This window comes from Mirounga angustirostris, unplaced genomic scaffold, assembly GCF_029215605.1.
Source record: "Mirounga angustirostris isolate CCGP_5_RB_7025 unplaced genomic scaffold, mMirAng1.0.hap1 SCAF_13, whole genome shotgun sequence".
Lineage (NCBI taxonomy): Eukaryota > Metazoa > Chordata > Mammalia > Carnivora > Phocidae > Mirounga > Mirounga angustirostris.
The window spans coordinates 89796635-89859481 of record NW_026991721.1 but is presented as its reverse complement, the minus strand read 5'-3'; the positions used below and the strand labels follow the sequence as shown (position 1 = coordinate 89859481).

The window sequence follows — 62847 nt, the reverse complement described above, 5'->3', positions numbered from 1 at the left end:
TTTGGGGGACTCTCCGACGTCCAGGAGCCGCCCGCACGCTTGACACCTGAGCAGGCCGGGGCTCTGGCCCGACCACCGCTCCGAGTTGGGGGGTACCGCGTCCTCCGCCTAAGCGGGGCGGCCTTCCTGAAGGAGGAAGAGGGGAGCCGCGTTGTCCCGGAGCCACTGGGCTTCCGCAGGGTGTGGGGCGGAGCGGCGGGAGGGGGCCCGGTTCTCCGGAGCCGGGCGGGAGGTGCGGACGGGGAAGAGATGCGGCCGAGCCCGCCTCCGCCCAGCCCCGCAGGGACCCCCGCGGCCGCTCCGGGGAAGGCCCAGAGCCGCGCCCGCCGGGGCGCGCGGGGACCGTCTGCACCTGCGGGCGGCGGAGAGAGGGGAATCCCCGAAACCCAGGCCCCAGGTCACCGGGTCTTGTGCCTCACACCCCGAGCAGGGGAAGGACTGGCGCAAGGAAGCCCCAGGAGCTGAGCAGGAAACTGAGGAAACAGGAGCCCGGCTCCCAGCTCCTCGCCTCTGAAAAGAATGGTTTATGGGCCTTATGCTGACTGGGGAAGAGGCGGGCGGCTGTGGGAAGGTAGACCGGACAAAGCCCCCCGTTTCTTTATCCCCGTATCTTCGCTGCCCCATCCGCCATCAGCCCCGCTCTGATCCTTTAATTCCCGGGACCAGATCTCGTTCACTGTGAATTTAATTTAACCGTCCCCCCGACCCCGCCCCGCCCACCCCACCACCTCCCGTCGGTCCAAAGGCACCTCTGCGCCCTCTGGCGGCCTCAGCTCCCTCACAGAAGGGCATGCACCTGTTCTTGCTTCTCAGTCCAACAGCCCCACCCAATACAGATAACTTCAAACATTCAGGCACAGCTTAACCACCGAGCAAAGGTCACCGGGGAAAGAAAACATAAGAATGAATTCTTGGCGTTGCCTGCTCCGGGTGGCAGTTGACTGGGAAGAAAAGCAGCCAGGCCTCCGATCCCATTTATTCCACACAGTTCTGCTCTGTTTTAACACCGAGTGTGGTCCTGGTGCCTGCATGCCCCACAGACCCTCTGGGATGCCTCTGCCTGGTGTGACTTGCGTGGCTGCTCTTCAAATACCTGCCAGGCAGTGGCTTTGAGAAATGCCTGTGCAAACACTAGACCGCTCATGCAACCCCTGGAATCTAATACTTGGCAGCTGAGCCAGAGCAAAGGCGACAGAAACAGACAACTGCCAGTCTCATACCCTTATGCAAGGACCTACAAACTTGGATCGTCAAGGAGAGTGTGTGTGTGTGCTTAGGGTTGTTGGTTTGGTTTTCCTATTCTATCACACTCAAATTTTTCTTTAGTTTACACTGCAAACCACCTCCTGTAAACATCCCTCCTTCATTTCCAGACTAGGGTTAAGTTACCCCAAATAGGTAACTCCTTCCAATAAAGGTAGTGCAAAGTCTCTTGGTTGTATCCCAGGAATGCTAAAGCCTCTAATAACATGGGCTGTGCTCATCTCTATCAAGTGCTATATATTACTATATCTATATCTATATCTCTCTCTCTCTCTCTCTCTCTCTCTCTATATATATATATATATACACATACATACACACTCTCTGTAGCTAACTTTTTCAGAAAGTAGATCCCAAATAATTTGCAACATCGGAAGTAAAGCTGCAACCAAAGATGTGTAAGTGGTGAATCTCTCCATGTAACATAGGGGCTGTCCGGTTAGGACTCTTTCACTGCCCTCACCCCAACCAAAAGATCTCCCATTCTAACTCCTATTCCAACCACTTCTTTCTGCTGACCCCGAGTCAGTCAAAGTGACAGAAGTTAGCAGAGCAGCTCCATTCCTTTCTCAAAGTTCTTGCCAGGATGCCTTTTAGGATGAACACTGCTCTCTACCCTTGTGTAAAATGAGAGTGTTGGCAGATAACCCATGAGTGGCCTGGAGACTGCTTCTATAAACATGTTGCATGCGAGAGCTGAGTTCATAGTTTCGTATGTTAAGAGACATGCAGGTCACTAGCGTTTCTTCCAATCATACTTCATCTCATCTCTCGAAGCACCTTCTCATGCTAATTCTTACATTTGAACATAGTGTCTCCATCCCCCCTCACTCAGTTCTAAGGCTTCATTAAGGCACACGTTTTGTCTTTAGTATTGCTCATAGAGTTATATGATACCCTGCTATCCTCTCTTCTAGATTGTTCTCGCCAAAGAAACTGGATATTCAGTTATCAGCAAGCTCCTTTCTTTCCAAGCTTCCATTTCCCAGTGCTGTTTCGTCCTCTTGCCCTTACTGCTCACTCATCCCAGGTCAAATGGTGAAAACATACTGGTTGCTGGATCCAGTCTTGGCCCCCTTCTCCATGCTGCTCACGTTGCTCTAGAAATGCCCCATTCTCAGTAATGTTAGGTAGATCTGAAACACCCTCACTAAATGTTCCCGAAAGTAACTCAATAGCAACAGAAAGTGGGATGGGAAAAAAAATGCATGAAGCATGTTGGTTTTGGGGTTGGTCGGTGGCAAAGTTTGGGGGATGCCATGTGGTACTGGTAATGCTTTTTCCTGCAGCACTTAGCACGGAATATTAAGAAATTACTGCTAAAAGATGGTCAATGGAGCCTCAGCCTTGAGGTCTGTAATTCCAAGTTCCAAAGAAAAGCAAAGTCATGAGAATTTCCTAAGCCCCATACCTATCGACTGTGCCCAGAGAGAAGAGGTGCTACACTCAAATTCCAAGAATATTTATACTCTCCCTGAACTAGCATCCACTTATTTGTTTGTTTGTTTGTTTTATTAAGTAAGCTCTACACCCAATGTGGGGCGTGAACTCACAATCCCGAGATCGAGAGTCACGTGCTCTACCAACTGAGCCAGCCAGGGGCCCCAACTAGCATCCATTTTTAGCAGCTCGTATCAGAAAACAGCCAACTCCTTAAACCTACACTAAAATGACATTAATAAAAGTCATCCCATTGATTATAAGCTCTCTAACCATCGAAAAATAAGCATCAACCAACCTAGAGGTATCAGGATGAGAAAATCACTGCTTTGAGGCCATTCAGGTTGTAGGAAGGAGAATTTTTTTTTATCAATATGCAATTTTGTCTTCAATAGTATAAAAAAAAGTGAGGAAAATTATAGCTCTTACCTGGATTTGCGGTCCATCTAAAGGAGAGCACCTGAGAGATGTTGAGGGAATCACTGAAGATGAACCATCAACCTAACAAGTCCCAGACATGAGACCAAAGTGACCTTGACTGCCCTTCCAGTAAGCTAGTTGTTAGCCAAGAGCACTAACCTCTAAATGGAGTGCTAGTTGATGCAAAGAAATCCCTGAAAGGTCTAAATGTGATAGCTACTTTCCTAATGGGCTGATCCCTTACAACTTCCTTTACTGTGGATCACTTAAAAAGTTTTTGGACGTTTCTATTACATCTTCTCTTTTTTAATGAACAGCATGAGGACAGTAATTCCCCACTTACACTCTTTGAGAGAGTGGACTCTGCCGACCGAGTGTACAGATGAAGAATGAACATCTCTTACAAATTCACGTACGTAGGGTCAGAAGGAATATCCCAGCCATTTTTCAAAAAGAAATACAAAACGCAATGTCCAGTGACTTTGGTGCTCTGACAAGAAATAATGACATCTGTCAGCGGGGTACAGAGAGGGAGAGAGAGTGAGGAAATCCTGCTCCCTTTGTTCTGTACATTCTTTTTTTTTTTTTTTTTTTTTTTTAAGATTTATTTGTTTGACACAGAGAGAGAGACAGCTAGAGAGGGAACACAAGCAGCGGGAGCGGGAGAGGGAGAAGCAGGCTTCCCGCGGAGCAGGGAGCCCGACGCGGGGCTCGATCCCAGGACCCTGGGATCCTGACCTGAGCCGAAGGCAGACGCTTAACTGACTGAGCCACCCGGGCGCCCCTGTTCTGTACATTCTAATCAGTGAAGTCAGAGCATAGGCCACAGTACTGATGTGCCCACACCTGCTCTAAAAAAGCTCAACTGGTACTCCAAGAGGCCAAGATTACTTTAATAATTTTTTTTTAAAAAGTTTAAATGGCAACACAACCGTAAAGTTGGTACATCACAGAAACAAAGGTCTTTGCAGGCAACACTGATTGGGAATAGCAAAACACTTGGTTGGTGAAAAAAATGAAACTCTAAATTATATACAATAGTAGCTAAGGGTGATATTGAAAAACAGTCTTATTTTTACTGTGACTCAAGATTTAACTTGCCATTATCTATTGCTTATTTATTCAGGGTTGTAAATAATACTTATATAGAGACATAGAGATGTGTAAAAATGAAACATTGTGAAAAAAATACAATTTTTCAATTTCATATGAAACTCAAAGTATAAGTTTTGTCCAATATGGAATGTACCTACATTTGTTTATATTAGGGCTCTAAAATCCATTTAAAAATCGTCTTTTTGTTTTTAAAAAAGGAACAGCTGACCCACCATGCAAGTTCGTTGTATATCTTGCTTGCTCAAAATGAGCATTTTCAGGTGAGGCCTGTTTTTTCTGCCCAAAGTCTAGTGTGATTCCGTTGAAGTTGTACTGGCCCGATTGTGGAAAGAGTTTCCATGAAGAGTCTGATGGCAGCATCTGGATGAGGGGCAGTCTAATGCAAAGTGAGTAGAGAAGAGGGAGGTAAGAGCCCAAATCCTTATGAAGGATGACATTCAGTTGTTAAATTTTAAGGGGTATCCAATGGCTTTTTCCAGGCACTCAACTAAAGAGCCAGCGGAAAGAAAATCCCTCTCTACTTCTACGAATTTGATATAGATGGATTTGGGGGAAACTCCGGGATCCACAAGACAGTTCTGAGACAAAAACCCATTAATACCAACCCAATCTTTGCTGAAGGTTTTGGTATTTGCCTGGAAATGTAAAAATAAGCATTGCTGGAGAGTCCTGACCTCAGCAATCCCGAGGTAGCAATAGATTATTCGGGTGGGTTCAATTTCCACCTGTAATGAGGCTTGTGCCGAGAGGGTCTCCAAGTCAACCCGGCCCTCCTTTCCTGGGTCCAGAGAACGTCGCTCCAGGTGTGGCGAGGGGGGCCTCTCCATACATTCTTCGTAGCCAATGGCATAAAGGCCTGGACTTTTGGGAATGCCTCCTGGTAATAAATATTGAACCACGTTCCCACCAGTTGGTTTGGAATGGGCAATGGGTATCCAGTCAATTTCCATGTGCAGCTCCAGGCACCTAGCTTCACTGATCGTGATCTCTAAAAACTTGTAGTAAACATTTTTCCAGTTCATTTTCTGCACGCGGGTCATAATGATCCGTCCCTCAGGCTTCTCGGAGTTGAAGTACTCCCGCAGTCGCTTGCCAAGGGGCACCTGGGAGCTGATCTCTGCATAATGGTAACGGATATCCTCTTTCCAACGGGTGTTATAACCAATTCCAAAAATGGCCAGTTTGTTAGAAAGATGAAGCCTTGAAAAGTCCGTCCAGCTCTGAAACAGTTCCCACTTCAATTGTACTGATTCCAAAATCTGTACGATATTTTGCATGATGTCTCTCTTCCTAGAAAGACAAATACAAAGTCAAATTCCTCAGGTGTCTAGCTCAGCACGGTGCAACAGAACTTTCTGCGATAATGCAAATGTTCTATATCTGTGCTGTCCAATATGGTAGCCATTAGCACTTAAAATGTGATCAGTGTGAGATAGGAACTTTTTAATCATAATTTGAAATTATGTTTAAACAGCCACATGTTGGGCACCTGGGTGGCTCGGTTATTAAGCATCTGCCTTCGGCTCAGGTCATGATCCCAGGGTTGTGGGGTCGAGCCCCTCATTGGGCTCCCTGCTCAACAGGCTCCCACTCCTCCTGCTTGTGTTCCCTCTCTCGCTGTCTCTCTCTCTCTGTCAAATAAATAAATAAATAAAATCTTTAAATAAATAAATAAATACCCACATGTGACTAGTGACTACTGTATTGGGACAGTGCAGGTCGAGATAAACATAGTATTAAAATCTGAGAAACACTCTTTCCCAGGAAATTTCTAGGAGTTAAAGATAAACTACTTTCCATCACTTCTATAGTCTGGCTGTGTTAAACTTAGTAACTATTGATATGTAAGACCCTAGGATTTCAGAAACCCAAGGATCAAGAATTTAAAAAAATTTTTAATTTATTATTATTAATTCCACTATAGTTAACATGCAGTGTGATATTGGTTTCAGGTGTACAGTCTAGGGATTCAATACTTCCATACAGCACCCACTGCTCATCACAAGAGGTGCACTCCTTAATCCCCATCCCCCATTTACCCCTCTGGGAATCATCAGTTTGTTCTCTATAGTTAAAGAGTCTGTTTCTTGCTTTGTCTCTTTCTTTTCCCTTTGCTTGTTTTGTTTCTTAAATTCCACATACGAGTGAAATCATACGGTATCTTCTTTCTCTGACTGACTTATAAAGTGGCTATTATACTGCATAGGATGGCCTTCCGACCTAAGTACCAAAAGCAGATGAAGGATGTTGTATTCAAAAGGCATCCCATATCACTTAAAATAATGAATAGCTTAATTTCTGACCTGAAAGTTCTTAGAGTTCAGTCATTTTGGCCCATACATGCTTGCTGTAGGAAATGTACAATTGATTACGTCTAATGGCCTGATGCAGAAACAAAATGATATTTTCTTCTGTTTGTCCGAAACTCATTACTACTCCCAAATGTAGAACTGTCAGTTAAGCACAGAATTAAGATCCGAGAATTCAGATGGAAAAGGTCTACATCAAGCTTAGAGGGGAAAATGAATGAATGGAGACTATCCTAGAAAACATTTTCTAAAGGAGAGCAAAAGTATAGAAACTATTCCGATTTGGATTTGGAGAGTTAACAGAGTAAGGCCGAATGTGCTGGGAAGTTTTTGTTTCAAATGCTGCTTAACTCATATAATCATAACTGATACTTCATGATAATTCATGCCCTACATATGAGCATATGTAATTACAAGTTTGTTCCTCAGGTATGGCAAGACTCTGATATTGAAAGATTGAAGTCTGTTAAATATTAACTAGCAACAATCTATTACAGTCTACATCCGTCATAGGTTTAAGCTACAAAAATACTCAACGACTACCCCCATGTACGATCAAACGTAGGCAAAGAGAAGAGGGTGTACGTGGTTGCTAACAACTTCTTGGAAGGAGACAGATGCTTGAAGGTTTCCTATTAAATCCTTGTATCTTCTAGGGGAAGAGTTTTGGGAACAAACTGTCATTTTGTTGAAATGAAACATGTAGTCATTCTCAGTCTGTCCTCTTAACTCTCTTTGGCTTTCTCTGCAAGATGACAAAATGCTAAGATTTTGTCACCTGCTCCTTCTCAGAGCCAAAGACTGCCCTAGACTTATCTTCCACTCTAGTTTGTCACAGAAGTTCTCAAGTAACGGAGTGGCCATCTAGATGAAATCACTGCATTGTTGGAGAATGGTTTCTTCTCCAAGTACACAAAGACACTCAATGATCATTCATATATAGCTTGGTGCTCATGAGGTGAAGATATAGGACCGTGTTTCTGCATGAATGCTTGAAGAAAAGCTCTCTTTCATAGCCACCATCCTTCCTTGTCCTCTTTTGAAATGCTACACTGATCTCAAGGACTAGGCTAAGGAGTTGGAATGGAGGGCAGAGATTCTGCTCACTGATATATCCCAATGCCTGACATAAAGTAAGCACTTGGCAAATAACTGTTGACTAAATGAGCAGGTTAGGTGACTTCTTTATGGATGAAGGATGGTTTATTTTAACTATAGGCTATGTCTACTAGCTCAGGCTCATCCCAACTATACTTAGAGGGAAAAAAAAAAAATCCAATGCCCAGATGAAGTTATTTTATTCAGCACTATCCTAGGCCTAAATCATCCATAAGGAATAGTTCTGAGGAAACTTGCACTGGAAAATAAATGGTCTATTAGGAACCACTTTAAAATTTCTCACCGTATGAGCTAAAACTTGGGGAGGCAGCAAAGCTGTCCATTTCTACGGAACCTGTCAGTGTCTTGCCCTGCTGATCTGATGTCAGCCTGAAGACCCCGGGGCCTAAGACTCATCACATTTTCAAAACTACAGAGCACAGTAAAAATGAGACCCAGTTATTTAAATGGCTCCAGAGAAGGGACTATTTTAGTTCCTGATTTCTGAAGTTCTAACCACGGGAAAAGTGCAGATGGTTTGAGGGTAGGGACACCAATTCTGTGAAGCTTGAGTTCATCTCCAGGTACGTCAACCAGGCCTCCTCTCAAGGTCCCAAGTGGTGAAAGGACATTTTAGTGAAGTAGACACAATGGCTTTTTTGGAGACTCAGGGTCTGAAGGGATGGGCTAGTAATAATGCATTTTTAAAACTATTCATCATCAAAGTTTCCCTTCCTTTGGGACATTCTGATGTCAGAACTGGAAAACAGACCTACTTCCCAACAAGAGACGGCCTCAAACTGACTGACTTGAGTCATAAACTTCTTTTTTGAGGAGTGGGGAGTAGTTACAATTTTAAGGAATAATTCTTTTTTTTTTTTTTTAAAGTTCATTTCTTTTTTTTTTTTTTTTTAAGATTTTATTTATTTATTTATTTGACAGAGAGAGAGACAGCGAGAGAGGGAACACAAGCAGGGGGAGTGGGAGAGGGAGAAGCAGACTCCCTGCAGAGCAGGGAGCCCGATGCGGGACTCGATCCCAGGACCCTGGGATCATGACCTGAGCTGAAGGCAGTCGCTTAACCAAATGAGCCACCCAGGCGCCCCAAGGAATAATTCTTGATCCCTAAACTTTCACCGTCTCCCCTGACATGGGAGTAGCTGATACTGGGAATTCTTTGGTTCTACAGATACTCTGAAAAAGACAGGAGCATTTGCAAATCCGGTGGTGGTGGTGGTTGGCTCAGTGAAAACAACAGTTTATTTTTTATATTGCTTGTTGCTTATCACAGCTCTTTCCATCTTGCCTATTCCGCCTCAAACATCAAGATTGCATGTGTGGAATGAAGTAGAGAAGGAGAAAAATGGGTGCTATCAATGCTTCAAGATGACCAGGTTGAAAAAAAAAAAGGTGTCCCTCTACTTTCCCCCTAAATTTATCTTTTAATGTATTTGTTCCATAGATTTAATCAGGGGCTTCCTTAAAGTTATTTAAAAGAACTACAAACATACTAACACTGACTGAAACTCACAGACCTGTGGTCTCCTTACAGAAGAGATAATGCTGAACTCTATAGGGGAGGGTCAGGTGATGTAGCCAGCAGAAGGACCCCAGCCTGGGACTCCATCTTTCATCCGTCAACAGCTTTCTTTTCCAAATGTATAAAAAGGCCACCTAAGAGCTCACTCTTTGATCCCCAAAGTGTAATATCATAAGGAATGTAAGTGCCCCTCTGGCCCTCCTGTCATCTCACCCAACCCCAGATAAACTCAGGGCCCCGTGAATCATCTTTGTACCGTAATTAAACACGCACATAGCCACATTCAAGTACAGGCAAACACCATCAACACACTTATTTTTGTGCTAATACATTTATTTCTTCATGTTGTATACAAAATTCTCACCATAGATTAACTATTGGCAAACGTAAGCTGAGCAGATGAGAAACCATGAGTACACCTGCCCCTCAGTGGTATGTCTGTATTTTCCATACATGTCTAATGACACCATTTCTGGGTCTTCCCAACGGTCATTAAGTTTAGGTAAATACACTTTGTAGAAAGAAGCATCTACTTACTGTGCTTCTTCAGAAGACTCTTGTTTTATTTTTAATGTTCTCTTTGTGACAGGTATTTCATCTGAAAAGCAAGGTTTTTGAAACAAATTATATTTTTCTAAAAATCATATTTTTCTAAGTAGCATACATTTAAGTAGAGAAGTAACTGTGTTTATTTACTGTTCATTTCATACTTTCCAATGCAAGGCTGTAATTCTAGTGTCAAATCCAATGTCAGATTTATAAATATAACTCTTATATAATGAGATGCATACATTTATATGCAAGATCAGAAACCAGCTCTACAAGTATAAAATTCTTCAAGGTCACCAGTGGATTTGTAGCTAGGAGCTTAAAGCTTAATTTCACTGCAAACATGATTTTTAAAGGAACGAGAATGAAAAATGATTCTCTTCTATTTAGATTTTCTATGTAGGTTTTACAGAGCAAATATTCCCCCCAATATCACGATCAATATACTCTGCATGTTATTATTTTCTTCCCAAAGGTTTGGGTGGAACTTAACTCTCTAGGGCAAAACCCGAATAATGGGACGCCAAAGCAATTTAGACCTTATTACCGCTTAGAAATTAAAAGGTAGCGATCATTTGGCATCAGCCCTTTTTATTCTCCCGATCTTTAAGTCTCTTACATTGCATCAGTCTTATAGTTTTATAGCTTCTTTCTTTTCTCCTTTTCCCTTTCAATATTTGAGAGATTCAAAAAAATAGCATTTATAGGAGATAATTAGCATTTAATCCTTTTTCTTTTGAATTAGCATTTTTCTCCATCATCAGGAATTCTGTAAAGCCGTGCCTGTGCACTTTTATCTTAAGCTAGGGAAGCACATTTATAGTGCCAATCCTACTTATACTTCCTTGGAGGTTGCCTCAGTAGCTCACTGGGGAGTCAGAACATTTACTTCGGAGTGAACACTCATCACATAACTTGCTCCTGCACCAGAAGCTGGACTCGGACTTCCAAACTATGAAAACCCAAACTGGAGCATTTGTTGCAAAAAGAAACAACTACCTATACCCCCTTTTAATGAGGGCACCCCAGTTTGGATTTGATGGGCAGGAGTTCTGTTTCCCAGCTACTGCCTGGATGGGATCCTTAGTGAATCTGAATTTTAAAGGAGTATGATCACCACTAAAATTCGAGTATCAGCTCTTTTCAACATAAACTGAGGCTTCTCTTCTATTTTTTGTTTGTTTGTTTGTTGTTGTTCAGACTAAAGTCTGGCTGGGGACCTTTCCCGATTCATAAACAGAAAAGTATTTGGGATAAAGGAAGGAAAAGATCGTCATGTCTAGACCATGTGCGCCAAGAGTTAACGTTCTTGGCAGTTGTCTTAGACCTAGACGGTGCGGGATATTTTAAATTGCATAGGATTCCACCTGTCACTGATTAGGAATTCTGGGTCTTCGGGAATTCTGCTCGTAGCCAGATCCAAATGACTCACAGCAAAGCACCAGCTCGTAGTTTAGGGCTAAAGCAACGATGCCCAGGTTGCCCCAGGGAGGCTGGCCGTGTGCCTTGTGCTGAGCAGCACCAGAGGATGTGCCAGGTACTAAGGACAGGTGCGCATGTAAAGCTGTACACACACACACACACACACACACACGAGGCATCACACACACGGGCTTTCTTACCCAATTCCTGATCTGTTGGATAGCCATGGAGATCCTGACTGTGGTTTCCCCAGTCCTCCTGTGGATACTCCTCCATAGCGCTGCCATCTGACCCCAGCTCCTGGTACAAGCCACTACTGTTAATAAGTACAGGCTGGCAGGGCTGAGCATCCCATCCTCCCTGACCAAACACCTGTTCCAACTGTTCAAATGTGTAACTGCTCTTTCTTTTCCCAACACCATGTTCTTTCACCCGACTGTAACACCTGCGAAGGGTCTAAGACACAAAGTCTTTTGTTATTCCTTTAAAGCTGTATTCCTCTTCCAGGTACGGACCACAGATATTAATTACTATTAGACAGACACAGACAGACAAACACAGACACATTGTTACAGGAATGCTAGATTTCAAATTCATTATTATATTAGAAAAAAAACAAAACTAATTTAGCATTTACGCAAACATGTTATAGTTCAAACAATTATTTTGCAATTGATCATCCATTAAACAACAAGAAACATTACAACATTATTGCATGTACCCCATACACATATTTTTATGCCCCCACCCCCCCTTTTAAAAAGAATAAGGGGGGAAAAAAAAAGAAAACAAGAAATACCAGCCAGCCAATAGGATGCACACCTGCCACAGAAGAGAAAGAACTGCTCTTGTGCCCAGAATTTGGAAAAAGTGAGGGAAGGGAGGACAGAAAGAAGAATTTCCCAAAGCAAAGAATATAACCATCCTTACTCCTAAGAAGGAAAACAGGGTAAACACAACTGCCTAAACGAATCAGCTAGGAAAACATTACTTACAAAGTCCATAGTCCTTACTAACTGACTCTGTCTTTAGGGAAGTTGCTACAATTTGAAGGAGGTCAAATCAGTTATGCTACAGATCCCCAGTCTTAAACATCAACTATCAAGAAACAATACACTCATTCCTACACCGGAAGATTAGCCAGTACTCATCTATTCGACCAACTCAAACTGCCAGCTAAACAAACCAACAAAGGAGGCCAATAATTTCCTCTTCTTGGTGGGGGTGGGGGGGTGGGGTGGGAAGTGAAGTGGACAGGGTATCATTTCACTTCTTTCTCTGCCTTGTGCAAATAAAAATCACTATGTGAGTCCACAGAGTAAACCTGCATGATTTTATTGTTGTGCACAACTCTTCCATTTTCTTCATGGCCTTCTAATGCATACATGAGCCCAGTTTCCTTAACTCTGTCTTACATGATATTTTAAAGGATAAATCAAGGACTTAGTGCCAGCATCCACATTTAGTTTAGTGCTGTCCAGTGTCTATCCCATCTCTGCTCCCTTTTGTTCCTTCTAACCTCCCTTCTTCTTGACTGGACTTCACTCAGAATTTTCTTGAGAGACAAGACCCTTTTTCCCTGATGGCTCCCAAATACTTTCTAACTCAACTCTGCAAAACCGGTTCACCTCAGACTTAATTTATACACATTAGCCAGACTGTAGGTTTCTCCTAAATGTGAGATTACTTTCCATAAGCTAATATATCGCATATTCTCACCAAACTAGAACAACTCCTAATAATCTTTACAGAGCTTCCATGAAGGTTCCATATCTTTAAATCACGGTTGACAAACGACAAGAAGACACTGTCAAATACTTGGCAGATCTGTCCCTGGAGACCAGAAATCCAGATGGATGAAAGGAATAATAAAAGCATGACACATAGGATGATCTTCCTCAGACATAAACAGAGCAGTGATTAGTCAAGTCACCCCGTCCGAAAACCAGCCAGCCTATCCCCTGCATAAGCACCTGCCTTTCTCCCTTTCTAGAGATCTCTTCTGGTGCTTCCAATGATGCCTTAAAGAACTGAAGTTTCTGATTAATACACTCTTTAAAAAAGTGCTCCCTCTCTTTCTCTTTGTAAAAGACAGTCACAATGACATAACACAAAACCTTCTAGAAAAAAATCAGGCATGAACTTGGGAAATGTGTCACAGGGCAACCCTTCCAATGGAAGGAGACAAATGCCTGCAGCAGATCTCATTTGACTTTCTATATACTCCCCTTTCCCAGTGCCCTCTGCCCTCCTTGCAGGGACTGGAATTTGAATTGCAAACATCTCCTGCCAATTTATTTTTATCTCACAATGTCTAGTTTCTGCCTCCAAGAACACCCCAACCACTCTTTTCAAGTCTTCCAAGGACCGTACATGGAGAGTCCCAGCCGTGTCCCTTTTACCCTTCCAAGGCCATAAATGGAGATACCGCTGCTCACCACTTCCTGGCTGCCTAGAGAAAAGCACGCAGCACACAAAAGAGCCCAGTCGGATCTGTCACTGAGGGGTATTTCAGAAGTCAAGGAATAAAACTGATGCTCCTTTGAAGAAAGGTGCGGCCCTTATCAGGATGTGATATGGGCATAAGGCAAAGCCACCAACCTTTGACAATATACATGGTGGGAAACCACAGAAAAGATTTACTTTCTTCGAAACCACCAAATTGAGCTTAAAATTTTCCTTGGCTTATGTAATTGCGAATAAGGAAACCAGCAATATCTAGTGATTTTAGATACAGAACAGTCAGAGGATACATTCTCTATTTCATCAAAAAGGACTAAGAGATCTTGCCATCTCTTTCTTCGTGGTATACTTTTGTAATACACTTTAATAGTGTAATGTGCTGATACGTAAAATATCTATCCGGGGCCTGCAGGAAAAATGTTTGGTAATTCCTAAATCCATATGATCATAGGAATTTGATATGTTGAAATAATGTTCAAAAGATTTCCAGATTGACTTTAACTCTCTCAAGACATAAGTACACATAAGAGATACCTTCTGGGTTCAGTAAAAGATCCACAGATCCAAGGAGAGGCTGTTTGAATAGGGACACATCAACTAAGATAGAAAAAAAAAAAAAAAGTGAGAACTCAAACATGAACTTGACCACCACTACAGGAGACAATGGAATTCAGCGGAACTGCAGGGACTTTAGAAAGGGATAAAAGGAACATATGGAGACCTTCCAATCAGAAAAAGTTACACTTCCCACACTCTAGATGATGAACCAAAGCAGGCAATTAAATGACTGTGTGTCTATGTCAACAGTCCTAAATAAGCCAACTTAAAAACCTACTCTAAATCTGAGATTAAGAGAATGCTCCAGAATCTAGGAAAAATAAAATCTCACCTCCCATTTCAGACAGCCATGCCAAACCCAACAAGAATCTCAGTTTAGCTTTCTTAGAAGGCCATTTCCTACTCAACACAAATACCTCACTGCCCTTCCTTCTTTCTTGACCTCACTAGTCTTAGAAATGTATGGTAATTTAACCTCTAGCATTTTTTTTTTCTTAAATTAAGATCTCGGGGGGCGGGGGAAGAATTTGCTTAAAATTATTAAAGACCAGTCTAGTCACAATTGAGAATAACACTTTCCTTATCGCTAGAAATTTCCACGGTAAATCAATATTACAATCTCCTCCCTGGGGAAGAGGAGGGAGATAATACTGTATCTTGAATGCAGGCAGAGGGACAGAAGTCAGGAGCAGTCAAGACAATCTGGAAAGAAGAACTAAAGGACAGGTAACAACTTGATCAGTGGTCAAATCAGAGGAGTTGGGAGGTATCCGGTTTGGAAGAAATGCCAAGTGTTTAACGACTCCAACAGGAAAAGAACCAGCGAAAAGACTTGAAGGATCGTCCCATTACCAAAGCAGGGAGGAAAGTAAGATGGCTGACAACTGCTAATTTATAGACAGAGGGAAAGTTTCCCCAAAGTTTAAGACTGGGGTGAAAGGAAATGAGAGAATAAAGATGACATTCATTGTGGATGAATGTAGGGGGGGAGTCTTTGGGAGAGGGGGGCAGGTAAACAAAGGCAGGAGTTTGAGATTGGCGGGATTGGGGGTTGAACGGCAGCAATGCAGAGAAAGACCCAGGGTTACAGTACACGTAACATCAAATACAGTGCACAGTGCAGCTGTCTTGCCAAAGTAAGTCAATCCAGTATTGGGCTGTGCAAGCAGAGGAATCACATGTAAGCTATGAAGGTGGCTCTTCCTTTCTACTCAGCACCGATGAGGCCACAGCTGGAGCACAGCGTTCAGTTCTGGGCATCGAACCAGCTACAAGAGAGGGAAATTGCAGAGTTCAGAAAAGGGCAAATAAAATAATGAAAGGCTTGGAAAATAAGATCTACAAGTAGGGCCAGTGGTCTCATCAAAGCCCTTCCTGACATTACGTGAGCTACTTTGGGGGTAAAAAAAATAAGGTGTCTTTCGCTCCCGTGTCCTCCAGTCCTTCCTTTGACTTTCGGGAAGCGGGAGGAGTTGAATTCCTTCCAGGAAGCAAACTCAATGAATCATACGGGCATATGCCCACCAATTCTGCTACTGGCTCAATCATTTTCTCAAAATTTGCCCCATTTCATACAATCATAAAATAATCACCATGACAAAACCACCGTTCTAACCGAACTGACTACAGGTGGGACAGGGTCTGTAATAAGGAGGAACGGAAATAAGGCATAATAGCTACATAAATGTGTTGTTTAGGAAACACTGGCGTGATCAATCTAAGACATCAGATGAAAAACAAAGTCAAACTGCAAGGCAGGACAGCTTAGTCATAATAGCAGGAAACAATGTTATAAGAAAAACAAGCAGTGAAACAGATTTTCAAACGTAATTGTCAAACTGGCATAACTAGAAATGGATTACATAGTTGCTCTTAACCCTCTGGCAACTCAATGATAGATTTGAGATTTTTTTAAAACCCAAATGATTACATACAGAATATACTTATTTGCAGTCAGAGTCTTAAAAATCACATGTTCTATTCCACAAGCGATAGGGGAAATTATCCTGGGGGCAAATCTCCAATGACTAATTGTTTATAAAAGTGTTAAAAACAATACCTCAGCCTAAGAAGATGTGTATTTTGAAGCAAAAAAGGTCCTTGTGAAATACATCTATCTTCTTCCTTTAAAGTTACCGCTTTAGGGCACCTGGGTGGCTCACTGGGTTAGGCATCTGTCTTCGGCTCAGGTCATGATCCCAGGGTCCTGGGATCAAGTCCCACATCGGGCTCCCTGCTCAGCAGGAAGTCTGCTTCTCCCTCTGCCCCTCCCCCCTGCTTGTGCGCTCTCTCTCAAATAAATAAAATCTTTAAAAAAGTTATTGCTTTATTGTAACTGTTAAAACAAGTTGCTCTTAGTTAAAGAGGCAACAACAGCAAAAAACCCACTGAGTTTCTTTCAGTATCTTTTAGAGATTCGAAATTTCTTTAATTATTTTTAGTTTCTTACTGTGAGCACAAAAGGTGGAAAATAAAAAAACCCGAAACAGGGGGCATAAGCAAATAAACACATTTCTGCACACAGTAAGAGGGATGTTATGAGTACAGCACATATTATTACATGTGTCTGTATATTACATGGAGCTGTAACTAATGATTAGGAAGTCTCTCAAGGCAAAAACCATCTGGGGCCCGCAGAAGTTTTACCACCTATTTTCTTAGGTTTTCCATCAAATCTGGCAAGTGGATTTGCCAATCACCTAAATCCCTTAAAACCAACCAACCCTAAACCCCAACAAATCAAAATCAAGACCAAAAATACAGCACTTGTTTCACACTCCCCCACTTCTTAGCGCTACAGAGGAGGTTTTGGCAAGTGAAAGATCTTTTTATTCTTAAACTTTCCTTTTCCTCTCCAGAACAGAGGCTCTTAAACTTTTTTGGGTCATGGATCCCCTCCCCAGAAAAGCGCATATATGAAACTGTTCCATACAATTTCAAGGGGAATGTGGATTCTCTGAAGAGCCCATACAAGAACCCTGGGTTAAAAAGCTGCTCTCTACCATGGTGTGGTTTCTTCCATAAAAGAACAGAATGGGTATTAGTCAGAAGCCCTAAAACAAGGTAGACTTAAGTTGTGTATTAGGTTTTACAAGAAAGTCTAAAGATTGGGACAACCAGTTTAAGGACAATTTAACCAGTTTGCTCCGTATCCTGCTCATTTAGATAAAGCAGCATTAATATTTCCTTTAAGAGGTAAATTAGCCAAATTCCCCTGCTTTTGGAAAGAAACAATTCCTAGCAGTAAAAACATACAAGGATATCAATTTACTTACTCATCACAGAAATACAGCACTTTTTCCCCCCACCTCCTAGGGAAGAAATCTTTTTCTGAAGTGGCAATTAAGCAATATTAAGTGATTCATAAATTATGCCGATTATCTGTTCCAATTGAATCACATAATACATGATTATTCATTATCTGATTCACTTATCAATACAGATGCTAGATAAATTACCTAAGGTGACAACTTACAACAGGGACATTCACACATCTAGAAACAAGTATAGGAAAGGAAGTCTTGACTACTTTCCTTAGTAGTCACAATGGCTAAGCTTTAGCATCCTCCCATTTTAATACTGCCTAAAGACCAACGGGTCTCAAAGAAATAGGCAGTGTCTACACTAGTTAGTCCTTACGCAACGGACTAAGGGACTAAGTCTGATCTATTATTCTGCTGAAATCGTTCATATCATGGTGAGCAGTGTCTTAATTACTAAGAAGAATGACCCTCAAACTTTGTCCTTAACTCTTTTGAGCACTTGACACTATTCATCACCTGTCTATATCACTATCCTTGCCAGATAATCTCTTTTGTAAGACATTATATAATAAACTGATTGGCAGCGGGTGGGTGGAGCTGCCCAAGGCTCTAAGAGCAAACCATGTTCCAGCTTCCAAAATATTATGGATGTTTTGAATGGAAAAGAACCTCAGAGATCATGTAGTCCACCTTCCTCACTTAACAAATGAGGAGACAAGGACCCAAGACAAATAAGTATTCCTTTGAAAGGGATTTGGCAAAAAAAAAAAAAAAAAAGAAAAGGTACCAAATGCCACTCACATGTGAATGTTCCCTAAGAGAACTATTCCTTAGATCATAAACTCTGGGAGGTAGGAATTATGTCTGCCTAGTTCATGGTTTCCCTGAGCCCAGAATAGTGCCTATCACATAAGGGTTCAATATATATTTATTAAGTAAATGAATTAAGGTGATTTTAACATTGTAAATCACTCGCAAGAAGATCAATTTTTTTCTTAGTGGGGAAAATTAGGAAACTCACTGTATAACCACAGTGGTGTATTATATTTATAGAATCAATAAATCCAAGGTAGGTAAGGCTCCTACTTGAAAAAAGCAGGAGCAGAAAAGGGTCTGAAACATAGATACAGCTGTAATTAGCAAAGCAAATTCCCTTTGTAACCAAGGGAATAGGTGCAGAGGGCAAGGACTATTTTAACAAATATCTACCATTCTTGTTGTTATACTTTTCTTTGGGTGGGGGAGGGGTCACCCACCAAATAGAGCTCTGTCGCTCCGTCCAAATTTGATTATTTCTTATGCCTTACAAATTAAATAAATAAAATATTCAAGGATATAAAGTAGAGTAGAAAAGGAAAAAAAAGACTCAATTGTTTCCTGGATTCTAATAGGGCAAACAGGAGAATGACCACCAGAAACCAAGAGATCTTACCTCTCTGGAGCCCCAGTCTCTGTGGGGAACTGTCCAGGATTGCATTTTTTCAGCTTGCACCACATTCCAAATCTGGCTACGAACGACTCACTTTTGTGTCTATAACTGGTCAGTACTGTCTTCATGAGGGAGATTCTTATGTGGAACAAATAATTCAGGAGATTTTGATCCTCAGTGAGCATCAGCTCCTCTAAGTTTTCTAGGTTCCTCCATGCTAGCAGGTGAGGGTTTTGTCCATTCAGATTATGAAGAAGAAAAGCCCTCAAGACAATTTACCAATTGTCGAAAACAAACATTTTCCATTGCCCAGGGAACTATATTCATAGGACCATAAATTTTTAACCCTATGCTGTAGGTAAATCATATGGGTGCTCATACAATATCTCCTATCGGCGGCAACACCGTACAAGCATTACCTAGTAAGTGTAGTCATGCTTAAGGGCTTCTTTGGGATACGAGAATCCTAGGCATGAAATCCTCAAGTGCTGCTCTATTTAGAACAAGACAGGTCAAAAAATTAGGGCTTACTGAACTACTTAACTATTTCAGACATAAGCAGCAACAGATAGTTATAGTCATCAAAGACAGTCATATACCACTCTTTGTCTAGAACTTCCTCTCCATCTAAATGGGGGGAAAGCTCAGTTGTTTGGTAAAGAATTAACCTGGATTAGGTTATTTTCACCTGAACTCCTCCATCACTTCTGAAGTTGCTGTATTAGCATCTCTGTTAAATCTTTTTCTCAGTACTTCACACCCTGGGGCACCACCTCAAAGTGGTATTCAAATGATATTTAAAATGTTAACTTTTATTAATATGTGAGAACTAAAAAAAGCATATTCAAGAGAGTTATCTAAAATATTTCAAGGATGGCAGGGGAGAATCATTCATCCGTAAAGGCCTCCCACACAAACATCCTGCACTGCACACTAACCGGTCCATAATTAAGAACTACACATACATGCACACACACATTACAAAAACACCTCACACAGTTTTATCATTACAACGTTGTACTGCTTCCCAAACACAGGGTACTTTCTGCTAGTAACGAGACCAATGTTTAAAAGGAAAATGGTGCAGAGCAGTTCCCCCGCCAAAACAATAAGCCACCTTATTCCTTTCATGTGAACCATGAAAGTTTTGTAGTTTTCTTACTAAAAACTACCATCTATTATGCAAAGATAATCTATAATACAAATTCTTTCCCTTAGTAAATTTTGCATATTTGATTGTGACATCCAGACAAAATCATCTAAAAAGTAAGGTTATTAGAAATCCTCCATCATGGTATCTGGTTAGTCTTGACTGAATCTGGGACAAGATTCAGACAATTGTTTTAAAAAGGGTAAATACTGAATTAAAGTTGACCCTTGAGCAACACGGATTTGAACTACAAGGGTCCACTTACCCATGAATTTTTTTTTGACAAATACATTACTGTAAAGTTATTTTCTCTTATGATTGTGTTAATATTTTTCTCTAGCTTATTTTATTGTAAGAATACAGTAAGAATATTGTAAGAATACAATACATAATACATGTAACATACAAAATATGTCAATCAACTGCTCATATTATCAGCAAGTCTTCTGGCCAATAGGTTATTAGTAGTTAAGTTTTTGGGGAGTCAAAAGTTATACCCAGACTTTTGACTGCACAGGGGGTTGGTGTCCCTAACCCCCATGTTGTTCAAGGGTCAACTGTACTTCAAAAAGTGGGTTTTTGGGGGTTTTTTTTGCATTTCCATGGTGTAAACTACAGATCATAAATGCATGAAAAGAACACATATTCATATGCTGACAAATACCTTTTCTATGAAAGACCTGAAAATAAGCATGTTTTAAGTTTATGCATTTGTCCTTGGGCAACCTGAACTTACTTAGGAAGTTGTTAGAAAGAAATTCAGGCAATCATAACCCTTTTTATAGCTCATTTGGTAGCATTTTTATATTTACTCTTACCTTTATGAGGATTGCTAAAAGCAATAGCTATATGAAAAATGCAGTCTACAAAAATCAAACATTTTCCATATGTGGCTCAATGTCCCATGCAATGAAGGTAAAAACCGTAACTACCATTTTTCTCAGTGCCTACTGTACGCCGAGATTTGGGCTAAGCAGTTTATACTTATTATTCCTAATGTTTACTTTAAGGCTAAAGGAGAGGGTCCCAGGAAACAGTCTGAGAAGTCAGTGCAGCAGACTTACTGAGGAGGGCTCTTGAGAACACCCGTGAGAGACTGACCAGAACAGGGTTGGGCAGACAAAGAAGTTGCAACAGAGGCCTCAGCTAACCCAAAGTGAGGTGTGGGAACTGGGATGAACCTTCAGAGTTGTCCTAACTGGGGCAAGGAGGCTGTACCTTGTAATCCAGCCACTGGATTCAGGCTGCCCTTGGGGAGGGAGCCTAACCTTGGGAGAGACAGCTCCCTTGGGCAAACGGAACTTCCAGGAAGTCACCTGGAAGCCTTGGCCAATCATTGCTCCAGGCAGCCTGGGGGTGAGGGTGGGGGGAGGTAGACTGACTAGCTGACTGGTGTCTCATTCCTGGAAGAGGGGTCTGGGTAGTGTATCACATGTATATGAAAGCTATGTGATACATCCCTACTTAACTGAATAGAGAACTAAGGGAAAGGTAAGAGCTTATCCAACGTCACTATCAGAGCCCCTTTAACGTAAATTTAGGTTTCAAAACTAGGACCTGGTATTCCTCTCTTCAGTGGACATTGAAAAGTATAGAAAACCAGTGTATTTACCTTTTTGCCATAGTTGCCAGGAAGTTTATATAGAGCTCATTTTAATATTTAGCGCAAGTAACCATATTTACCTGGGTTACTCCCTACACTCGCTGATTTCTTATTTTTGAATTCTATTTTTAGCTTTCTTCATATACGTCTACATTTTCTTTGGCACATTTACATTATATATTACAAGCAGCCCATCTCATCCTCATCATCTCTAAGAAGAGTACCTAAACCATTTACACATTAGGTGAATGATGGCAGGCTTAGGTAATGGACACTCCATGGCCTCCTTTTGGTAAACCACATCCTTACCTGCTTTTACTGCCAAAAAGTAATTCTACTTTGTAAATTCCTTCTGCAGTTCAAACTTACTTCCTTTAAGAGGAGTTGGTAGTTCAATAAATACCATCATTTATATAAAGATGTGAGTGAACTGAGTCTTTGACAACAAAAGCCTTATTTATGTTTCAATACCTGTTGTAAACTCTTCCTTGGGACTTCCAAATCAAATGTTTTTCACTGTGCTTATAATCTTAGGACACCATGAATTACCTGCAAGAATTTTTAAAACTTGTGTTTTCCTTCTACCTTAAGTAACATGTATGAGCATAAGAACATCCATCTGTGTGTTGCTATGTGTCTTTGCTATTGCATTTGATTGTTTATGATCACATTGTTGCCAAACACTTCAATTGTCAACATTTTTAAAATGTGGGCTGATGATTCATAAAGGGGTTAATATAAACAAGTGGCTAAGAGCATGGCAACAGACTGCTCAGTCTAACTTCACCACCTGCTAGCTTTGTGACATTAGATGAAATAATCTCACTGTGCCTCAATTTCTCCATCTGTTAGGTGGGGCTAATGACAGTACCTCCATCACAGATGTGCTGTGAGTGTTCAACGAAAAAATACAAACAGAGCACTTAAAGCAGTGTCTGCCTAACAGCTTGTATTGAATAAATGTTGCCATCATAACAAAAATGATAGTCACACCACATGGAGACCACTTGTAAATGAAGGTTAGTTCAAGCAGGAAAAGGTAGCCCCAAAGTTTTATCAAAAAGTCAGCATCAGAATCTGGAAAGCAAGTAAGTTTCAGCTAAACCACATCATCCAATGTTAAAGGAATGCCAGCTTGATTTTCTGATTTTTAGTTTTATTGGTATGTAGAAGTATTTTAAAGTTCTTCTTGTTTGATAACATGTGAGATCTGTGTTATACCTAGATTTAGGTTTGTTATGTATTATGTAACGTTGTTGCATAAACATGCTTTAGATTATTCAAGTTTTCAGAAACACCTGGCTATACCAGCAGAGCTTCTTTAACTTTTTGTTAGTCTTTCCTCTTTATAGATAAAAGCCAATCATTTAACTATTTTCAAAGGTCTGTAGTCTTGGCAAGAATATGGTGACTAACACTGACATATAAAGAAAAGGGGAGAAAAGGAATCCTAACCACAGGAATAGGCCTTACTCATCGGGCAACCTGCTTACGAGAAGCAGGCAGACAGAACAGCATGAATCAAATAATAAGTATGAATGACCCACATATTTTCTTGGAGTTCAATGGAACAAAAAGCATGTGCATCTCTCATTCTTTTTTGGTGCATGAAAATTTACTGGAATTAAAATCATGGAGCACCTGGGTGGCTTAGTCAGTTAAGCATCCGACTCCTGGATTTGGCACAGGTCCTGATCTCATGGCTTGTGAGATCACACCCTGCTTCAGGCTTCAGGCTTCAGGCTCTGGGCTCAGGGAGAATCTGCTTGGATATTCTCTCCCTCTGCCCCTTCCCCCGCTCCCTCAAATAAATAAATCTTTTTTTTTTTAAATCAGATTCACCACTTTTTGAAAAATAACATTTCATAGATATGTAATTATGCTACCATGAAGTTAAAGTATTTCCACTGATTTTTCTTAATTTTGTAATGTGGTTTATATTACTTATATAAGGAAAAATATTCTTTTATACTGTTCAAAAACAAGCACAACTCTGATCCCTCAAAGTCCAACTATTAACCATGTCTCCTAATTTGCAAAAGAGAGAAGGGACATTACCTGGTTATGCAGGAGACTGAACAGGGGTGCTCATTATCTAATGACTGAATGAATATGAACAATGTTGTACTTCGCTGCTTCATGGGGCAAACCTCAGTGACAACTGGACATATCACAATAAAAAGGCCTAATATAAAATCATGTAACTCGTTCTTAATAAAGAAAAGGCAAACTGAACCTTTATGACTAACATACAATGAAAGATAAGAGCTCAAACATTCCAAGGCGCCTGGCTGGCTGAGTCAGCAGAGCAAAAGCGACTCTAGATCTCAGTGAGTTCAAGCCCCATGTTGGGCATGGAGCCTACTTAAAAAAAAGAAAAAAAAAGAGCTCAAATATTATAAGGTCGATAAGGCTGATATCTAGTAATATCATGTTTGAGTGGTCTTCTTTCTATTGTGCTAATTGTTTTGAATTGCATTATTTTAAATATCACATTGGTTTCTACCAGAATGTAAGCTCTTTGAAGGCAGGGGTTTCCTTCGATTTTGTTTGCTGATATATTTCCAGCACCTAAATCAATGCCTGGCATGCAGAAGCAGCTCAGTAGATTTTTTGCTAAATGAATGAATGAATGAATAAATGAATGAATGAATAAAAATTCCTTAAGATTTTATATGGCAATTGAGAAATCAAATAGGGGCGCCTGGGTGGCTCAGTCGTTAAGCGTCTGCCTTCGGCTCAGGTCATGATCCCAGGGTCCTGGGATCGAGCCCCGCGTCGGGCTCCCCGCTCTGCGGGAAGCCTGCTTCTCCCTCTCCCACTCCCCCTTCTTGTGTTCCCTCTCTCGCTGTGTCTCTCTCTGTCAAATAAATAAATAAAAATCTTTATAAAAAAAAAAGAGAGAGAAATCAAATATAAGGTTGAGGTTCTTTTTGACCTATCACATCTTCTTTCTAAATCATAAACCAGCTCCTTCTATTTTAGAGAAAGTATCTGTAAATTTAAAATAATAATAATAAAAGCAGTTTTTGATAGATATGAACTTTATTCTGGTTTTATTAATATCAATTACAAACATAATTGACTTATTCGAATAAATGAAGAAATCTGAAGGTAGATATTAGAGAAACAATATTGTGAGTTTCAAAAATTCAGGCTATTACAACAAGATATGTCTTACACAGGCTGAGAAAATGCAACCAGGAAACATATCTAAGTAAATAACTTCCATTCTGTTGTTTCAATTTGTATTGAATGAAGTATTACTTGGTAGCTCAAAATATGTAATTTATGACTACAGCCAAGAACACATATATAAAAATAAAATAATGGCTGTTAAAAATGTCTGAGAATAAACACAGGTTTGTATTTTACTAAGGAATAACAATACATCCCACTAAGTGACAAGATAACACTCGCTTGATTAGTGCCAAGAAAAAAAAAAAGTATTTCCATTGGCTCTCAAGGACTCTCTCAGCTACAAGAGGTAAGAATTAAAACAGATTTAAATACATGCCTTTTTCCAATACGCATTTTCCAGTGATTTAGAACAGTAGGGGGGAAGACTCCGCATAGATTACAAACTCCAGATAATTTGTAACATATGCATACGAGGCACAGATTCGTTAAGCATTCATTCTGAACACTGAATGAAGTTTTTGCTACGGTCAATAGCAGGCAGACGACCACACTGCATGAACCCCACAACAGAAATAAGATTAAGGAGTACCTAATAATCACAGCAATCCTAACAATCAACTGTTTAAAATCTAAAGCTTTATGGTACTGGTCCTTGTTTTTGAAACTTAAGACATTTTTCCTCCCATTTTTAAACCTTTTTTAAATATTACATAGATTTAACCTTTGAAAAGGGAAAAAAACCCACTATTCTACCTGATATGAGCATACTTCAGAGGGCCTGTATGACAATTAACATCTGAAATTGGAGATGTGACTTTTAGTTTTTTTGCCCTCTGGTAATGTTAGAAAAAAGAGGCGGGGCGGAAAGAAGGCAGGATCATCACTTCCAAAGCTCAGGGAGATCAGAATCCAAGAGTCTAGAATATATCCTCAAGGTAACATAGACAGGGCTGTGCTGAAATGGTGTTTTAGTTGGATCTCACTGGGTTCTAGAACCAACTCTAAAAACTTAGGTTATGAAGCACTGTGGTGATCTCTGAGGACTACAACAAAGAATCCTGTGCAAGCTGGTAGAAGTTGTGTGCTAGGTTAAGATCTATCAAACCCTAGAGATTAGAATTTTCAGATTCCCCGAACAGCCTCGCTGATTTGGGTGTATCTGAAATCTACTATCTTCTCTGTTTTCATAACCACTGTTTTATTGCACTTCTCGTCAACTTACTGCTAAAAGCCTCTAAATGATCTCTGTGCTTCCGGTCTCACCCTTCCCAACTCATTCTCCACATCACAGCCAGTCCAAACCCTAAGGCTAACTATGTCCATTCCCCAGCTTACTGCTCTTTGATGATTAGGGTAAAGTCGAAACTCCTTAGTACATTATCTCACTTCTTGTTTATGTCTCCAGTCTCATTTCTTATCACTTCCCACCTCCTTCCACTCTGTTCCCACCAACCCTAGGCTCCAGCTCTCTAGAACTACACAGTACAAAACATTTCACCAGAATATCTGGGACGTGACCTGTTGCAAATTATGATGTTTCTGAAGTTCTGATACCTTAAATCTAAAAGAGCACAATGACTGAAAATACCTTGATCTCACCTCAGTATCTTCTAATCTTCTTTTATCTAACTGCAGGTTATGGCCCATTAGTGGGTTGGGTTGGGAAATCAATTTTAGTAGGTTGTGACCACCTTTCTAAATGCCCCAAGTGGAAGATGAAGAGACAGAGCACAGGGGATCAAGAACTGTTGTGGGGAAGAGGACCCAGGGGCAGTGAGAGGGAGTCTAGGGAGACAGGGGGTGAATGGGGAGCTGGGACAGGTTAGAGGGGGTGAGTACAGGGGAGGAAGGCTTGAAGACTGCCAGTGGGGGTGGGGGGGAGGATTAGCCGAGCCTGTGGGCACAGGGCACACATGTAATAACGGAGAGGCATCGTGTCCCACACCAGGTGTTGGCGTACATCAGTGGGGTCACGTCAAGCAAACCAGGGGTATCCCTGGTCTACTCCATGCCCTCCCAGAATGTGTCCCTGCGGCTGCAGGGCCTCCGGGAGAAAGACTCTGGGTCCTACCGCTGCTCTGTGAATGTGCAAGACCACCAAGGCATCAAAAGGAGCCACAGCAGCAAAACTCTAGAGCTCAGGGTGCTGGGTAAGTGAGAAGCGCACACTTGGCAACACCTTCCCCAGCCCCAGTGGAGGCCAGGCAGCTCTCTCTCCCAAATGGCTGAGCATAAAGGTTGGAGGAGGGCAGACAGAGTGACAGAAGGGGGGGGGTGTGTGTCTGGGGGTGGGTGGGAGGGATCTGTTGGTCCCTTGGGGTTGAGTTTTTAACCTGTTTCCCTGCTCCAGTTCCTCCAGCTTCTCTATCCTGCCATCTCCTGGGCGTGCCCTGTGTGGGGACCAACGTGACCCTGAGCTGCCAGTCCCCAAGGAGTAAGCCAGCTGCCCAGTACCAGTGGGAGTGGGCACCCCCATCTGCCCAGGTTTTCTTTGCACCAGCTTTAGGTGAGGGAGCTTGAGGCTGTGGCTGGGGAAGGGAAAGATGAGAGGCACCAGAGGGACTGGGGTGAAAAGGGCAGGCAATGCTGCAAAGTCCTGGGGCAGAATTGGTGGAGGAGGAGGAGGATGTAGGGAGGGGACTGGAGAAAGAGAGCCTACCAGACAGGCAATGTGTTGGGTGCTTTCAGATACTGTATACTTAGAATACTCAAGAGGACATATGGCCTAGTGGTTTTGAAGCTAAATTACCTGTGCTCACATATAACAGAACATACCAGAGTGTACTACACATAGTTAAGAAGAATATCATTTTGTGGATTAAGTAAATGAGTATTTGTGAAACACTTCCAACAGTGCATGGCATGTGACAAATGTTATGTAAGTCTTAGCTATAATCATAATTCTGTGAAAGTGTTTCAGTTACACATATATATCATGGGAATATTAGGCCACAGGGTAAAATATATGTCTTCCTATTGTATGTTCAAAAGATGCACTGCTTTGGTTTTTCTTTCCAGTATATAAGAATGAGATATATAATAGATATTTGCACAACTACAATCCAACACTATAAAAAGGTTATTTATCAAAACGTAGGAATGCCTGGGTGGCTCAGTCGTTATGCGTCTGCCTTCAGCTCAGGTCATGATCCCAGAGTCCTGGGATCAAGCCCCGCATCGGGCTCCCTGCTCAGCGGGAAGTCTGCTTCTCCCTCTCCCATTCTCCCTGTTTGTGTTCCCTCTCTCGCTGTCTCTGTCAAATAAATTTAAAAAAAAAAACAACAACCATAAAACTGTCTAGAATTGGTATGCGCACTCTACTGTTATTCCAAAACTACCTGCTCCACCTTTTTCTTGGTTCTTAAGGACACCACCAACTAGTCATTTGTAGATTCTAAGTCCTACCTTCACCAAATGCCATGCACTATAACAAATTGTTCTTCAATTGAAATGCATGACTTCGTAAGTAACTTATCACTTATAAATTTTTTTAACAACTACAGCATTTAGATGTTTCCAGTTTAGGATTCTTGAATAAAATATATTTTGCTGTATTTGCGGTTTGCACTGTTCTGGGTTCTGCATTTTCTGGCCTTTTACCCCAACCGCTCATCTCTCTCTACTTTCTTCTGCTCAGTTTGGTCCCACTTTACCTTCAAGACCCACCTCCTGAAAGTCTATGATGACATGCCTTTCCTGTGTGCGCCCGAAGCACCACGAACTTAACGTCAACATGCAACACAGACCTTACTCACAATACCGTAACTGGTGCTTTAGTAGTCTGACTCCTTCAGTGGAAGGTGGACACTTGATGGTAGATGGTACCCTGCTGCATGTCTAAAGTCTACCATGCAAGGTACTCAAATATTTGTGGGTGAATAATAAAAAAAAATCAAGTGCCTATTTCACACTTAAGTATTTGGAGAAACCCTGTGATCAGTCTGTCAGTTGAGTCTGATGAAAGGGATGGGCAAAATCTCCAAATCTTCCCACAGATTCTTGCACTTTAGCCAAGAGTTAAGCTCCACAGGTTTCTCCCGTTTCCCAAGGGCAGTGGAATCCAAGGGCCCAGCCCCACTATGTCTGCCAAGAAAGGTATCAGAAAGATGCTCAGAGTTCTAATGCAGTGGCCTCCCACTGGGGTATCCCTACTCTTCCTTTAATGATTAATCAAGGCACCTTAAAACCTTAGGGATTCCTGGCATTCCCAGTCTGGTCCATTATTTCTTAGGTGGAAAGCTTGGCCCCTTAATTTAGAATAACTAAAGCAAAATAGGCTAGTGATATTGTTTCTTTTAAATATAAGTGGAATATTGTCTGATGACCAACATTTTCAAGATGCATTTGACAAAATCTACAGAAATGAATTTTGTGTGATTTTTCTGATTCAGAGTACATTACTGAGTAAATTTACAGCCAATCCTCACATCTTATTCATCTCATCCTAGATTTACTATTTCCTATATCCTATTAACTTCCTATAAACTTTCATATATAATGAAAAAATTTTAATGTCAGCTTTAAAATGTTCAAGAGAGTACAAAGACTCTTTTGGGAGTACATAAACAAAAAAGTTTAAATACCAGTATTCCAAAGCTGTTCTGGCCAATACAATAGCCATTGGCTAGATATACATGACTATTTAAATTAAAATTAAATAAAATTAAAAAAAATTTTAAATAAAATTAAAAATTCAGTTTCACAGTCACACTAGCCACATTTCAAGTATTCTATAACCAGCTATGGCTAGTGGTTACTGCGCAGTGACTGATGGACAGTGCAGACAATAAGACACTCATATCACAGAAAGTTCTATCAGATGGCATCGTCCTAGTTCAGAACCAAGAATAGGACACTCTTTGCCCCAGCCAACTGAGGTTATAACACTTTATTCCTTGCACTAAAAGCTCTTCCTCCCTAGTACAGTGGACCATTTTTCTTGACTTCTATCAAGGTTCCTCCTCCTCAGAAGTAAAGTGACAGGGGGGACAAGAAAAAGGAACTTTGAGCTTCCCCTAAAAGTCTGAGTATGTAGCTCAGAGAACTGTTTCATAAAACAGACTTCTTTAGTACTCCAAATAACTTTTTACCTACACTGTTCAATATGGTAGCCCCTAACCACATGTGGCATTTATAGTTTAAAATTAAAAAAATTGGGGCGCCTGGGTGGCTCAGTTGGTTAAGCGTCTGCCTTCGGCTCAGGTCATGATCCCAGGGTCCTGGGATCGAGCCCCGCATCGGGCTCCCTGCTCCGCGGGAAGCCTGCTTCTCCCTCTCCCACTCCCCCTACTTGTGTTCCCTCTCTCGCTGTGTCTCTCTCTGTCAAATAAATAAATAAAATCCTTAAAAAAAAAATTAATTAAATTAAAAAAATTAAAGGGGCGCCTGGGTGGCTCAGTCGGTTAAGCATCCGACTCTTAATTTCAGCTCAGGTCCTGATCTCAGGGTGTGAGATCGAGCCCCGTGTCAAGCTCTGTGCTCTGCGTGGAGCCTGCTTGTCCCTCTCTGTTCCTCCCCCGCTCACTCTATCTCTAAAATAAATAAAATATTTTTTAAAAATTAAATTAATTAAAACAAAACATAATTTAAAATTCAGTTCCTCAGGCACACTAACCACATTCCAACATCGCAACAGCCACAAGTGACCGGTGGCTATCAGACTGAACTGCGTTAGATACAGCACATTTCCATCATCACAGAAAGTTTTACTAAACAGCAGTGTTTGTACTATGTGCTTTCTAAATTCTTTTTTCCTTTAACATATCCTCTTAATGAAGGATTCATAGTAATTTCACTCCACTCTTCACTAGATTTCCCAAAATGCCAAGAAATAAACTTGGAAGCCTATTCATCCAAAGTTTTAACATGTGCTTGTTAGACCTTTTACCTCCTAAACTGAAAGACTGTAAGTGTATGGTCAGTAGTCTAAGATGGTCTATTCTCTTAAGATACACATCAAGCCTGTATCAGATTCACAAGCAGACAAGCATTCTGGAACACACAAGCTTCTGGGTGACAGCGGCATGGGAACAACAGAAGAGGAATATGTCAAAAATGGAAGCAAACAAATCTGACTAAATCCTTCTTACAAACTATTTGGTATACCGTATTTCTTGGAAATCTTTCAATGATAGTACAGAGGGACCGTCTTGGCTGCAAACCCCAGAGGAAAGTCCTCAGAAATTGGTGAAGTCTATTAAAATGCTTATACAGGGACAAAGGTATCTTCTGGCTCCATGTCATCTTTACCCTACTGGTTCTTGCAAACAAATAATGACAAGGCTTGAGAGCTAAAATGAAAGACCAAATGTACTACATGTCATTTGTCTGTTAAAGTATGAAATTTGTCCTAAAGATTATGACAATGATTGATGAGTAAATCTAAGAAATCTCCCTAAAAGACTGGTCATTTTGTTTGCTAGGCAGAAGACTCCCAACCAGTTTTAAATTTGTCTGATGAGCAACCCGTACTGATCCAGCAAAGACAAGCTTTTTAGGTCATACAATCACCTTGCTTTTCATCTCAAGGCAGAGCTAGAAGTACACATCTGTTTCAAAGACCTAAAGCCAACTCTCAAGAGGCAAATTTTTGGAGAACACCCAAAAATATGGGACTTGAGAATTAGTTTTGCAGTGCATCAGATTAACTGACTGAAGTGTGAATACAGCATCTGGCTCCGAAGTGAATGCTTTCATGAATGCCAAGTCTAGATAGATCTTTCAAATACTACAGTATGGACTGTGATGAGATCTCTCCCTCCTTTGAAGTCATCACATTTATTGTCTGCTTTAGTCATATGACACTTAATCAAATACTGCATCACATACCATCCCTTGTGTTGTAGAGTTTTTTAACTCTTTGATGTGTGTATACAGACTTCAAGTGCACTGTAAGCTCTTGGACTGTATATTACAATTCTTTTATTTATCCTAACATCTAGCATACAGCCCTGCACACAGTAAGCACTCAAGTACTTGGTGGATGGAGATGGGGAGAAAAGGACTATAGAAGAGAAAAATCATGCAATGACCAGACAGAAAACCACCTTATTATGTGCTTCTCTGACTCCAAAATTAGGCTGGAATTGTTAGTGGACAAATTTTCTTCTGGCAAACAAACAAAAAAAACAACAACAAAACTTCAGAACCAAACAATCTGTGGAGTAAGGCAGTCTCAAACACATCCATTTCATCCAAATGGCTGAACAAATACCAGTAACAGGACATGTCAGACTTCAAAATGAAAACCTTTACAGCAATAAACAAATGTTTCTGTGTGACTTTAAGCTAAAATCCTGTGCACTTAGAAATATACATATTTACTTGGATAGTATTCAAAAATAGTACTCTGGTAGCAAAATCCAAGAGTTACTAATTTCAAAATTTACAATTTTAATAGACAGGAAATCTAAAACACAGTCCAGAAAAGGGAAGCGATGTGCTTTCAGTTTATTCAGGAAGATGGCCAGGGAAGAGGCTGGGCTAGCACTCAGCTTTCTGATGCCTTCTTAGGATGAGATGGAAGGCTGCTACATCAACATGCTGAAACTAGGATTAAAGGAAAGTTACTGTATATCTCTTCCCTCCTTTCAAACTTAGAAGACATTATTTACGGAGTTTTCATAATTGAGTTTTAATAAATATTCCAAATACATTCAGCCAGAAATTTAATTGACACACATGATGTTCCTTCCCTGTGAGCCTCTGCCATGAGTTCACATTTAAGTGAGCACGTTAGTCTGTTTAAGAAGTTCCTCATGGTCCATATCTTCCTGCACTACTTCTTTTCTATTTTATAAAATCTAAAGCAAAAAAGATTGTTGAATTTCTTTTTGCAGTTCTCATCAAGACAATAAAGTAAAAGAAGAGATTTCTGAATTATTCATTCTAAACAGGCATTTCTGAAACTGGGATCTAAAGATTTGTTTTCAGGGATTTGAGATTCTCTGACGATATTTTTAAGGTTGTGTTTTTATTTTCATAAATATATTCTGGATTACTTGGACATCCACCTCATAACTGTGTAAGGTTATTATTTCAGTGACAACATTTGCTTCTATGCTTAAGATTACATTCATGGTAAGTCTTCTGGAGGGACAGAGCTTAGTTTTCAATGCAAAATTTTTCAAACGGGGGTTTCAAAAGTCTATGTCTTTGGATTAAAGTTTAAGTAACACTGATCTAGATTTCTATACGTCCCAAAATTCTCCTTCTAGACTTTACTTGGTAAATTTAATAAATATGTATCCAGTGTCTATAATGTGCTAGGCACTGGAGATAGAGTAGTGAATAAGAGAAACCAGAACTTGCCTTATGGAGCTTATAATTCTGGCAGGAAAGGCCAACATTCTTAATGAAGCAATCTGGTTCCTTGGTTGAAATCACTTAATAAGTAGAGAAAAAACACACACAGTTATCTGTCCTCCTTGTCAACTACAACTGTTGATTAGGAATCCATTAGCATCAACATATTTTCAAAATATTCTAAGAGCTTGAGGTCAATTTGGTCTTACCTATTTGAAAACAGGTAAACTGATCCTCTTTTAAAAATTCTTCAGAGAAGCTCAATCTCCTTTCCTTGCTTTAGGTTATGCTTCTCATAACCAGACAAAGATGTAACCCAACAAGGTATTTCCTGGTTATTGAGAAACAATTTTATGGAGAGATTTATAGTCAGTGAGGTTTTGATAGCACAACACTTTTTCTGTTCGATTGGGAAATTTCTACGGACAAAAATCGATCAAGCTAAAACAGCTGCAAATGCCTAAGTACACTTCTAAGTCAAGAAAAGTTGATGGGTGGATGCTAACCAGCACAGTGCAAAAACTCACCCAGAAATTTAACCTTGATGACCTTGAAATCGAATTTGTAACTCTATTCTTTAATAGAAAAATGAATGAGATTCAGGAAACAGTGGCTACTATTAGGTACTACTTTAGTCCTGTCTATAAACAATTATTTTAATGACACCTTGTTAGGCTGGGGGGGGGGCAGGGAAAGAGGGGGCATAAGAAGACCTAAAGGTACATGTTATCAAGTATACCAATTCAATTTTGTAAATGAGAAATGGGTGCCAAATTCCTTGAACAATAGTTAGTAAGTTTGAAATATCTCAGTTTCTGACCCAGATTTTCTAAGCAACATTGCCCCAGGATGAATACTACATGAGCCAAGATCTCCCCAACTCTGGAGCAATCTCTGACTTCAGTGTGATTGCGATTGTTTTCACTGGGTTTTTACCCCCAAAGAGCTCTGGAAAAAGTGTCAACCCTATCAGAAAAGAAGTACACACATAACTATGACTTTTACCAAGAAGTAGTTCATTGAAAACTGGGAGGAAGAATCCTAACAGAATCTTTTAGCAAACACTATGATGAGGGAACTAGCTTACAATTCCCTAGCTGCCCATAATACAAACCTGAAAGCCTAGATTAAAAGTCAATAGAAACAGCGAAAAGATAACCTGGCTGGTGATAAAAATTTCTAGCCCAAATTAATCCTCTGTAGTTAAACATTCAGATACACAACGATAGCCAGATGCACACTGAGAGCTTTACTTGTCACCACATCCGGCACAATAGCTAATTAAGCAGGGAAAAACTGGCTTTCATGAAGGAGCTTAGTCAGAAACATAGCAGGGCCTCAAGCCAATCTAACTCTGGAGGCATCGACACTCCACAAATTCCACACCAACTCTCAGCCAGGCTAACTTTAATTGCGCCCCTAACTCCACGATAACAATACACTAGCTGACTGCAATCAAGCCTTTCCAATTCTCCAAAGCATCTCAAGTCTTACTCGTCCTTCGAAGCTCAAGTTAGAAGCAAGGCGACTGACACAAAGGCCAGTCGTCCAAAGGCGCTTTTTGCATGGCTCTGCACTGCCACTCATTTGAAAATTCCTAAACTGGGGGCTCACCGGCCCCCCTCTTCTACCCTTCCTCAAAGCCGCCCCGGCTGGTAAGCCTCTGCCTGGGAGCCCCTCAGCCTGGAACAAAGCGAGGGGCCCCGGCGGCGGGGGCGAGAGGCGCCAGCGACACGGGGACTGCCGCACAGCGCACAATGAGAAACTACCAACTTCAGAGCGCAGGAACATCCTCAATTGGCAAGAAAGAGGGGCGGCGGCAGGCACGCCCAACTTCAAACTCAGGAAACCTACGGGCTGGCGGCCATCTGGAAAAAAGCCCCCTTCCCAGGGAGAGAAGAAAAAGGCGGAGGAGATGCGAATCACCCACCGGGCCCCGGAGGGGAGCCCTGCGCTCAGACCGGCCCCCGCCCCCGAGGCCCGCTTCCCCGCCTTCTCTCTGCCTCTGGTTCGCTGCCCCAGGCCGGGCGGCCGGTTACCTTGATGCGCTCCCGGCACTGGGACGGGGTCCGCTCGTAGCCCAGCTCGGCCAGGGCCCGGGACACGCGCTCGTACATGGCTGGCCCAGGGGCCTTGCTGCCGAACACCGTGCCGGCTCCCTCCAGCTGCTGGTACCGCGCTTCCACCAGCCGCTCGTTGCCCCACACTGCGATGAGCGCGTTCGTCTCGGCCGGCGTCCACGACATGCCCCGGCAGGCGGCGGCGGCGGCTGCCGCAGCCCCGCCACCGCCGCCACCAGGGGAGAAGGAGACCGAGGACGAGGCGGCGCTGCGGCCCCCCAGCCCCAGCCCGAGACCCCCGGACGCCGCTGCCCCTGAGCCCGCCGCGCTGCCCGGCCCGAGCGGGGAGGCACCCCGAGGCGTGGACGGGTCGGACAGCGATGGATTTCCGTCGCTCAGGCCACCAGGAGAAGCCGGGGAGAGCACCTCCATCTTCGGGATTTTTAGCGGCGAGTTGGCGGGCAGCTCCGAGCCACAGGGCGCAGCCATCTTCCAAGCGGCCGCCGCTGCACCGCCCGGAAGTGACGCGCCCGCGCATCCGGCCGCCGCGGTCTCCGGGGCTGCCCTCGGGCCTGGCTCGGCTGTGGGCGGGCGGCTTCGGGCTCCTGCTCGCGAGCGGAGGCTGTCCGCTCCGCCCGGCTTCTCTCCGCGAGCCCTACCGCGCCGCCCGCTCCTCTCCCGGGGCGAGGGGCGGGGGTGAGGCGCGCCGAAGCCCCGAGCTGAAGAGAAGGGTGGGGGCATGAGGGCGCTGGCGTGAGGAGCAGATTGGAGCCTTCCCACTTCCTCTCCAGTCTCAGCCCCCGGGAGGAGGGGTGAGGCCCGCGAGGGGGCCCGGAGTTAAGGAGGACTTGACCATTTCGCTCGCTGGCTCTCCTCTCGCCCTCCGCTCTGCCTCTCCTCCCTCCAAGCTGGCCTCGGGGTGCAGAGGCTGACGTCCAGGGCGGAGACTGGGGAAGCCTGCGGAGGGTGTATCCAGGAAGCAGCAAGGCTGAAGGGGTGCATTTCTGGGGGAGGCTTTAAAAAAGCAGTTTGGGACCGGCGTTAGAGTTGGTACTCGGTGGCTTTTCAAGAAACCCGTGCGCATTATTTGAAGAACAGCAGCTCTGACTCAGTTAAGATCTATTTTCCAGTTTGCCCGGGTAGCCGTGACGATTTGTAGAAAAATGAGATGTCTTTATCGCGTTTGTAGTTCGTAGCTTAAATACGTTAGGAACCCTGGAGCCCGGCAGGAAAGTTACTTTCCAATACCATTCCCCATCCTAATTTGGAAGTTGCATCATTTTCCTACTTTCCTACTGTATTTCACACTCTGGAGTGTAAGGAGATTGACAAGACTGTCAATTCTGGCAACTCTTGTGACCTCTAGTAATTAGTGTATTAACCGTTCCTGAATACTCCTCAAAGTGCTGCAAATCCAATACATAGCTGAAAGGTATTTCAATACTCTTCAAAGCCAAAAATCTAATTGTCTATTAAATCTAGTTATCTTGGATCCTTAACTTAAAAAGCCTCAGCGGATCTTTTTTCAAATATGAATAAGCCATGCGATATTTTTTTTAAAATCAAATATACATTAAGTTTTTTTTTTAAATAGAGTTGAGGTCACCTACATTTAAACTCAGAATCACTCGAGAGAGAGAGAGAGTGATATGGTTAGGAAGCCAAAGGGAATAAGCAATGGGGATGAAGTAGCGGAGATAACTGTATTTCACTTTTTTTTTTTTAAGATTTTATTTTATTTATTTGACAGAGAGAGAGAGCAGGAACACAAGCAGGGGGAGCGGGAGAGGGAGAAGCAGGCTTCCTGCCGAGCAGGGAGCCCTATGTGGGGCTCGATCCCAGGACCCTGAGATCATGACCCGAGCCGAAGGCAGACGCTCAACGACTGAGCCACCCAGGCGCCCCGTGGATTTTATTTATTTGACAGAGAGAGACACAGCCAGAGAGGGAACATAAGCAGGGGGAGTGAGAGAGGGAGAAGCAGGCTTCCCGCCGAGCAGGGAGCCCTATGTGGGGCTCGATCCCAGGACCCTGGGATCATGACCTGAGCTGAAGGCAGACGCTTAACGACTGAGCCACCCAGGCGCCTGTATTTCACATTTCAATGCCACCATAGTTTTTTTTTTTTTTTTTTTTTAAGATTTTTTATTTATTTATTTGACAGAGAGAGGCACAGCGAGAGAGGGAACACAAGCAGGGGGAATGGGTGAGGGAGAAGCAGGCTTCCCACCAAGCAGGGAGCCCGATGTGGGGCTCGATCCCAGGACCCTGAGATCATGACCCCAGCCGAAGGCAGACGCTTAACGACTGAGCCACCTAGGCGCCTGTATTTCACATTTCAATGCCACCATAGTTTTAAGTTACCAGTATGAGGTATCATAAAGACGTTCCAGAATTTATGCTACCTTTCCTCTTTTTCTAAGAAAAAGATAGTCAAGCACCATGGTTAAGAGTATGGATTCTAGAGGTGTCCAGATGGCTCAGGCGGTTAAGTGGCTGCCTTTGACTCAGGTCATGGCCCCAGAGTCCTGGATGGAGTCCTGGGATGGCGCCCCCATCCGGCTTCCTGCTCAGCGGGGAGTCTGCTTCTCCTTCTCCCTGTGCCCCTCCCTGCCTCTCGTGCTCGCTCTCTCTCTCTCAAATAAATAAATAAAATCTTAAAAAAAAAAAAAGTATGGATTCTAGAGTCAATGTCTGGCTTCAAATTCCAGTTCTGCAACCTCAGCCAATTTACTTAAGCAATCTCTCAGTACCTTGGTTTCTTTGTTTTTAAAATGACCTCACAGCATTGTTGTGAGTAGATGAGTTAATACAGGTAAAGCCCTTAGAATGGTGCCTGGTTCGTAGTAAACAGTGTATGACCTATTACCTCACTTTGGCTACGCAGTAGTCCCCTCTTCTGTGCGGTTTCACTTTCAGGGTTTCAATTACCAGTGCCAAAGGCAGTCAGGAAAGCAAATCATCCTCCTGATCTATGGTCAGAAGGTCAATAGTAGCCTAAGGCTGCCTCACCATGCCTCTGTCATTCACCTCTCATCATCTCATCATGTAGGCAATTTATCATCTCACATCATCGCAAGAAGGGTGAGGACAGTACAATCAGATATTCTGAGAGAGAGGAACGAGATTCACATAACTTTTACTACAACACATTGTTATAATTGGTCCATTATTATTGTCATTAATCTCTAACCATGCCTAATTTATAAATTAAACTTTATCATAGCTATGTATGCATAGGAAAGAGCATAGTACATGTAGAGTTGGGGACTGTGTGCACTTTCAGGCATCCACGGGAGGTCTTGGAACAATCCCCTGTGGATAAAGAGGACTACTGTACTTTAGTTAATAGAGAATCTTCCCTTTGTCGCTTTCTCGCCATCACTAGTTTTCAGTGTCTTCATTGTCAGTTCTTTTAAGGGCTCTGGTGGCATCTCAAACACCTGTCAAAGCAAAATTCACTCTCATTCAGCCCAACAGTAAGTTTTTTAATGTCATAAGGTATTTAATGTTTATGAAAAGGAGAATCACGCCTAGATCAGAGACGCCGAAGAGTTTTAAAATCACTGCTTATCCTGCTCTCATTTTCCCACAAGCCTGAAAAAGATCCTCCCTCCTTCTATTGTTAATTCTGGATGATTCTCAAATCAACTCTGACTCATGCAGGAAGCCTTCCTAGATAAAGTGGGTTGACTGGGAAGTCTCCCTTCCCACAAACTTCTGTTTCTAGACATTATTTCTCTATACCCCCCCCTTTATTCCCACACTCATCAGTCTATCCAATGAGAAAAAGCATCAAAAATAAAATTTCCAGTAACATCCTGAGGTTAAAATTAATTCAATAACATAAAAGCTATTAATATGTACTACACTGTGGAGGCATTGCTATATAGGCAACCTGGATCATGTGCTTGTCACGTTGGCTTGCCATGGCTGATTCTGGATTCCAGGCGCTGTGTGACAGGCTTGCTCAAGGCTTCATAGTTCAATCAGAATGTATGGAATGTGTTTGAAGTCATGTACTGTACCTTTTATTGTGGATTCAGTTGATAGCATAAATAGATAAAAACCTATTTGAGAGATAATGTATGCAACGTCTCAATGTGCAAATGAATACAGAACGATACACGGTAATCGACCTATAAACTGTCAGCTCCTCCCTTTAATTGTATCCCTTCCCTTTTCCACTTCTTCCACAATCTGTGCCCAGGATTTGTGTCTCAGCTTTTCTTTCTTTTTTTTTTTTTATTGATTATCTTCCCCATACTGTATCTTTTATTCCCATGACTTACTCATCCCGTAACTGGAAGCCTGTATCTTCCACTCCCCTTCACCTGTTTTGCCCATTGCCCTACCTCCCTCCCCTCTGGCAACCATCACTTCATTTTCTGTATTTACAAGTCTGTTTCTGCTTTTTGTTTGTTTGCTTGCTTTTTTTTTTTTTTTTGGATTCCTCATATACATGAAATCATATGCCATTTGTCTTTCTCTGTCTGACTTATTTTACTTAGCATAATACTGTCTAGGTCCATCCATGTTGTCACAAAGGGCAAGATCTCATCTTTTTTTTTTTTTTTTTGGCTGAGTAATATCCATTGTGTATATATACCACCTCTTCTTTATCTATTCATCTGTCGATGGACACTCAGGTTGCTTCCATATCTTGGCTATTGTAAATAACGCTTCAATAAACACAAGGGTGTATATATCTTTTCAAATTAGTGTTTTCATTTTTCTTTGGGTAAATATCCTATTGTAGAATTACTGGATTATATGGTATTTCTATTTTTAATCTTTTGAGGAAACTCCATACTGTTTTTCACAGTGGTGGTTGTACCAATTTATGTTCCACCAATAGTGTATGAGGGTTCCTTTTTCTCCACATCCTCACCAACATTTATTTCTTGTTTTTCTTATTCTAGCCATTCAGACAGGTGTAAGGTGATATCTCATTGTGGGTTTGATTTCCATTTTCCTTCTGATGGGTGATGTTAAGCATCCTTTTCACGTGTCTGTTGGCCATCTGTATGTCTTCTTTTTTTTTTAAATTTTTTTTCTTTTAAAGATTTTATTTATTTATTTGAGAGAGAGAGAGTGAGAGAGAGAGCCCAAGAGGGGGTAGGGTCAGAGGGAGAAGCAGACTCCCTGCTGAGCAGGGAGCCCGACGTGGGACTCGATCCCAGGACTCCGGGATCATGACCTGAGCCGAAGGCAGTCGCTTAACCAACTGAGCCACCCAGGCACCCCATCTGTATGTCTTCTTTGGAGAAATGTCTGTTGAGATTCTCTGCCCAATTTAAAAATTTTATTTAATTTGAGAGAGTGAGCGAACGCAAGAGCAGGGGCAGGGGCAGAAGGAGAGGGAGAGAGAGAATCCCACGCAGACTCCCTGCTGAACACGGAGCCCTGAGATCATGACCCTGAGATCATGACCTGAGCTGAAATCAGGAGTCAGAGGCTCAACTGACTGAGCCACCCAGGGACCCCTCCTCTGCCCATTTTTTAATGGGGTTATTTGGGGTTTTTTTAGTGTTGAGTTGTAGAAGTTCTTTATATAGTCTGGAGATTAACTCTTTATCGGATATATCATTTGCAAATATCTTCTCCCACTGGTTAGGTTGCCTTTTTATTTTGTTAATGGTTTCCTTCTCTGTGCAAAAGCTTTTTATTTTGATGTAGTCCCAGTAGTTTATTTTTGCTTTTGTTTCCCTTGCCTTAGGAGATGTGTCTAGAAAAATGTTGTTATGGCTGATGTCAAAGAGATTACTGCCTGTGTTCTATACTAGGAGTTTTATGGTTTCAGGTCTCACATTTAGGTTCTTCATCCATTTTGAGTTTATTTTTGTGTACTGTGAAAAAAAGTGGTCCAGTTTTCTTCTTTTGCATGTGGCTGTCCAGTTTTCCCAGCACCATTTGTTGAAGAGACTGTGCATATCCTTCTGTGTTCAGGGCTTGTATTCCCAACTTTTCTATGAAGCGTCTCCTAACCAGCTGGATCTCCAGTGGGTCTAAGACCCACTCCTACAATTTAGCGTTTCACTTTAATGTGTTCTGTTTCCAAAGCTTCGTTAATTCTGTTGTACACTCTCTTGCTGTGTTTTATGACTGTTGGTGTGTTTGTTGCTTCAGCTTTTTTTTTTTCCCTTCACGTTCCACATCAAGTCCTGTTACCTCCACCTCTGAAATATTTCCTAAATTTGACTACTTCTCGACTCTAGTCTAAGCCTTCATCGTGTCTTTACTGGACAACTGGACTTCCTACTTGCATACTTTCCTGCTTACACAGTAGCCAAGGTGAATTTGGTTTTTTACAACTTTTTTCTTGTGAAATATAACATGAATATAGAGGAGTACGTGAAACATACATGTACAACTATTATATGGCTTATTAGACAGCAAATACTACATAGCCACCACCCAGGTCAGAGAAATAGAAGCACTCTAGAAGCTCTGCCCCATAATCCCTGCCCAATGTTAACCCCTATCTCTCTTATAAAGATAACCACTATACTGACTTGTCTTTCTTTATAGTTTTATCACTGTATCATGCATTGCTAAAAGTTTTCCCTGGTTTTAATTTTTTTTGGTAAGTGAAATCACATGTATTCTGTATCTCCTTCTTTCATTCAATATTATGTTTTTAATTAAGATTCATCCATTCCATATGAGGCTACAGTTTATTCATTTTTGTTGCTGTAAAATACTCTTATTTTATGACTATGTCACATTTTATTTACCCACCCTACTGTTGAATTTTTGGGCTGTGTCTAATTTAGGATATTATGAATAATGCTGCTACAAACATTCTTGTACATGTCTCCCAGCCCATATGTGCAAGAGTATATGCCTTCCTCCCTCTCTCCTTCCCTTCTTGTCTTCCTTCTTTCCATGTGGATACCCAATTATTCCAACTCCATTTTCTGAAAAGACCATCCTTTCCCTCCTTCTCTTGCAATGCTATCTTTGACATAAAGCAAGTGTCCATATGTGCTTGGGTCTGTTTCTGGGCTCTTTAGTTACATTGGTCTATTTGTCTATTTTTCTGTGTTCCTTGCAGCACAATAATGAGTCATACTGGCTTTATAATAAGTCTTATGTCAAGTAGAGAAAGTCCTTCCTCCTCCTCCTTTTTCAAGAGTGACTTGCTATTCTTGATCCTTAATATTTCCATATATATTTTAGAATTAGCTTGTCAAGTTCTACAGAAAAAGCTGTGGGTATTTTGATTGGTATTGCGCTGAATCTATGGGCCACTATGAGAAAAACTGACATCTTTATGATAATCAGTCTTATAGTCCTTGAAAATGATATCTCTTGGAATATATCCCTATAGCTAAGAAAAATGTCTCTTAATAATTTATTGAAAAATAGGCTTCCATTGCAATTTATTAATTTTTAAAAGGGTGGAAATAATACGTGACAGGTTTTAATACTGGTTATATCTAATTCTGATTTTCATTTTGTTGTTGATCTTTGTTTTCTCACAAAGAAATAATGGTTTTGTGATATTTGAGAAAACAAAATTCAGTTATTTTATCTTTATTATTTTTTAATTAATTTTTTTATTTGAGTGTGGTTGACACACAATGTCACATTGGTTGCAGATGCACAATGGAGTGATTCCACAAGCTTAAACATTATGCTCCTCTCACCACAAGTATAGCTGCCATCTGTTACCATACAATATTGTTACAATACGATTGATTATATTCCTTATGCTGTGCCTTTTTCTCCCATGACTTACTCATTCCATACCTGGAAGCCCGTATCTCCCACTCCCTTTCCCTTATTTTGCCCATCCTTTCGCCTCTCCTCCCCTCTGACAATGAGCAGTCTGTTCTTTGTGTTTACAGGTCTGATTCTGCTTTTAAAGACCCAGTTATTTTAAAAAGGAATGTTGGAAGAAGTAATGCAACAATTTTCCCCTCTCTCCCACTACTGTAGCACCTATGGGACACTGTAACACTGAAGGTGGACTGTGTCAATTTTTTCCCAAATGGGGAAACATGCCTACCTCTTAGGAAAGTCTGAAGCATAGATAAGATAATGATGAAGTGCACTTAATAAAAGATAGCTGCAAAGGAAGCTCTCCCACCCCAAGCCCTGACCCAACACAACAGTGACAGCCTTGCCATCTCTATCTGATTCGGGACTATCAGGACTAACCTCATCATGCCCGTTTCCCTGTTTAAGTCACTCCCCATGAGAAGCCCGGGAATACAAGGACATCTTAAATGCATTTGAATTTAATAACCCTGGGACTCTGTAAATTCTCTTTTCTGATTCCGTTACCCACCCCTTCAAACTCTTGTGTCCTCTGGTGTTTGTGATCAGTGGTAAGAAAAACTCCCTATGTCCTCAGTTTCTTCTCTGACCCTTCTTCATACTTTCTTGCTCTTACTCAACCTTGGCTGTCCATAGCTTCCCACTTCAGCCCTTTAAATGAGGACTTTCCCCTTTCATTCACTTGTTCCTTTCTGTCTTTGTAGCACTCGTTGTCCAAATCACAATCCTGTTTAAATCCAACTGTCTGCCTAGGCACCTTGCACCATGCAACGGCTGGTGGTTGGAGAAATACACCAATCAGGCTGACTGGTTTGCCTTTCAGTCAAGTGCTGATTGCTGACCTCAAGTGGCCCCTTGATATAGTTGAGCAATCATTTCATTTCTCTCATTCATTCTCTCATTCTCCTGTATGACTACATTATTCAATGCCTTTGTTTGTCTCATATTAAATATTTGTGAGGAAGTGATCCAATCCCCCCTCCTTTTTTTTGCATCTGGATATCCAGTTGTCTCAGCACTGTTTGTGGGAAAGACTGTTCTTTCCCAATTGAATTGTCTTGCCCACCCCCCTGTCTAATATCAATTGACTGTAAATGTGAGATTTATTTCTAGACTCTCATTTCTATTCCACTGATCTATGTCTATCACTTTGACATAATCACTCTGTCTTCATTACTGTGGCTATATAGTAAGTTTTGAAATTGTGAAGAGTGAGTCCTCCAATTTTATTCTCATTCAAGATTGTTTTGGCTATTCTGGGCTCCTTTTATGTCCATATGAATTTTAGCATCAGCCTCTTAATTTGTGCTCCCTCCCCCCCCCAAAAAAGCCAGCAAAGATTTCATAAGGATTGCATTGGATCTGTACATCAATTTGCCATCTTAACAATATTAAATCTTCCAATCAAGGAACAGAGAATATCTTTCCATTTATTGAGGTCTTCTTTAATTCCTTTCAACAATTTTTGTGGTTTTCAGAGTATAAGTTTTATACATTTTTTGGTTAAACATATCCCTGGTAGTTTATTCTTTAGATGCTACTCCAAATGGAATTGTTTTCTTAATTTCATTTTCAGATTGTTTATTGCCAGTGTCTAGAAAATCTACTGATATATGTCATTGATCTTGTAGCCTGCAACCTTGTTGAACTTGTTTATTCTGATAATTTTTTAGTGAATTCTTTATGGTTTTCCATATATAAGATCATGTCATCTAAAAATAGAGATATTTTGGGGCACCTGGCTGGCTCAGTCAGTGGAGCATGCAACTCTTGATCTCGAGGTTGTGAGTTCGAGCCCCATGTTGGATGTGGAGATTACTTAAAAAAGTTTTTTTAGTTTTTTTTTTTTTTTATTTGACAGGGAGAGAGAGACGGGGAGAGGAGGAGAGAGGGAACACAAGCAGGGGGAGTGGGAGAGGGAGAAGCAGGCTTCCTGCCGAGCAGGGAGCCCGATCTGGGCTCGATCCCAGGACCCTGGGATCATGACCTGAGCCGAAGGCAGACGCTTAATGACTGAGCCACCCAGGCGCCCCGAAAAAAAATTGTTTTAAATCTTTTAAAAATAGAGATGTTTTTACTTCTTCCTTTCCAATCTGAATGTCTTTTACTTCATTTTCTCACCAAATTACCTTGGCTAGAACCTCCAGTACAGTGTTGAAGTGGTAAGAGTGTCTATTCTTGTCTTATTTGTGATCATAAAAGGGGAAAGGCATTCAGTCTTTCATCATTAATAATGATGTTAGCTGTGAGTTTTTGGTAGATGTTCTCTATCAAGTTAAGGACATTCTGTACTATTCCTAGTCTGTTGAGTATTTTTATAATGAAAGGATACTGGAGTGTTGAATATTGTCAGAGTACTTTTTCAGCCTCTATTGAGATGATCATGTATGTGATTTTTGTCTTTTCTCTACTGATATAGTGAATTACATTAATCGACTTTCAGATGTTTGAATAACTTTGCATGTTGGGGATAAATCCTACTTGGTTATGAGTTGTAATTCCTTCTATATGTTGCTGGATTCAATTTTTAAGTTTTTGTTTTGTTTTGTTTTAGGATTTTTACATCTATATTCACACTTGACAGTTAGACTTCACTGATTGCCAGCTGATTGCTTTCTACGGTTTTCTGTCACAAAGTGAGGCACAAATTGCCCCACAATGGGAACCAGTTAAGTCTGGTCCTCTTTGCTGGGGTAGCTGTTTTGGGGGGGTTTTTTGTTGTTGTTGTTGTTGTTGTTGTTGTGTTTTTTAAGATTTTATTGAGTAATCTCTACACCCAGGCGCCTCTACAGCTGGGCACCCCTGCAGGGGTAGCTTCTGAGGTAAGCTTTTGAGATTTGTACCCCAGGAGTGCTGTTCTTAGCTGACTCTTTTCCCAGTTCTCTCTGGGAAACTTATTGGCCTATAGTTTAGCTTCCTGTCCTCATGGAGCTACCAACTTTTTAATTGCTTACCACCAAAACCTCCATTGTTTTCAAGAGTGCCTTTAGGTTTGAACTTCCCCACATTCTGTTTCATATAAAGTCAGTTCCCTTGGTGAAAGCCTTGGCAGTCTCTGTTCTTATGGCCTACCTCTCCCCAGCGGCAAAACTTTTGCAATTCTGCTTTAGAGCTGGTGAGAGGGACAGTGATCCAAGTGTCTCAGAGTGACCTGCCTCTGCAGGGCAGAGGATGGGGGTCATAAACATCCGGTCTTCTTGGCTTTCCTCTGGCCATGTGGAGCCTCTGTTCTGTGAGTGAATTGGGCTGAGAGAGATTGGGGCCCCAGTATTCTAGGCCTGTCATGCCTGGGTAGAGCCTCTGACCTATGAATGGGGGCTCAGTGAAAGAAGAGAGACTCCAGCCTCTTGGCAACACTTCCCTGGCATTTAATGTCTGCAACACAGAGTTTGGAGGTATGGAAGATGCTGGTGGTTGCCCTGCACAGGGAGATAACATAGTCTGTGACTGGAAGCTCTGCCATGCTGAGTTTCTATCAAGCTGAGGTGGGAGAGTGGTCAAGAGAGGCAGTGGGTGCCACAGACTCTGTTCAAACAGATCTAATAAATTTTTCTTGAATAAATATTTCTTCATTTGCTCTATGCCCTTAGGACAGTTTCCAGGGACTGAAAGATTGGGTTTTTTTTAAGAAACAATTTTCACCAGTTATGGCTGTTTCACAGGAGAAAGGAACCACAAAGCTCCTCACACTACCATTCCCGGAGCCATCCTCTCTCTCCTTCCCTCTTACGCAAAGCTTCTCAAAAGTGTTGTCGCTACTTCATGTTCAATTCCTGTCTCCTGCCTCCTGCTCCCTGCCAACCTCTTTCTTGAATCAACTCCAAGCAGACTCTGATCCCCCACAAACTCAATGAAACTGCTCTTGTGAGGTCACCGATGCCTTCCTTGTTGCCAAATCCTGTAGGTGTAGTCTCATTTTCATCCTACTTGACCTGGCAACAGTATTGGACACAATCAATCTCACCTCCCTCCTTCATCACTTTGCATTCAGAACACTACATTCTCCTGCTTCCTGGTTTTCCTCCCACCGCCTTCATTGTTCCTCCTCAGTCTCCTTTGTTAGTGCCTAAGAACCAGTCCTCAGACCTCTTGTCTCTTTTATCTGCACTCATTTCCTTCGTGATCTCCTTCAGTCTCACAGTTTTCAATAATTCTCCATACGCTGATGACTTTCTTTCTTTCTTTCTTTTTTAAGATTTTATTTATTTATTTGACAGAGAGAGACAGCGAGAGAGGGAACACAAGCAGGGGGAGCGGGAGAGGGAGAAGCAGGCTTCCCGCTGAGCAGGGAGCCCAATGTGGGGCTCAATCCCAGGACCCCAGGATCATGACCTGAGCCGAAGGCAGATGCTTAACAACTGAGCCACCCAGGCGCCCCTACGCTGATGACTTGCAAATGTCACGTCTCCAGGCCAGGCCTCTCTTCCAAACTGCACACTCACATAATACACTGCCAACTTGACATTTCCATGTGGTCACATAAAGGGCTTCTCAAACTGTGTGTACAAAACAGCTCCTGATCTTCTGCAAACCTGTGCCTTCTAGTCTTCCTCATCATCCCAGTTGCTCAGGCCCAAAACCATGGTACTGTCATTGACCCTTTCTCACTCTGTGTCCAAGCTATCAGCCAGTCTTGTTAGGTCTACCTTCAAAATTATTCAAAATATGATTTCTTACAGCTTCCACCACCGTTCTGAGTCACTAATATCTATCTCTTGCCTAGATGATTTCAAGAACCACTTGAGTGGTCTTCCTGCTTCCATTCCATTACCCCTCTGACTTCATCTCTTATTGCTGCCTCCAAGCTCCAGTCACATTGGCTTCTTTGCTGTTTCTTGAATATACAAAGCATGTGGATGAGTGTCTTGGATTGGCAATACTCTGCCTATTACCACACATTAATGCGAGGAGAGAAACACATTCTTGAAGACACAAAAGGTTGCATTTGGAACCCTCTCACTTCTAGACTCTGCCATATGCATCTCTTCTGGTTCTAATGTGTATCCTTTCATTATAATAAAACTATAATAATAAGTCCTGAGTTCTGGGAGTCATTCTAGCAAATTATTGAACCTTATGGTGGTCGGGAGCCCCCTAATTTGTAGCCAGCTGATATGAAGTAAGGGTGGTCCTACGGGTCCCAAACTTGCAGTGGGTACCTACAGTCTTGGACACACTTGGCAGCCTGGAGGACTGTGCCCTTAACCTCAAGTTTGGCTACTCATGGTAGCGTTAGAAGAGGTTAGGCAGGAGTATCTAGTATCTCAGCTTGAGAAAGATAGTGGTGTCCTACAGGCAACAATGGTTTAGATCACTGAGTTTCCACATCCTGCATTAGATCCTGGATGGCATCTAGAACCTCTAGGTAAACATCATAATACCGTATGTTTTTATATCTTACCTTTGCAAATTGCTTTCATATTTGAGCTTCAAAACAGGTAATATCACCCTCCTTTTACAGGTGAAGAAACTGAAGTGACTGGGAAGACACTCGTCCAAAGTCATTAGACTCAAACACAGGTGTTATGCTTCAATGCAGAGCTCTTCACACCAGGGCCTACAAACTACAGAGGTGGGTTACAACACATGCTCAGGGGAGCATCTTTATGATCAGTTCTCCTTTAACACCTTGTAGGAAACTGAAGGCAACTGGGTCCCTCCAGACTTAAGACTCAGGATTCTTTCCCACCTATGTGATTTTCTCCTTTGGGGGCAGTGAGATTTAGGGGAAAGTATCTAGAAACCTGGGTCTTCTCCAGTTAGACAACTACATATTTCTTTAGAGCTCATTATGGATTCCTCATACTAATGGCCTTTCCCAGGGGAGAAAATTTGTTACCTTCAGCAAGACCCAAATTGGGTATGTAAGGAATCTTTTAGTTCAGAGACTCAAGAGAACCAGTCGCAGAGTTGGTATCCAAGTATCCAACTGCAAACATGTGCAAGTTCTCAAGGGCTTTGAAAGATGATAAGTCATGCCTACAAACCAAATGCAAAATGGCAAACATATGACTAGCTGCTTTCAAGAAAAGAAAATACAATTGGCTCTCAGTAAAATACACCCAATCTCACTCATCATATGCAAAACACAAATTAAAACTACAAGAAGATGTCATTTTTACCTGTCAGGTTGGCAGAGAAAATAATTTGGAAAACACACTGTGTTGTGTGATTTGGAGAACCCTCATCTGGCATCATACGTTGATGGTGAGATTCAAAATTTGCATCATCTCTGGGAAGGGTGACTTGGCCATATTTCCCAAATACGTATTTGCATTTGACTCAGCAAGTTCACTTTTAGGAATTTATTCTAAAGATGTATCCACATGTTAAGTGTGAAGATGTCTGCTGTAGATTGAAAAGCATTGTCACATATTTCACAACTCTTTCCACTAAGAAGTGAGTCTTTCCCGGACTCCTTACATCTGGGATGGCCTTGCAGCTTGCTACAATAAAATGTAGCAGAAGCGATGCTGTTCCAGAGCCTAACCTCAAGAGGCTTGTAACTTCCACTCTCATGCTCCTGGAATTTTGCCCTTGGACCAGTGGGTGGTTAGAGGCTGGAAAAACCCCAAAGAGGCTGTTAGCAAAGACTGGAGGAATGACAGACAAACAGTTGCTGGAGGCTGGGAATGCAGTGAGAAAATCGTTATCAGAGGCTAAAGGGAGGGCAACTCGTGTTTTGTAGTGACGCAATCATTGGCAAAAAGTCGCCTGTGAAAACTTGAAAGCTAGAAAACATACCTCGTAGCCTTTTAAAAAATATGATTAAGGAGATTTCCAGACAGAATGTTGGAAGAGCCATTTTGGCTTCTTCTAACTGTATGACAATGGACAGGGAGAGAGAGATGAACAGAAGAAGGAATCATGAACCTTAGAAGAAGAATCTAGAGGATATCTAGAAGCCCAAGGATTTGTTGCTTTGGAAATATAAATCTGTGCTCGCTTCGGCATCACATATACTAAAATTGGAAAATATAAATCTTACCCTAGTTCTCCCAGCCGGTAGAAATTCTCAAAGCCAAAAATCAAACCAAGGGTATGGCTGTAAGGACCCTTGTTCAGACCCCTGAATGATTTAAGGTAATGCCTAAAGGACTGTCTCAACGAGAGCTTCTGAGAATCTTAAGGATATTTTCCCACAGCAACCTCAAATTATTGCCCAAAAGACCGTATGTATAACACAGAACACCATGAAGTTCCCCTATTTTGATGGCATCATGTTAATTGGATCACTTGAATACCAGAGGGGAACAAATACCTAAAATGATTCTGGGGGTGGGGGATCTACTATTATCATTGAAGTTTTTAGGAGACCAGTTGTCTGAAGAATGCCAAGACATCCACACCAAGTCTGGGGACAAGTCCCTTGCTTTTCCTACCACTCAGAGATACAGTACTGGTTGGCCTCTTCGGAGTTTGGTGACACCATAACTTCTCGATCTATGTACAGAGTAACAGGTTTTGAGGGAAGCCCAGAGCAAGAATAGACTCTGCAGCAGGTTCTGGCTGCAGTTTAAGTGGCCTTGCTGCTTGGGTCATAGGACTAGTAGATTCCAGGGTGCTGGTTTTGTTTGTCATGGATGTCTATGGCATGTAGTCCCTGGCAAGCTCCATTAGGAAAGCTGCCGTATAGACCTTTAGGGGTTCTGCTGCACATCCATTCTTTTTAATGTTCCCAGAAGCAGATCTTCACTAGTGCTGGATGAAGAATTGGTAAATAAACATCCCGACTTTCTTGCTCCTCACATGGTATAACTCTGAGATGTGTCTTGTGTGATCTCGCAGAGTTCCCTGATGGGATTACACCCCAGTTACCCACAACCCACCTTTTACTGGCTTCTTTCCTTTCTCTCCCACACTTCTGTTTTCCTACTGGTACTTCTTTCCCCCAAATAAGCTCCTTGCTCTTTAATCTTTGTCTCAGTGTCTACCTCTGAGGGACCCCACCTAACCTACCAACAGGACATCTTTGACTCCTACTCGAAACAGATCTTTTTTCCAGAATAGAAAGTTCCTATGATGCAGGACCCTGGGTTACTGACGGTTCAATGGGCTTTCTGCTGTTTTGCTGGTCCATTCATACTCTCTCCATCACAGGTGAAGGTTTGTCAGAAACCAGCTGAAGCCGCAGGGGTGAACTAGGCTTCTATGGTCACAGAGCTTCGGGTCTGGGGGATACGAAGAGCTTTCATTCACTGATGCTTTCTACTAGACACGCTATGAAGCATTTCCTATGCATTATCTTATTTAAGCCTCGCTTTACAGTGAAGTTAACCAAAGCTCAGAGAAGTTAAGTTCCTTGCCCCAAATCTTATCCCTGGTAAGTGGTGAATCTCAACTTCGAACCTGAGACTCTCTGATGTCAGCTTATTCTCTAAAACCTGCACTATTTTCCTTATGTCAGTTATTTTATGTCAGTTCTGCCATTTGCTAGAAAGTGTATCCTTTTAAGGCAAAGTAAGACCCTCTGCCCACCTCTACTCTTTGTCTCTCCTCCTGCCTTAAAAAGGCTGGGGATACAGTAGAGTGTTCTGGATTAGACACTGGTTGCAGAGAAGATTTGGGACTAGAAACAAGGGACAGGAATAGAATGTTGGGGGGGGGGGGGTCCTGCTGCAACTGGGAACCATTAACAAGACCCCACAACTCCTTCAAACTGCATCTCTCTGCTAGATAACTTGGGCTATTCAAGAAGAAAAAGCTCCATTTAAAATTCCTTTAAATGAGTAACTGAAAGAAGACAGAACCAACTTGGTATACATACATGTGCTAATAAATGCTGTTAAAGGTAGCAGTGGGAAAAAACAATTATAAATTAATTTCAAAGACCAAATGTTGGTTTGAATGTGTCTGGATATTTGCCTTGATCAACATTATCTCAGTAAAAAGTAGGGTTTCAGTGTTTTTGTTTTTTTGGTTTTTTGGTTTTTTGTTTTTTTTGAGCCTAGTCCTGGTATGAGAGTCAAGAAGATAGGACATTCCATAAGTGTTATAGATGTGAACACACTTTCATTTATTGGTGGTCTTAGATGGCCTATAACCAAGGCATAACCTTCCAGGTAAACATATAACTTTGGAGCATTAGTAGAAGATGATTCACTAACTTCTAAAGTTATTCTTCTCTCACATGAACACTATCCCATTAGGTTTGTAGCTTTTAAGTCCATATACTCAGATACAGGTGTGAATAAATTCACAGATATTACTTTACTGTGTGATGGTTTACATAAGGTCTTCCTAGTACAAACGGGGTTGTTAAATTTGCATCTCAAATTAGTTCCTGCTAACCGAGCAACTAAAGCAAATTCCTTTGTGAAAAAAAGTTTCCAAGCGTGACCTGGTAATTGTTTTAATGGATTTTCAATGAAGGGTGAAGTACCATGTGATGTGCCCTGAAGGCATTCCATAAATATGTTTTGAGTGACTCTGTTAACCCACATAGAGAAAAAAAAAACACACAACAAATGTGTACTATTTAAATAATACTTTCTTTTCATAGTCTCTGTCTTTACCACCGATATCCATAAATATCAAAGGTGAACAAGGGAGCCGAGGCCTCGGCAGAGAATTGACCAATGAAGGACTCTGGCTGGGGGAGCTTTGCTTAGTCTGAGATTGTCAGTATGCACCTGGGATCTGCCCACTCCCAAATAAGGTAGAAGGCCTAACATTGATCAGCTGAGAGAAGTAAGGACCCCTGCAGGCTAACAGGATGATACCCCACTTATGTTAGAGAACCTGATACTGGTATATCCAACTTCTTGTTTTCTATGTAAGGAGTGATCTGCTCTGACCTTGGCTTTGGGGTGGATACTACTATATTCCCAGTATCTGCTGTACCTACACCTGAGATGAGAAAGGTGTATAGAACAGAAATCTTCATCTTCCTTTCTCCCAAAACTTTCATTGAGCCCTCCTGTAAGAGATACATACATATATTCTTTTCTTAAAGATTTTATTTATTTATTTGAGAGAGAGAGCGAGAGAGAGCACAAGTGGGGTTAGCGGCAGAGGGAGAAGGAGAAGCAGGACCCCAGGATCATGACCTAAGCTGAAGGCAGACGTTTAACCGACTGAGCCACCCAGGTGCCCCACATACATATATTCCTGTTGTATGTGTGCAACTCTTGCTTTAGTTATTGTAGGGTTTAGATTTTTGTTCAATGTTGAGTATCATCTGAGGGTCACGATCATTTGGGTATAATAGAGACCATCCATTGTCCATTAGATTGCAAGCTGGAATTTCATAAAAAGGTCCCTGAGCAGATTCTAGGGTTAGAATAAAGCTTTCATTTGTTTGCTTGTTTGTTTGTTTGAAAAAATTCAATATGAGCAACAGAACAAAGAACTCTTGGATGGTAGGAAGTAGAGGGGTGCCTCCCAGACAATGGCCGGGAGAAAGAAGCCAAACAATGTGCCTATAAAGTGGTTTAGGGCTGCCACATGTCTTTATGGTACCAGAAACCTCTGGTCTGAAGTTACATTCTTTGTGTTTTTCTTAGTTACATAATCCATTTTCTTACATCTGCAAAGGGTGTACCTCTTTTCCAGAAGGAAAAACTAGAAGGTCTCATTGATACCTTTCTGACGATAAGGAAGCTCAGGGTACTCGAGTACCCTGGCAGCAGTTACAAAGGTATTTACAAGCAACTGCTCTCCCTGCCTCAATTCCCGAGTCTTCTAATAAGAGAAACAGCCCTTTTGTCCTGGCTCTGATTTGAAAAAAGTAGAGTTTAGGCCAGGCTTCAAATGTAGGGTGATTCACATTCCTGAGGAAAGGTCCGCCACCTGGTGGTAAGAAATGAAATGCCACATTTTTCTCATCCAATCTCCCTCCCTCTTTCCTTCCCTCCTTTCCTCTCTCCTTCCTTCCCCCTCCCCTATCTCTCTCCTTCCCTCCCTCTCTCTCGCTATTCAATTTTTGCAAATCCATCCTCAGTTTCTGACTTAAGCCTTGCCACCTGCCAAAGGCTTCTAACTGATGATAAAGATTCTGACACCTCAAAGAGAACTTTTTGGCAACCATCTGGAATTCAAACATCTTAAATCACCTTTAAATTGTTTCAGAACAGCTGGGAGGAGCAAAGAGTGAAGAGGAGGGGACTTGTAAGTATTAGGGTTCTCCTAAAGAGAAATAAAAGCATAGTTGACTTATTCATACACATTCATTGATTCACTACTGAATACCAAAAACCTATGCTGATCAGTTTGCAAACAGAAACATCTATGACAACACCCCTGCTCCTTTAGTGACAAAGAGATGAATGGATGACCAAATTAGGTTGGGAAAATAAATTAGGGTCATTCCTGCTTCCATTTGTAAGGTGGAGGAAAGCGCAGAATCGTTACAATCCATTAGGGGGAGTGCTAAGTCTCCAGGAAAGTCATAGGCACTGGGCTAATTCAGGACCATGCCCACAATTCCTTGGTGACTTAGCCTATCTCCCTCAGAGGGAGCTTGGGAGCTTGAACTGCCAATAACTGTTTCCAGTACCACACATACAGTACTTCAGTATTCAGCCCCTACTTTTGCTTTCCATCTTCCCTGGTCTGAAAGTATGGTCCCAAGCATCAGCATTGTCATCACCTGGGAAACTTCTAGAAATGCAAATTCTCATACCCTACCAAAGACCCACTGAATCAAGCTGGGAGTGTTTTAACAAGCCTTCCAGGCATTTTGATGCAAGTTAAAGTCTGAGAACCACCAGTTTAGTAAACCTTGTGGGTGTAGACCAGGGAGACTGACTGATTAGAGTGGAAGGGAAGGGAAGGAGCGAAGGATCCTACAAGCCAGAGTGAGCCCCACAGTGTTAGAGGAGTCAGAGGGACAGCTACAAGGAGGGACCACAGAGTCATTGCAGAGGTTTCTGCCAACTCAGGTTGGCGTCTGTGTTGTGGACACTAACCCCCAAATTTACTCTAGGTTAGATTGGTTATGGTACCATGATCTTCATACTAGAAACATGGACTCCTCCTTCAATTCATACTGCTCTAGAGGGAGCCTTACACTGTCCAGGCCAAGTAGGAGAAACCGGGGCTGCGCCCACCTGTACCCATGCTCAGCTCCAACTCTGTCCACTCTCTCCCAGATCCATGGGAGGCCCATTGTAGCTCCCTGGCAGTGTGGTGTAGTGGTGAGCCCCCTCCAGTAAGTCCCCCCCCCTGCCCCCAACACACAGACACACTAGTGTTTGGGATGCCTGGCTTGAATACTAACTCCACCATACCTCTGGTGACCCTCTGCAGGCTGCTCCCTCCGTTAAATGGAGAGAATACTACTTGCTAAAGGAAATGCTATTTAAATGTACAGTATTGCTATTTATATAGTACTCGGGGCAGGCATTAGTCCTTAATTGTGTGTGTGTGTTGCTATCCTTTCCCACTTTCCTCCCCCCCCCCCCATCCTGTCTGCCTGTGCCTCCCCACCTGGCATTTCTAGCACAAAATGGGCACTTGATTAAAAAGAGTAGAAAGAACAACTGAAGCATGCTTCTGTTATTTTTCCATATTTTCCTCGAGCTGCTGCAGGAAAGTGCCAGCTCAGAGCCAGGGGCGCAGACTTTGCCTGTCTCTTCTGAAAAAAAAAACCACTCTTTTTTAAAAGGGGAAAAGTAATAAGCTTATGCGGGCATCTCCCTGACCTCCATTCCTCCTCTCCACACGTGGATACACAAAGAGCACAAGCGCGGGGACAGGCTCCGTCTGTCCGCAGTCCGGGTCACCTCGGCCCGGGTGCGTCTAACCCAGCTGCAGACTAGAAGATGGGGCCTGGCAGGGGCACGGAGCCCCCCCCACCCCCCCGCCACCTCCCCGGGCTGGGTGACTGTCAGGCCGCATCTGCTCCAAATTTATAGCTGCTCCCCCGGCCGCCGCGTCCTCTCCACGGCCTCTTTACCAAGTGCAGCCCCAGCTGAGACCCCTCCCGCGGGGAGGGAGAGGACACACCCGCGCCGGCCCCGGGCTGGGGGAGGGGAGCAGGTGTGAAGCGGGGGTCGCAGCCGCGCGCGCGGTCACCCTCCATCGCACCGCGGAGACCCGGCCTCACCCTAACGTGCACACAATGGCGCGGGGGCCAGGAGCTCATGACCAGTTACCGGGACCGGCCGGGGGGCGGCTGATGAAAGAGGTGGGAGCGAGGGAGGGCCGGCCGGCCGACCACTGCGCGCAGACCCCTGGGCCGGAGCGCGCGAGGGCGGAGGGGCGAGGCCTGCACCGAGGACACCGGTCCAGCGGCGGCCGGGAGCGACCCTCGCCGGACGCTTCCCGCCGGTGCCAAGCTGGGCCCCCAGGGCCGGGCGGGAGGAGGAGCCGAGGAACAATAAGAGGGCTGCGGGCTGCGGGCTGCGGGCTGCGGAGGGGCCGGTCTCTTCCCGGGAGCGCGCTCCCTGTGGGCGTCGTCCCCCCGCACGCCCCGCAGCCCCGGGGTCCGCCGATTGCCTATTGTCCGTCCCCACTCCGCGCCCGCCCGGCGCCCCGCGTGCGGGGCCCGCCGCCTCCCGGTGCTCCCGGCTCGCGTAATTCATTCTCCCAGCCCGCCTCTCCGGCTCTAAATGAGCAGTTAGCGCCGCAGACACGTGCGGGGGGAAGGGTCGTCCGCTGCGGAGGGAGAAGTGGGGGTGGAGGCAGGGGGGGGGGGATGCAACCAGAAGAGACTGCACACAAAAAAAGCAGTCAGCCTGGGTCCAACACTGTCCCTCACGCGTGCCAGTGGATAAGGGGACTTTCTCTCGCTCCCCACCCCCACCCCAATGCTCGGTCTCCCCACATTGACAACCCTCTTCTCTAATCCGAACTGCTCCGGGGAGATTCCCGCCTTTTATTTTATTTTATTTTATTTTTATTTATTTATTTTTTTTCCTGGGCAGTGGATGCCTTTGTCTGGGTTCTGGAACGCAGAGGTAAAAGGTGGGAGATCGGCCAGATGTGTGTACCTTTAAGGCTGAGATGAAAGAGTGGGATAAGGGTGGAAGGGCGCAGGCAGGGATTTTAAGGAAGGCTGCTAGGTTGTGACAGCACGTAACTTCCAGCTCCACACACCCTAATCCCCTGTGTCTTCTGTCCCGGGGAACTCGTCCTAGTGTTTATGGCTTTCTTTAATGCTCCTCTCTGCACACCATCTCATGTTCCCTGGGAGATGGGCACCTCTGGGAAAGGAGCTGAAAAGGGACCAGAAAAAGATTTGGGGAAAATGAGGTCTAGTAATAAAGTTTCTCACCACTGATGGTTTGGTTAATGGGCAATTTAGAGGTGAATGGAACCACAACCTGGCTGCCCATGAACCCAATGGAGGCAACAGACACATTTTGGCCCAGAAAGTATTTTTAAAACATTCTATTATATATATATATATATATATATATATATATATATATATATATATATATATACACATACACCCATGCAATCAAAAATACTTCGTGTGAAATACATCACATATGTGTGGATATATATGTATATATATATATATGATATAAAACATTCTATTATGGATAAGAGTATATTGTGGATAATATCCAAAATTAGAATAATAGAATGAAGCCCCGTGTATCCATCACCCAGCCTGAGCACTTAACATTCAAAGGCAATCTCCTGTCATCTATACCCCTACTCTCCACTCATGATTTGGGAGCAAATCTTGGAAATCATATTTCTTCTGTAAATATTTCAATGTAGTTCTAAAAAGTAAGAACTCATTTAGTAATGTAATGACAATACCATTATCAACCTACTATATATCATTATATGTAATCAATGTTCAAACTTCCCCAATTGTCTCAATTATTTTTCTTCATTGGTATTGTTTTTCAAAATAGAATACAAATGAGTCTGTATAGTGTAATGACTCTTTTAACCTGATGTCCTCTGCTTAATCTCTTTTTTTCCCCTTGCAATTTATTTGATGAAAAACTGGGTCGTTTGTTCCGTAGAATTTTCCACAGTCTGGATTTTGTTGAATGTATCCCCATAGTGTCATTTAACATGTTCTTCTGCCCCTATATTTTCTGTAAATTGGTTGCAAGATATAGAAGCTAGATCAATTAATGCCTGATTTTTTTGGTATGAATTCTTCATAGGCAGTATTGTTTGTCCCCAGAGTAATGGTTGCTGGTCTGTTTTGTTGTTGTTGTTATATTAACATCCAGAAATGATCATTGCCTAGACCCATTATTTCATTAGGGTTTGCCAAATTGTGATATTCTAATTCTGTGAGTCCATCTTCATTTATTAGCTGGAATACTTCTCTAAAGAAAGTTTATTACTTAGCATATTTTAAAGGTGAGCAATGATTTTAAAAATATATGTCATTATGATTTCATGGATTTCAATACATGTAATGTGTTTCACGCCAAGTATGTTTTGATTGCATGGGTATTTTTAAATTAGGAGATACCATATTAAAAATACTGAGGCCTGATGTCTCTTGTAGATGATCTGGCAACCCTGAGCCCCTTTCCAGCATGGCTGGAGTTGTCTGTGGTTGAAGGGCACTGCTCTCTTTAGTGGGCATTTGTTCTTGCCCTGGTCTGCTTAGATCTTTTTTTTAATCTTCCTGGACCCCACAGGTATGAGTTTGTAAGCCCAATCCAACCCATGTTTCATCTTACAGATGAGAGAACTGATGAAGTAAATTATTTACCTGGGATAAGAAGATAAGCCTCCCGTGAGGGGAGAAGTATCTGGACTCTGCCTTCCCTCCAATGTGAGATGGGTCTGACACCTTGGAATATCTCAATATCATCTTCCTCCCAATTCCCAAAACCATCCTTTGCAGAGGAAACTTGGGAATATTTCAAACTCCCCCCCTCCCATTTCTCCTCCCACAGCCAGTCAGTCACCTCGCTTGCTAATTGGCCTCCCTGCCTTCATTCCTGTCTCCCTCCAAATCATCTTCCTCGATGGAAAAGAGGTTTTCCAAAACATGGGCCTAATCATGTCACTGTCTGGCTTTAAAATCTCTCCGTAAGTCCTCATTGCCTTTAGGTTAGATCTAATCAACCTCTGCATAGCATACAAGGCCCCTCTTCACCTGGGTCTTACCACATCTGCCTCCTTACCTCCTGCTGTCCCCTGGTCAGGACCCTGTCCTCCACCAGATCAAATTACCCACAGGGCTCTGCACACACAGTGCTGTCTAGCTTTTGTCCCCTGTATTTGCGATATGCTTCTTTAGGCACCACTCCTTCACCAGCGAACTCCCACTTAGAGTTTAAGTCCCACTTCAAGCTTTGATCCCCTTAGGAAACCTTTTTTGGCAGGCCCTGGCTGCATTCCACGTCCCGCTCTGCACTTCTATGGCATCCTGTGCTTCCTTTAAGAACCTCCCCTTGCCTTGGTGGGTTTTTGATTTTGCTTTTTCAAGTTGGGTTGGTTTTTTTTTCCATTTGTCTCCCTCCTGGATGGTGTGGGAACTCCCTGAAGCCACTGTGTCTGTGTCTCCAACACCTAAAACGACAGCACACAGCAGGCGGCTCAGCGAGGATTTGATGAGTAAATGAAATTAGACTAGAGAGATGAAGGTTTCGGGACTTTTGGGGACAGAAGCTCCCCCTTCCCTCGTAGGGAGGGGACTTCATGCAAAGGACAACTCCCTAGTAGACTCATTCGACAGATGCCGAGGAGACGCTAGCGCTACCTGGGGCTGATGCAGCATCCTGGGAACCGAGCCCGGTGTCCGCTGCCCTGGCTGGGTCACGCCCCAGGACCTGCTTGGGCTTGGCCATCCGCGGGCTGGTGGGGGGCTTGTGTGCGTGTGCGTGTGTGTGTGTGCGTGCGCGCGCCGGGCCGGTGTGTGTGCGTGTGCGTGTGCGCGCCTCGGCCGCGCGCACGTCGCCCACCCCGCCTCCTCCCGCTGGGAGGATAATTAAAGCGCCAAGCCGTGGAGCTGGCGGGCAGTGTTCCCGGGGGCGCATTTCATCGCGGCTGATTAATGAGGCCGGGGAGTTAATGAGGGGAAAGCTAAACGGAGGGAGCTGAGCAGCGGAAGCCGTCTCGGAGGCCCTGGAGGGGGCCCTCCGAAGGCATCTCCCGCCCTCTCTTTTCAGGAGAGGCTTAGCGCGAGCCACATGGTGCCCCTGGCTCCCGTCGCCGCCTCCGGCCCAGGGAGGGGACGGGTCGCCGCCGCCGCCGCGTGCTGGCCGCAGTGGGGAACTCGCTTCTCCTGCCTCCGCGGGGGCCTAACCTGGCTAAACAGAAAACCTGCCCTTGCCATCTACGACACAACAAAGGACCTCGGAAGATCGCCCTTTTCTTTTCACCTTGAGGAACGTCGGGCAGAAGTCCCAGACCACCTGCAGATTGTCATTCCCACCCGGCTTGAAGAATCAGCTCTGCTGTTACCAACCGAGGGACCTTAACCGAATTCCTAATCTTTTGGGCCTCGGTTGCTGCATCTGTCAAATTGGGCCATGCTCCTTACCCCCCTCAAAATGGCTAGCATTGATTGAGAACTTAGTTTATGCCAGACACTAGTCTAAGCGTTTGGCATGTATAATCCCATTTATTGTTCCCGGCAACTCTAGAAAGTAGGCTCTGTTATAATCATCTGTGTTCCACAGAAAAGGACACTGAGGCAGGAAATGTGACACCACCGACCCGCGGTCACCCTGCTACTAAGCAGTGGGGCTGGCAAGTAAATCTAGTGTGACTCGGGGGGAACCTGTGTCCTTAAGCATGAAGTGATGGTGCAAGTTCACAGGGTGGTTGTAAAGATCTAATCCTATAACACACGGGAAGGACTTTGAAAACTGTAAAATGCTAAGCAAAACTGAAAAGAAGCCCCTATCATCAATATTGATATGAATTTTTTCATTCCCAGTTTTGAACCCAGGGTGGAGAGGAGGCAGTGAGGGATGGAGGCCCTGAACAGAGAGAGAACAGGCAGTATGACAGCCTCCCCAACAGTCTGGGGCCTTGTGTCCTAACCTATGCTGGTAGAGAAGAGCAGAAAATGACCTCTGCCTGCCCCCCCATACCTACCGTCCATGCACACCCCTCTATGGTCAGACTGCAGACACACCCAGTGTTGTCTATGTCCACACAAGTGACATAGGAGTAGTCGCCTCAATTTTCAAGGATAGAACATGGCACAAAGGGATGACGCTGGACTCAGAAGAACCATGTTCCAACATGGATTTGCTGTTGACCAGCCGTGTGAACCTGGGTGGGTTGCTTGAGGACTCCGAGCCTGCCCATTGGGATTGATAACTGTCATACCCATTTCATGGGGTTGATGGGAAAGGACAGGCACAAAGCTTTGCCTTGAAGAGCCTTTGTAAGTTGATGTGCTCTGTATCTGGAAATGGTTGGAAGGAGAGTCCAGGTCACTTCCCCGGGGGTATGCCAGGGGTTTCTAGCAATGGGCAACAGTGCCTGAGCTCCTTAATGAATACACCTCCCTTACCCCAGTATTCTGACTTTGGGCTCCACAACTCCATACTGATCTCCAGTCAAGAGTGATTTGAGACCAGAAGCCAGTCAGCTCCAACAAAGTCTTGGTGAGTTTGAAACGAGTCAGTTTCCTCTGGATGAGTTTCTTCTGCGGAACCGGGGAAATTGAGGCCGCCCAGGCCAACTAAAAACAAATCAGTCTGCCCCGTCTTGTCAGATCCCCCCACCTTCCCCATCAGCCACCGGACTCTTAAGCCCCCAGCCCCCACTAACACTCCACACCACCCCCTCACTGTGGGAGCTGGCCAGCACTGGCAAAAGGGGGAGCATCAGTAATTTTCTCCAAAGGAGCTTGTGTCTAGAGAAACCAATATTTAACATCCCCATTTACATTGAAAGCGTGATTCTGATTATGAGATGGTAATGAGGGGATTAGCCAGAGAAAGCCCCCTGCCTGCTGCCCCCTCCCATTCTTCTCTCCATCACCCAGCACGTGGATTTATTCCTGGAGGAAGGAGGTGTGGGGGAGGGTGCGGGCATTCCCACTGGGAGAGCATCAGGGATGCCAGAGCAGGGCAGGGGTCCTCCAAGACCCCATGTGAGGACCCCTTATTCATGTCTGGAATCAATTAGCTTTAGAAGGGGTGACGGGTGAGAAGCGAGACACCTGACTCTGAGGGTCCTTCCTTTCATTCCTGCCCCCTAGCCTCTGCTGAGGCCCTCCACTCTCTGATTCTGCTCGGCATTCCAGATAGGTGAGTTTCTTCTGTCAGGCTTTCCCTCTGAGGTGGAGGAGTGAGGTACAAAAGTCTGTTGGGGGAACTTTTGCTTGGCTCTGGGCTTCTCTGACTTAATCTCAAACCCAGCCTCCTCCCCTAAATTCCCTGCCTCTCTGGAATGGCATCCCTGTTCTCCTTGTCCCAGACCCTGCCTTTTAACCAGGCAGCAGTTTATCTCTGGTTCTTCTTGTGGGGCAAGGGGTGGGGGATGGAGAGAACCCAAGGGGGTCACCCATCCTGAGGCCCCGTTTGTTGCTGGACAATTGCGCTCAGACGGGATAATTCACTGTGTGATTGTGGTCACGCCCCCCCTTTTGTGCCCCTTTCAGAGCCAATCTCCCAGGCCCAGATGGGTTAATCCATAATGCAGACGAGCAAGTAATTGGCTGTCAGCCCGGCCCCCTGCACCCCCTCCCCTATTAGTGCCACTGCCCTAATGAAGCCCAGCTTGGAGAGCCCCCTTCTCAATGAGGCGCCAGCCCCAACCCAGCCAGGCACACATGTGTCTCCGCTGCTCTGCCTGAAGCCTGGCTCCCTTCAGGGACCCCCAGCCCAGCCTCCCCGGGGTGACCCAGCTGCCAGGGCAGTAGCGGCCCCCGGGGGGAGGCTGTGATGGATGGGAGGGAGTTAGTTAATAGAGCCCAAAACACATGGGCCCTGTCCCCACACCGACCCTCCCCCCTCACACACACACACTTTTACAGCTTCCTCTGACAGCTGCCGTAGCCTTTTGAAATAGCCCCATAGAATATTTCCCACTCCCTT

General features: G+C 43.2%; 1 protein-coding gene across 11 annotated transcripts; it reads right to left on the bottom strand.

Annotated features, from left to right (window-relative positions):
• Window positions 1-3995: 3995 nt before the first annotated feature.
• MSANTD2 (Myb/SANT DNA binding domain containing 2) lies at window positions 3996-36052 on the bottom strand. 11 transcript variants are annotated; one of them, XM_045894783.3, is made up of 4 exons: window positions 35108-36024; window positions 11358-11613; window positions 9724-9784; window positions 3996-5529 (listed from the first exon to the last, which is right to left on the bottom strand). In XM_045894783.3, exons 1-4 carry the CDS (start codon window positions 35867-35869, stop codon window positions 4677-4679), a joined length of 1932 nt encoding a protein of 643 aa, XP_045750739.1. In that variant the 5' UTR covers window positions 35870-36024; the 3' UTR covers window positions 3996-4676. The 11 variants fall into 11 exon arrangements, 8 of the variants coding, with proteins under 8 accessions (XP_045750739.1, XP_045750740.1, XP_064433366.1 ...); XM_045894784.3 differs by having other exon boundaries at window positions 11358-11457; window positions 35108-36023; XM_064577296.1 differs by lacking the exon at window positions 35108-36024 and adding an exon at window positions 14155-24364 and having other exon boundaries at window positions 11358-11457.
• Window positions 36053-62847: the final 26795 nt, after the last annotated feature.

Excerpts from the sequence above, each read along its gene's own strand:
- MSANTD2 (XM_045894783.3), bottom strand. The coding sequence starts at position 35,869 with ATGCCCCCACCCTTCTCTTCAGCTCGGGGCTTCGGCGCGCCTCACCCC. Across the intron at positions 11,614-35,107 it reads AGTGCCGGGAGCGCATCAAG|ACCCTTCGCAGGTGTTACAG; the intron begins GTAACCGGCCGC and ends TTTGTGTCTTAG. Across the intron at positions 5,530-9,723 it reads GAGTCTTCTGAAGAAGCACA|GAAGAGAGACATCATGCAAA; the intron begins GTAAGTAGATGC and ends TTGTCTTTCTAG.